Raw genomic sequence first — 72,089 nt, 5'->3', positions numbered from 1 at the left:
AGAAGTAGGTGCTAGAGTCCAATGACGAGAAGGTCAAGAAACAAGATTTGTTTTAGGGAAAACAAATGTATGGCTAGAGAAGGCAGAACAGCTACTTCTGTGAGGACAGATGGTGCATATTGACTGGGAAGGAACATGAGTGTTCTGGATGTTGGGTATTGTATCTTTTGATGGTCGTGGGATTACATGGTTTTCATACACACAACATGCATACATAGATACATATATACCTACATCGATACGTAAAAATTGAGTTGCATATTATGATTTGTACACCATGCAGTACATCGTGTACATATACCTGAATAAGAAGATTTTAAAAAAATTACTGTATAATTTTTATACAGTAATTATACATACAGTAATTAAAAGTTATAAATATATATATTTATATATAAATAGATATATGTAAAAATTATTTTTAAAAGTAATTAAAAATTTTTAATTACTGTATATATAATTACTGTATAATTCCATCAGTTCTATTAATAATTGTAGAAACTTCCCACTGGAGAATTTCCTTTTATTTTTCTCTAATTGAAAAAAGAGAACATATTTCTTCGTCTCCTACTTTAACTCAGATTTTCTTCGTGGTTGGTTGGGTGACCTCTCTGTGATTCACTGAATCAGTGGCAAGAGTGGCGGCTTCAGCGAGAGGTGAAGAAAGAGGAGGCGGCTTCAGAGGTAATTGAGGAGAGGGCAGGAAATGAGTCAGCTTCCCCTGGGCGTGAAGTGTAAGCTGCCTCACTCAGCGAAGGGTGGCCCTCTTCCTCTCGGAATTTCGACATACCTTCCCTGTTTTCATTCTCCTACACCAATGCCACTGTTTCTTATGAATGAAAATCAGGCAGGTCGCTGTGATTCACCCATTTTCACATAAAATCACAAGGGACTAATTTTTTTAACTGGAAGCTAATTGGCAATTTATATGCAGAGCATATAAAGGGTTTGTAGTAATTAGACGATATGAATGCTTATGAATGTGTAACTGGAAAGCAAGCTGATTTTCTCACAGAATTATGTGTATGGAAATTTATGGCTCTGAAATGAGTACATGCTTTTCTAAACAAGCTGGTGTAAACCAGACAGAGAAGCCTATGAATAAAGACAGCCAATGAGTGTTTTTGGAGAATAGTTGGTATAGGGTAGAACACATACCAGGGAGAGAGATTAAGGCAGAAAAATTCATTTTGAGTAAGATCATGGTTGACTTTGAATGTCAGATGAAAGATTTTCTAAGTAGTTTAATAGGTAACTGGAAACCATTACAGACTTAAGAATAGGACATAGGACAGAGCTCAGGACAGACATATACTTCAGGAAAAAAGAACTCAGTAGCCTGAGAATTGTCTGGATGCTGGGGGAAAGTGAAAATGTGATTTTAGAATGGTTTAAAAGGAAAAAATAAGCCCTTTAAAAATAATTCTAAATAATAATTTAATCTTGATATTCTTATCTTGACTTGCTTAGTGTGTTTAATCTGAGTAAGCTGCTACTTGGATCACCATCTGAATGTCTAATATGATAACAAGTAAATGGTAAGTTTCAGGGTTTGCATTTATCTTGGTGTGTATTAGGAATATGGCAATGCGGTGGATATATAATGATTTGCTGTATATGAAATTATGAATAGTTCTACTTTAAAAAAATCCCTTCACAAAATTGAAGCCTTTTGGAGGTAACAATACTATGGAATAACGTTAATATATATTTTTCTTTTATTTAATTATGTTTTATTTTACTTTAGGTTCTGGGATACTTGTGCAGAATGTGCAGGTTTGTTACGTAGATGTATGTGTGCCATGATGATTTGCTGCACCTATTGACCATCGTCTAAGTTCCCTCCCCTCTCCCTGCACCCAACACAGGCCCTGGTATGTGTTGTTCCTCTCCATGTGTCCATGTGTTCTCATTGTTCAACTCCCACTTATGAGTGAGAATGTGTGGTGTTTGGTTTTCTGTTCCTGTGTTAATTTGCTAAGAATGATGGCTTCCAGCTTCATCCATGTCCCTGCAAAGGACATGATCTCATTCCTTTTTATGGTTGCATAGTATTCCATGGTGTGTATGTACCACATTTTCTTTATCCAGTCTATCATTGATGGGCATTTTGACTGGTTTCATGTTTTTGTTATTGTAAATAGAGCTGCAATAAACATACATGTACATGTGTCTTAATAGTAGAATGATTTGTATTCCTTTGCATATATACCCAGTAATGGGATTGCTGTGTCAAATGGTATTTCTGGTTCTAGATACTTGAGGAATCTCCATACTGTCTTCCACAATGGTTGAACTAATTTACGTTCCTACCAACAGTGTAAAACCATTCCTATTTCTCTACAGCCTCACCAGCATCTGTTGTTTCTGGACTTTTCAATAATTGTCATTCTGACTGGCATCAGACGGTATCACATTGTGGTTTTGATTTGCATTTCTCTAATGATCAGTGATGTTGAACTTTTTTTCATATGTTTGTTGGCCACATAAGTGTCTTCTTTTGAGAAGTGTCTGTTCATATCCTTTGCCCACTTTTTGATGAGATTGTTTGTTTTTTCTTGTAAATTTGTTTAGGTTTCTTGTAAATTTTGGATATCAAACCTTTGTCAAATGGGTAAATTTTAAACATTTTCTCCCATTCTGTAGGTTGCCTGTTCACTCTGATCATACTTTCTTTTGCTGTGCAGAAGCTCTTTAGTTTAATTAGATACCATTTGCCAATTTTGGCTTTTGTTGCAATTGCTTTTGGTGTTTTCATCATGAAGTCTTTGCCCATGCCTATGTCCTGAGTGGTATTTTCTAGATTTTCATCTAGGGTTTTTATGGTTTTGGGTTTTACATTTAAGTTTTTAATCCATCTTGAGTTAATTTTTTATAAGGTATAAGGAAGGGATCTAGTTTCAGTTTTCTGCATATGGCTATCCAGTTTTCCTAGCACCATTTATTGAATAAGAGATCTTTTCCCCATTGATCATTTTTGTCAGGTTGAAGATCAGATGGTTGTAGATGTGTGGTATTACTTCTGAGGCCTCTGTTCTGTTCCATTGGTCTATGTCTGTTTTGGTGCCAGTACCACGCTATTTTGGTTACTGTATTCTTGTAGCATAGTTTGAAGGCAGGTAGCATGATGCCTCCAGCTTGGTCTTTTTGGTTAGCATTGTCTTGGCTATACATGACCTTCTTTGATTCTAAATGAAATTTAAAGTAGTTTTTTTTCTAATTCTGTGAAGAATGTCAATGGTAGTTTGATGGGAATAGCATTGAATCTGTAAATTACTTTGAGCAGTATGGCCATTTTCATGATATTGATTCTTCTTATCCATGAGGATGGAATGTTTTTCCATTTGTTTGTGTCCGCTCTTATTTTCTTGAGCAGTGGTTCGTATTTATCCTTGAAGAGAGAGATCCTTCACATCCCATATTAACTGTATTCCTAGGTATTTTATTCTCTTGGTAGCGATTGTGAATAGGAGTTTGTTCATGATTTGACTCTGATTGTTTATTGTTGGTGTGAGGAATGCTTTTGATTTTTGCACATTGACTTTGTATCCTGAGACTGCTAAATTTGCTTATCAGCTTAAGGAGTTTTTGGGCTCAGATGGTGGAATTTTCTGAATATAGAATCATGTCATCTGCAAACAGAGACAATTTCACTTCCTCTCTTCCTATTTGAATACCCTTTCTTTATTTCTCTTGCCTGATTGCCCTGGCCAGAACTTCCAATACTATGTCGAATAGGAGTGGTAAGAGAGGGCATCTGTATCTTGTACTGGTTTTCAAAGGGAATGCTTCCAGCTTTTGCCAATTAAATATGATATTGGCTGTGGGTTTGTCATAAATAGCTCTTATTATTTTGAGATATGTTCCATCAATACCTAGTTAATTGAAAGTTTTTAACATGAAGAGATGTTGAATTTTATCAAAGGCCTTTTCTGCATCTATTGAGAAAATCATGTGGTTTTTGTCTTTGCTTCTGTTTATGTGATTTTACATTTATTCATTTGCATATGTTAAAGCAGTCTTGTATCCTAGGGATGAAGCTGACTTGATCGTGGTGGATAAGTTTTTTAATGTGCTGCTGGATTCAGTTTGCCGGCATTTTATTGAGGATTTTCACATCAATGTTCATCAGGGATATTGGCCTGAAGTTTGTGTCTCTGCTAGGTTTTGGTATCAGGATGATGCTGGCTTCATAAAATGAGTTAGGGAGGAGTCCCTCCTTTTCAATTGTTTAGAATAGTTTCAGAAGGAATGGTAGCAGCTGTTTGTATCATTGGTAGAATTCAGCTGTGACTCCATCTGGTCCTGTGCTTTTTATGGTTGGTAGGCTATTAATTACTGTCTCAATTTCAGAACTTGTTATTGGTCTATTCAGGGATTTGACTTCTTCCTCGTTTAGTATTGGGAGGTTGTATGTGTCCAGGAATTTATCCATTTCTTCTAGATTTTCTAGTTTATTTGTGTAGAGGTGTTTATAGATTTCTGCAACTATGTGCATGTGACACAATTATAAATATATAGGCAGCATCTAATGTACTTTTATTAGGTGCCCCTGTGAATAAATCCACTCTTTTTGGGTGGAGACTTCTGCTTAGGGTAGAGGCATGAGGAAGAGAACCTTGATGATGAAAGAGCAAGAGGTGTTTGCTCAATTACCACTGGGTTCATTTTAGAATTTAGGATTTTATTTTCCTAATGTGGTTTGCAAATTTAGGGACAGATGTGAACTTTGCTAGAAGAGATTTTGAAGACTATCTTGGGGAAGGATTGAGCCAGGGGAAATAATCTGAACTTGGCATCTGACAAGGAATTTGAAAGAAAATAGAAATGTTTAGTGGGGTTTATTATTATTATTATTATTTTCTGTATGGCATATGATAGAAACTTGTGTTTCTGTCATCCTGAAATTGTCAGCCAAGTTTGCATTTTGGGAGCTAAAGCTTGAAAGAGTAATTGTTGTCTGTGTGTTTTTGTTTGGTTTGGTGGAAGGATAAAGAGGGCCCTACTTTAAGGTGGGGGAGAACACACTCACCTACGTATGACTACTTTTTCCAGCCTGCAAAAGCCATGGCCTTGAACCTGTTATATTCTCAGTTTACAACTCTTTTCCGTAAATAATTATTTCTGTTTTTACAGGACCTTCCCACCTCTGAGAATATGCTACAATTTCCCTAAGCAGGTTAGTACAAGTTAGGCAAAGTATTGGGTCAGAAAACAAGTGACAACAAAACGTGGCATTATGATGAACTTAAATTGACCCTGATTGGATCTGGTGTATGTGGCCTCTTGGAGTGAATTCTGTCTTCAGTTGGTACATGGACTGAAAGTGTGTAGGGCCCTTGTACTGCCCATATCTTTTTAAATTGGGAATCTCTGTCCTGATAACAGGGAACAAGTTTTGCTCCTTTTTGGCAATTCCTCCTGCAGATTTCAATTAAACTTGACTATAGCACTCACTTGCTGAGTTAAAGCAAGAAGAAAATTCCTTTGCTATTGTACTCTCTGCTGGGGCCTCTGGTGGATGCCGAATGCCCTGTTGACCTCTGACAAAATCTGCAGCTGGTGAATTTGTGACCTATTCTCTTGGTTGGGTCAGGCCCAGTGGTCCTCCTCTGCTGCCTTAACCCTACCTGGGGTTGCTGGTATTGTAGGTCCCTTGCATGTCTGCCACGTCATCCATGCAGTCTTAATCCAGCCTGCCTGCTTTATGACCTCATTCACCATGGCTGTCCCTCAGCAAGATTTCCACCCTTCTGGTCAACTCTCTTCTGTGCCTACTCTGGAGTTACTGGATTTGTCTCTCACGCTTGAGAGCTTGGAGAGGAGAACAAGTGCTAATCTGACTGTCTGTCTGCCTAATCACAGTACACTACTGTGCCTTTGGTCTCTGTTATATCCTGGCGAGCATCTTTTTGGATGTTACGTTTCCTTGTGAAGTTTGATCTCTTTTTGACTGTTCCTTGGAAAGCCAGGCAATTATTCCTTCTGCTCTAGGAAATGCCCACCCCTGTCATGAAATTTATCTGGGTTTTCTATCTCTTTGCCTTCTGGGCTCAAGTTCAGGGAAGTCTGACTGTACATTTCTGTCTTCATGTATCCTTGTTCCTCTCCCCCGAGCTTTCCTCCTTCCCTGCTACATGCGACTCCACATTTCATCTCCCTCACTCCAGCTTTATTCTTGGCTTTATTCTATGGTGTATGGGGACAGAAGTGGAAATAAAAGGATGAACTAACAAAAGAACATAAATTAGGAAATATTTAACAAACGTAGTGTACTTATTTCATGTCCAAAGCACATGAGAGAACTGAAAGTTAAGAAAGGGCAAGTTCATTATTCTCACAGACCTTACGAAAGTCTAGTTGGAAGATGTGCCCAGCGAACACTAAGAAAGACAAATGAGGGTAGACCATACAATAGAAATGGGCAATGTTCGGAGAGCTTTGGGGAGGGAGATGCCCAACGGAGGGTGAGAGTGGAGACGTTTTGAGGGAAGAAAGGAGAAGTCATAGACAGCAGATGGAGGGAAACGGGTTGGACAAGGCAGAAAGAAAGGCGCGGTGACATGGTAGAAAGACACAGTGTAACCATCTGTGGTGTGCAGTCATGTGTGGCAGAGACACATCTGGAAGCTGATCAGGTCTCAGGCTCTCTGGCCTCTGTATTGCCCTCTTATCAGAGAGAAAATGTAGGCAAATCTTTACCAACCCAATCATAATTTCTCCGCTGATCTCTTATCTCTAAGTAAATTCTGTTTGCTTGTCCAATTAAAAATTCCCACTCCAAACTTGCATAGTTGGATAGTTAGAACCTTTCTCTTCTGACTCATGAGGGAGAGAGAAATTATAACTTAGTTTACTTTTATAGAGCTATTTGTGGGACTGTCTGGTTTGCCTGTGAATAATGGTTCTTTTCTTTCTTCATTTCTCACCAGCCAGTGTGGTTTGTGATTTAATAGCCAGGCAGAACACTAAAATTAATACTTGGTAATATTTTAAGCCCGAATGAGGACAAGAGAGGGGGAAATTTTAAGTTACTCGTTTTTTGTGTGGGAGCTTACTGTCTCCTTTGGAAAGCGTTTAGGCCAGGCAGAACCTCACCATTAGGTTTTTGTTTTTGTTTTTTTAAATGAGCGTGAAAAAGGAAATGTCCCTGTTCCTGCTTTATTTTTCTTTTAAACACAAATCAATTCCTAGATGAGAAGATAAGGTTTAAAACCCGGTTCCTGGCACAATGAAGTGATGGCTTGCAGAGATCAATTTACTTAAAAAAAAAAAAAAAAAAGCCATAATTCTGCTTCTTTTGTGAGTAAAGATTTTTTGTGTGTATGTCAATGGGAGAGAGAGATGTTTCTTTTTGTGTGTGTAGGTATTGGGGAGTTCAGGTAAAGAAAGGCTGTAAAAAATAAGACTTACTTAAGAAACCTAAGCAGGTGCACTTTACCAGAATAAGATTCATGGCCACCTTCTTTTCCCTTTTTCTTTAATGCCTTTGAAGGAAGCTATTTTTTTTTTCCCTAAAAGAAAACAATTCTTCCTCTTGCAATGGTAGAACCAAGAAGAAATGGGCACTTGACCACTCTTTACTTTGGGGAGGAGCATTTATTTTTTCTCGTGTCTGCTAGGAAATATTCAGATAACACAGAATATGCATTTTGGAAAGATGTGGGCTTGCACATATTTCCCGTTATTGCCTCTGACGATATATTATATATAATCATGTTAATGGATTTATCATAAAATTGAATAAATGAATGTAGGGAATATTTATTTTTTGTTAGTCGTTTAGATTTACTTTTCATTTCTACTCTTAAAATCCTTGATAGAATTTGGATCTGCGTCCCCACTCAAGTATCACGTTGATTTGTAATCCCCAATGTTAGAGGGCCTGGTGGGAGGTAATTGGATGATGGGGATAGATTTTCTTCTTGGTACTGTTGTTGTGATAGTGAGTGAGTTCTTGTGAGATCTGGTTGTTTAAAAGTGTGTTGCGGCCAGGCGCGGTGGCTCACGACTGTAATCCCAGCACTTTGGGAGGCCAAGGAGGGTGGATCACCTGAGGTCAGGAGTTCGAGACCAGCCTGGCCAACACAGTGAAACCCCATCTCTACTGAAAATACAAAAATTAGCTGGGCTTGGTGGCGGGCACCTGTAATCTCAGCTACTCGTGAAGCTGAGGCAGGGGAATTGCAGGAACCTGGAAGGCAGAGGTTGCAGTGAGCCAAGATCATGCCATTGCACTCCGACCCAGGCCGACAACAGGGAGACTCCATCTCAAAAAAAAAAAAAAAATCGTGTTGCACCCCGCCTCACAACCTCTGGGTTCTGCTCCTTTCATGTAAGAGGCCTACACCTGCTTTCCTTCCCATCATGATTGTATGTTTCCTGTGGCCTCCCCAGCCATGCTTCTTGTACAGCCTGCAGAACCATGAGCCAATTAAACCTCTTTTTCTTATAAATTAGCCAGTCTCAGGTATTTCTTTACAGCGGTGTGAGAGCAGGCTAATACAATCCTCCATCACTTAACATACATTACTTGATTTCATCCCAGCAGCAATACACTTGGTATGACAGGTCTCATGCTGCTAATGAAAGTGAGGTTCAGAGTAGCTAAATGAAGGACAAAACTTGCGTAGAATTCCAGGGTTTTTTAACTCTGAGCCACATGCACTTCCTAGTTTCTTTATACCCTATTCTCCTCAAGACAACTATGTGTAGATAGTGGAGTCCTTAGTGACTATTTGTTTATAATAAAAATAATTTGGAACCTTTTAAGGTAGGAAAAAATAAGTAAATCTACCCAAGATGCCTCCAGGAGTCTCCTGTTTAATATTCAAATAGTCCAGGCTCTCATCAAACATGACTATGGGAATCTGATCATTTTATCAGATTCTTTTATTCTTGGTATTTCTGCTCTGACTGTTGGTTTCCTTGGCCACCTCCCATACGCATACTCATTCTCTTACTATCCGATCACCAACTTTTCAGTCTTTCCTTCCTCCCTTGCAGATTTCCTCAAATGTGGACATGAGCCCCTAAGTTCTTTCTAGAAAAACTTTTCAGAAGGTTCACAAATTACAGAGGGAAATTATAATGCAGAAAGGAAAGAAAACCATGAAACTCCACACGTAATATCTGTAGATACAAATTCAAGATATTTGTAACATCTGCCGGCCTCCCACCTCCACAGAGGCCAACTATTTCTAGGCTCTATCCCTGGATTGCAGGTTCCCCACTCCCAAGGGAATATGCCCACCCCCGAGTTACCATCCTTGACTTCATCTTAATGACTGCTGAGTTGCAGAGCTCCCACCAAATACTATTTTCTACATGAAGACTCAGAGCTGGTTGCCCCTCATCCCCGAACCTCTTTCTCCAGCAGAAGGCTTGGCATTCACTTGTGCTTAATCAAATGACTCATTCATTTTTGTGCCAAATTCATTGTTTCCACAAAGAGAAAGTCTCCCACCTGCATAGAGCAAAAGAAAACTACTGATACATTTATGTATTCCTCTTGCTTTCTTTAAAAGTATAGGAATATTAAGGACCAGGTGCTAAGAACCTTAATACTCAAACACAGTTGAAAGCCTATTTTTGTTCGTTACTCCTTTAGGCAAGTTTAATACCTTAGCTGTAATAGCTTATGAAATGTTCAGATTATTTTCTTTTGCTTTCGAGTAGAAGAGATGATGTTCTACTACATTTAAGTAAAAAGCAAATTATGATGTGGGATGGGATGGGTCCGTGGGGAGATTTGAAAAATTTGCTCTCAGTGGGTACTTTGCAGAGGTCTTGGAGCTCTACCACCTGTGGAACACTGAAACTTTTCTGTTGAAATGTTTTGTAAGTGATTGCTATTAGATATGTCTTCAGGATTTGTTAAGAACTAGTTCACTTAGCTGGTTAGAACACTATGCTGTTTGTTTTGTTTGCTTGTTTGTTTGTTTGTTTTTGCCAGGCATGGTGGTGCACATCTGTGATCTCAGCTTCTCAGGCACAAGAATCACTTGAACCCAGGAGGTGGAGGTAGCAGTGAGCCAAGATTGCACCACTGTACTTCAGCCTGGGTGACAGAGAGAGACACTGTCTCAAAAAAAAAAAAAAAAAAAAAAAAAAAAAAAAAATTCTGTTATTATTTTTCCATCTATCTAACCAGGTGAAAAACATTTTTAAAATTTCCTTCCTTCCTTCCTTCCTTCCTTCCTTCCTTCCTTCCTTCCTTCCTTCCTTCCTTCCTCCCTCCCTCCCTCCCTCCCTCCGTCCCTCTCTCTCCTTCCTTCCATCCTTCCTTCTTTCTTTTCTTTCTTTCCTTCTTCTTCTTTCCTTCCTTCCTTCCTTCCTTCCTTCCTTCCTTCCTTCCTTCCTTCCTTCCTCCCTCCCTCCCTCCATCCCTCTCTCTCATTCCTTCCATCCTTCCTTCTTTCTTTTCTTTCTTTCCTTCTTCTTCTTTCCTTCCTTCCTTCCTTCCTTCCTTCCTTCCTTCCTTCCTTCCTTCCTTCCTTCCTCTTTCTTTCTTTCTTTCTTTCTTTCTTTCTTTCTTTCTTTCTTTCTTTCTTTCTTTCTTTCTTTCTTTCTTTCTTTCTTCTCTCTCTTTCTCTCATCTTTCTCTTGTTTTTGTGGAGACAAGTCTTGTTTTGTTGCCCAGGTTGGTCTCAAACTCCTGGCCTCAAGTAATCCTCCTGCCTTGGCCTCCCAAAATGCTGGGGATTACAGGTGAAAGCCACCTCCTGGACCTCTATTTTTATTTTTTTCTTCAACTTTTAAGTTCTGGGGTACATGTGCAGGATGTACAGGTTTGTTACATAGGTAAACGTTTACCGTGATGGTTTGCTGCACAGATCATCCCATCACCCAGGTGTTAAGTCCAGCATTCACTAGCTATTCTTCCTGATGCTCTCCCTCCCCCCAACAGTGTGTGTTGTTCCCCACCATGTGTCCATGTGTTCTCACTGTAGATCACTACACTCTTAGAACAACTGTTCAAATGACATTTGAATGAGTAAGCTTAATTCTATGAATAGGCCACAGATTCTCCTTTTAAAACTTAAATTAAAAAAAAAGTATAATAGTAGGTATAGTTAGACTTCCTGAATTCAAACAAATTGTTTACTGTGTGACTTTGAATAAGTTACCTAGTCTTTCAGTGCTGACTGTAATGTTGATAATATCTGCCTCAGAGAATTGTTGACAAAGATTCAGTGGAATTGTAAGTGTAAGGCCTTAGCCCAGTGCTTGATACACAATGCATGTTCAATCAATGTTAACTATGATTATTAGTGTTAGTAATACTAGTAGTTATTTTACCTAATAGGGGTCAATAAGAATGCAACTGTTGGGTAATCAATGATGTCACATACAGCAGAGTGAAGGTTTGAGTCTCTGGAGTCAGTTGTTGGTTTTGCTACTTGCAAGTTGTTTGCCTTTTGTAAACTACCTAACTTCTGTATGCCTCAGTTTCTTAATTTTGCAAAATGGGGATGATAATGACACCTGCCTCACAGTGTGTTTTGATGAACCAATGAGGTAATCCATGTAAAGAACTTGATGTAATGCAAGGTATAGAGTAAGGCCTCTGTTCATTTTGTCTTTCTGTTGTTATTATCACGGTTTGACTTTTACTACTGTGAATAGTGACAATATCCTGAAAAGATTGCCTCTTCTAGGATATAGGGAAGCACCTGAAAGTGTGCGGGGCTGAGAAACACTGGCAGGTCAAGAAGTCAAGGAAACAGTATCTAATTAAAATTCTCAGAAAAATATTTTACTGTAACCAAAAATGACAAGTTTAGGCCAGAGAAAAATTCTTGTGGAAGGTACCAGGGGAACTCTTCTAAATGTTCACACAAATAGTCAAGGATGTGGCTTATTGCATCACCTGAAGGAAGGGTTTCCCTCCCCTCCAAGACTCCAGTTGGTTCTGGGTCACAGCCGTGTCACCCCCACCCCTTCCCTGCCCAGTGCCACTTCCCGAGGCTGGTGAGATTTTCCTCTGACAACTCCTAGGGATGCTATGACACTGTTGTTTTATATATTCACTGGGAGGAATGTGATGTGAAAAATAACTCCAGCTCAGGAAATTGGAGATTTGGCTTTCGGCCCTGATGTATCAGTTGACCTTGGGCAAGTCCTTAATGTTTTGCTGTTTCAGTTCCATTAAGTGTAAAGTAGAATGAATAATGTCTACCCTTCCAAATGTGTAGGATCACTTTGAAGAACGAACATGCGCAGAAGCCACTGGAAAATTTCAAATACCTTTCCACATGTAAAATTTTACTATTTGCCTGGATAACATGGTTTAGTGTGATAAAAATAGCAGAGGCTTGGAGATGGGAAGAAGACCTGAGATCTAATTTCATCTCCGATATCTGCTGACTTCATGATGTTAGGTAAATCCCTTACTTTTTCTAAGTCTCAGTTTCCTCATTGGTGAAATAAATGTGATAATGATTATCTCATAAGGTGTTTATAAGTATTAAATGAAATGAAACTTCTAAAAAATGCTGATTTTGATTTTTCTCTAATGAAAATATTTATATTTTTTGTACTTTCTTCTCCTTATCATTTGGTTTATTAAAATATGTGTAGGTATGACATGGAGTATTCCTTGTTCTTTTTCCAGAACTATATACGTGTGTGTACACACAAACATATATATACATATATATAAACACAACATATATATAAACATATGTTTATAAAACTGCTTTATGGATCTTCAGATTTATAATTTATGTATACATACTTATTAATATAGAAATAGATTATTATTTAAGTGTGTATGTGTGTGATGGGTATATTTGTATATGTGTACAAAATATCATGCAGACATGACATATGATATATCTCACAATACAATATTTGTGAAATTCTTTGGGTTTATCCCATGTAGGATTTAATCAGCCTCTTGATTCTGTAGTTCTATGTCTTTTGCCAAATGTCAGTTTTTGTTTTTGTTTTTGCTTTAAATAAATACTTTAAAATCTGTTTAGTAACACTAGTTTCAGGAAGACAGATCTTCTTAGAAGCACATTTTTAGCTATTAATTTGTGATGATAATTATGATGATTGGAAGTATTAAAAAATTATATTTTATATAATTCTGATTTTACTATTAATCATGATATCTCTCCCCAACCCCTTCCAACTGGTCTATATTTGTGTGATTTTGTTTTATAAATCTTCCCAAACCTTGGTATACCCAAATACCCAGATCTTTACCATCTAAGAATGGTAAAATTATAAGTACTAATAATGCAAGGAAGGAATACCAAAATGAAAATTCTTTTTTTCCTTCCTTCCACCCACCTACCTTCCATTCATCTTTCCAGCCTTCTTTCCTTTCTCTCATTCATCCTTCTATCTTTCCACCCATCCTACAAACATTTACTTAGGACCTACTATATATCAAAGAAATAGAACTGAACAAGATAGACACGGTCCCTGTCCTCAGGGCATTTACAGCATCTGCATGGAAGCAGAGGCATCCAGCAAACCTCAAGACTAGAAAGATATTCAAGAGTTCTTGTGACACAGAATACACACATACTCGGGGCTTCTTCTTGTTGTGCCAGAAACTGGGCAGGTATGAAAACAGCCAACTTCAAGAGTACCAGGCGTACTTCAGAGTACATAGTGGACAAATTTAGTGTGACAATTATAGACAACTCATGTTAATCCCAGGAGATCTGGATTCAATTCTGAATTTCTAGAAAGAGATGAACCCTACATACAAAAGGCACCCATGAAGTGCTCATTAAAAAAAAAAAACAAAAAACAAACTATTGCTTTTATGAAAGACTCAACAGAATACTCAACATTGTTGCGTTGCTTGATTTTAGTTGGCTAATTTGTATGGCTATTGACATTAGTTTTTAAAGAATACATAGTATAGAATAATAGTACTAGTGAAGATGGTAGCCAAGCTTGGAGATCTTCTAGGCATTCACAAAGAGAACAATTCTTCAGTACTACCTGTGAGCATTCACACAGCTCTGGGCTGTTACAATCTATATATTCTCCACATGGTATGACTTCTTAGAAAATGAATGACAGTGATGGAAGCCAATATGTTTTCAACAAATGCCAAATTTGGGGGTTTTTTAAAGCCATTATTTGTCTCTCCTCTCCTTCTGAGATTTCAACGACACAAATTTAGATCTTTTTTAATAGTCTCACTCTTCCCCATGGTGCACCCCCCTTTTTTTCTATTTTCTTTCCATGATTCAGAATGAGTAATTTATATTGTTATATTTTCTAGTTCACTAATTGTTTTCTCTGTCTCCTCTATCCTGTTGTTGGGCTCATTCACCAAGGTTTTTATCTTGAAGATCTTATCTTGAATAACCAAGGGTTACTGTATTTTTCAGTTCCAAAATTTCATTTGGGTCTCCTTTATATCTTTATTTCCTTGTTGCAGCTTTCTATCTTCTTAAAATGTTTCAAGTGTGTTGGTAATTGCTCATTGAAGCATTTTTATCAGGGCTGCTTTAAAATCTTTGTGAGATCATTGTAACATCTCTACCATCTCATTGTTGGCATTTACTGATTGTGTTTTTACTTTCAGCTTGAAAGCTTATTTCTTGGTTTGATGAGTGATTTTTTATTGAAAACTGCACATTTTCAAATTATTTTATGAGACTCTGAGACTTTTTCAAACTTTCTGTTTTAATTGGCGTTTTTGATAGTTTAATTGTTTTGGTTTTGTTTTGTTTTATTTAAGCAGAGAAAACCTCTGCTCCTTACTGCCTGGTGGAGGCGGAAGTCCAGATTCCCCATGTGGCCTCCATTGAACATTGTATATAAAGTAAACATAAGAAGACTGACAGGTGTTGGGGCTCCTCCTTAATGCTGGACCGTTCTGGGTCCCCATGTGGTCTCCATTGACGCCACGGGTCAGTGGCATCATTACCACTGGGCAGTAGTGAAAGTCTTAACTCTCCACCAGGTGACCTCTGAAGCCACCCCTGCAGGGCAGGGGAGGAGTGCCTCATTACTGCTGGGTGAGGGGAGTCCAAGTCCAGGCACCCTACACAGCCTCCATTGACACCATGAGAAGGGGTGTGCCAGGCTCTTTACAGGCTGATGAATGAAAGTCCTGGATCCCTAGTTAGTCTTCTTTGACCACATCTGGTGAAGGGAGTGTGGTGTCTGGTGACACCTCTCTCCAGAGTGCAAGTCTTGGCTCTCCACGGAGCCTCTGTTGGTACTCATAGGAAGAGGGTGACAGTTGTTCCCTGGTATTTAATTGGAGTAAGCTGTTATTAGCAAAAGTTTTCTGTCTTGGCCGGGTGTGGTGGCTTACACCTGTAATCCCAGCTCTTTGGGAGGCCAACTGGAGAGAATCACATGAGCCTAGGAGTTTGAGACCAACCTGGGCAACATAGTGAGACCTCATCTCTACAAAAAAAAAAAAAAAATTAAAAATTAGCAGGGCATCGTGGTGAGCACCTATTGTACCAGCTACTGAGGAGGCTGAGGTGGGAGGGTCACTTGAGCCTGAAAGGTCGAGGCTGCAGTAAGCGATGATCATACCACTGCACTCCAGTCTAGGTGACAGAGCAAGACTCTGTCTCCAAAAAAAAAATTTTTTTTCTGTCTTACTAGATATCCCCTTTCCTCATCCTTAGTTGAGAGAGCAGACTTTCATTGGGGGTTATGAGTCTGTTCTTGTCTGCATTTCTGGGTTGCTGGCTTTTACAGCTACAAGTCTGGTATATGTAAGACAAAAAGAAAACTGAGGGAACTCATCACCATGTTGTGTCTCATATCCCAATTTCCCTAGCCTGTCTTCCTGATTATCTCTGCCTGTCAGTCTCCTTATGTTTGCTTTATAGATAATGTGTAAGGTTCCTAGGTGTTGGTACTGGGAGGAGTAGGAAACAGTGCACTGATTCCATCTTCCCAGAAATGAATAGCCCATGCATTCATTTTTCAAATAAAAGCCCCTTGAAAGTGTTCAAAAATACAGTTTACTCATCCATCTTATCTTTTCTACTTAGTTTTCCCTCGACCCAAAGTATTTCTAATATGATTGAGAGAAGGTTCCCAAGTCCAAAATGTGTTCTTAGGATGTTAATAAATACTGCAAATAAAAAGACAGGTAAGTTTGGAAAATGTTGTACTAAACAGTTTACTGCAGATTTTTGGAGTGCTTTTTATATGTTAGTATATGGAACTGTGTTCTAACAGTTCCAGGTAATAGATTTTAGACCAGGGGAATATGACAATGGATTTAGAGGGGCAGGCAGGCAGTAGTTTACAGAGTACAGAGGTAGCTAGATTAATTATAATTTTTAAATATTTGGCATCAAGATTGAAATAATGTTTTTGCCCCAACCAATGCATGAAAAAGTAAAAAACTAAATAAAAATTCTGTTGTTACACCACAATTTACCATTTCTGTTTACATTCCATGGTCTTGTCCTTTGGAATACACATATTTATAACACACATTCTGGGCTCTAACCCTAAGACTTCTAAATGAACTTTATACATATTTAATGAAATAGAGAAGTTGAGGGAGTAATATGATGATTAAATGGAAATTAAAGGTGCATTTGAAGGTCACTCATGTTGTGTTTTCAATTAAAAAACAAGAAGAAACAGTGACTGCTCTGCTAACCCTCTAGAGAGACACGACTTTAAGGCTTCTGATAAATGAATCAGCCTTGGCTTTGGCTGCAGTAAAGAGTTAATTAATAAATAAGACTGGCCAGAAGTAACCCAATGTATTGTGTATTTAAAGCGCAGTTTCTTGTAGCAATGTGTTTGAATAGCTGGGCAAGGAAAATAATGTTTTCTTTCCTCTGGTACAAGCTGGAGGGGGGTAGAAGGCACACAAAGTGGAAGAGGAAAAGAGGACCCTCTAAGGAAGGATGTGGTAAGATGGCGTAACCAAAGCAAATTCCATGTGAAGGAAATGACAAATTCTACATTGTCCACAAGAGCATCCATTTGTCTGGGCCAAAGATTACACGTTTGTGTTGGAGTACTATGCATGCCCCTTTCTGAGTTCAAAAACATTTTGAAAGCTAAAGAGAACTGTCAGTTCCTTCCACTAAATTACAGCTTTTGTTTGGCTTATGAACCCACTTGTAAGTATGTTTTCCATACCATCTGGCTCTCATTCTTACATTTGCCTAAAATCACAGGCAGCGGGCTTGGAAGTGAGCCTACAGTAATTTAGTGAACTTGTGGCCATTGTGTAGGAGCATTCAAATTTTCTAAAACCATCCTCTTCAAGTGGATCTTAGCAGCTAGTAAGAAATATTCTATGACATCTTAATGCAAACGTTTTCTGTTTTTAAATGTTTGATTATGAAAAATTTCAAACATATAGAAAATTTAGAGCATAGTACAATGGACTTCCATATACCTTGCAAGCAGCTTCAACAATGATCAGCTTTAGTACAATCTTGTTGCTTTCATTTCTGGACCTACCTGAACTCCCACCCAGGTTATTTTGAAGCACATCCTAAACATTGTGGCATTTCATTTGTAAATAGTTCATTATGTATTTCTAAAAGGTAAGGGCTTTTTAAATAAATACAATACCATTATCATACCTGAAAATAATAATTTCCTGAATTAACCAATCAATGTTAAATTTCCTCAACTATCTTGTATTTTATTTTTACTGTTTGTTTGAATCAAGATCCAAAGACAGTTGATCCTTCAACAACACAGCTTGAACTGTGTGGGTCCACTGATACGTGGATTTCCTTCCTCCTCTACCACTCTGGAGACAGCAAGGCTAACCCTTCCTTTTCCTCCTCCTCAACCTACTCAACATGAAGATGATGATCCACTTTTTTTATGATGATCCACTTCAACTTAATGAACAGGAAATATATTTTATCTTCCTTATGATTTTCTTAATAACATTTTATTTTCTCTAGCTTACTTTATTATAAGAGTACAGTATATAATACATATGACATATAAAATATGTGTTAATCAATTGACAAGGTTTCCAGTCAATAATAGGCTATTAGTAGTTACATTTTGGGGCAATTAAAAGTTATGCGTGGGTATCTGGCTGCACTGGGAGTTGCCACAATTAATCCCCATGTTGTTCAAGAGTTAACTGGGCTAAGAGAATTCTTCTGTAAATCTCTTTTAATCTATAGGTTCTCTCTCTCTCCTCTCTGGTTTTGCAGTTTGTTAAAGAAATGGGTCATTTGTCAGATTTTCTGATTGCATCTTAGTAATATTGTCAAAACATCAAATTTAGATAAGACATTTTGGGCATGACTATTTCATAGGTGGTTTTGTATAGATTCATCAAGAGGTACATGTCTGGCTGTCACCCTTTTGTGAGTTTAACAGGCATTGATGACAGTTGTCTAGATCTATTAATTCATTAGGGTTGCAGAATGGTCATATTATATTTAGTTCATTGACTTTCATCTCCCTTTGGCAATAGAATGGCTTACATTCTGTTCTTCCTTGTCCTAACAAGAATCAGGGCCCTATTGATATTTACCTAGTCCCTAAGGAATTCTCAAATTTTCACAAATCTTCAAATACAACTTTGAATTCAAGTTCATAGATTTTTGCCAAGAAGTTTCTTGACACTTCTACATGGGTTTAGAATTAATGTTATGGAATATAAGAACCAAAGTAATGTATTTCTTTTTAATAATGTGATGCATTAATATTTTAATTCAACTATTATTGTGAGCAGAAAAACAATGTAAAGGATATTGGTTGGAGAGAGAGTTGGAATTTCTTAAAAATATTGATTTGGCAATCTCTCAATATAAAAAATGCAGAAATCTATATGAGCTAGAAATTCCACTTCTAAGAAATTTACTCCATAGACATATTTTTATAAATGTCCAAGAATGCATAAACAAACCATTTGTTATAATACTATTTATAATTTTTAAAATAGGGAAAAGTAACTCCTCAATTTACTGTAACAGAACAACAACTAAATAAATGATTTTATATTTGTATGATGACCTACTATACAATTTTCACAAAGTATTAAGTAAATGTTTATGTACTCATAGAGGGAGGTCACAGTCTATGAACTCAGCTTTTGTGGACAGGTAGGAAATGAAATTCTATTACTATGAATTGTATATAATTCTACAATTTTTATAAAAAGTAACTATATTACTTTTTAGACAAAAAGTAAAATAAAATAAAAATCTATAACTTTAGGTAAGATGGGAAAAATTTTATTTGACTTCTATATTTCTGTAACGACATTTAATTCACATGCAGGATCTTATCACTAGCAATTGTTAAATCATGAGGGATAGTCTCACTCTTAACGCTGAAGGCAATTAACCACTGTCAATGGGCGGCAATTAGGAACTTTAGCTTCTTGGATCAATGATCCATGTCAATGGAAAGGAGCTGAAAACACTAGATATGATACTATGTAAGGGATATAGGGACCAATTAGTTCTGGCTAGGGAATGATTTGAATCTACCTGGCAGTGGCAGAGTTGGAAAGATGTGAACTGGACTTTGATACATTGGGATAGGTGGGAGAGGGGAGACTGGCAGTCCAGACAAAGATGACAGGGATGTAAAGGTATGCTTGGGCAAAGATGTAAAGACTATTTTGGTTGGGGTGAAGGGTTTATGTAGGGCAGAAAGGCAGGTAAGGATAGAAAGTTACATCTGGACCTTGAAGGCTGGTCTGGGGATATGGATTTGCAGGCAATGAGAAGTCACTAAAAATGTGCAGGACTGATCAGTAAAGGAGAGACATACTGAACTGCATAGGGTCAGGGAAGGCTAATTTGTAATATTTTAAAAGACTATGGGCTTGAAATCAAGAAGAGAAATCATCCCTTCTTATACTTTTAACTGTAGATTTTAATAGCTGCCTGCCTCAGGAAAACAGTGAGAAGGCTTTGCCTTTTACTTATTACACTAATTGGTTATTTTAATGAACTCAACTTTGTCACCCAGCACCTCTAGCTGTAATTTTTTCCACTGGAGCAAGGAGAGATATCAGCTGACCATTTTATTCATCAGAGTCATGGTGTTAGCTTTCCTCCTTCCTAATGAAATTCTTCAGTCAGCTGTGAAAATAGCAGGAAGCTAGTTATATTTAGCAAAGGAAAGAGCAACAAGTCGAAGCGGTGTGCAGAGAAGGGGAAAAATAGAAGCACTGAGTCTTATGATTAGTTCAACCAACAGTATTGCTTATAATTTTCCAGATTTTGTAACTGGCAAAAACAGTGTGTTTTTTTGTTTTGTTTTGTTTTTTGTTTTTTTAAATCAAAGTAAAGCCTACAGATTCCTTCACTATTATGTCTAAATAAAATATTTTATTCATACAAGAAGCAGGGTATTTTTAGATTTCAAAGGAATGACAAAATAATGTACCTTTAGCCGGGCGCGGTGGCTCAAGCCTGTAATCCCAGCACTTTGGGAGGCCGAGACGGGCGGATCACGAGGTCAGGAGATCGAGACCATCCTGGCTAACACGGTGAAACCCCATCTCTACTAAAAATACAAAAAACTAGCCGGGCGAGGTGGCGGGCGCCTGTAGTCCCAGCTACTCCGGAGGCTGAGGCAGGAGAATGGCATAAACCCGGGAGGCGGAGCTTGCAGTGAGCTGAGATCCGGCCACTGCAGTCCAGCCCGGGCTACAGAGCAAGACTCCGTCTCAAAAAAAAAAAAAAAAAAAAAAAAAAAAAAACAAAATAATGTACCTTTTGAAATAGACCAGAGGTAAGCATATCATACTGTTATTCAGTGCTTTCTTTCTGATTAAAAACATTGCAGAGCTAAAAACTGGCATTATAACTATTCTCAGTCAACTTCCCACAAGACTTCAACTTTGTCATAATCCCGTATTAAATTATCTCCACTTCTGTGAATTCCAGAAACTTCACCCAAGTTAATAGTTTTCAACCGTGGTCCACAACACTTAATGAGGCATGTAATATAAAATATCCACTTAAAAGGGCTGCCCTCTACATAAGTAGACAATGTCTAGTCCTAATGCATATCAGCTCTTCAGATTTTTGAAATCACTGCCGCTGTTCCTCTGGTCTTCTCTCTTACAAGGAAAGCAGCCTCACTGCCTTCATTCTTCCTCACACTCTTAGCTTTCCAGCCCATCGAGATGCAGGTACAATCTAACCAGAGTATATCTTTAATGGCCAATGATAATTTGTAGCCTTGTAATGTCATTTCTCACCTTTGGTTTATATTGAGTATATGGTCAACTCAACTTCCTAGACTTGAAATTAAAGGGCACTATTGTAGTGTATCTTCCTGTTTAATTAGGAGAACATTGTTCTGATGTCCTTCTAGGAATCTGTTTTGTGAATATGAGACCTGTTGACCCGTCAATTCTTCTTTCACATTAGGCATGCACAGAATAACATTTGCTTAAACCTTCAAAGAAGTTATCTTTCTTTTGTATTTGTGATTTTACTCTGAGTCTCCAAAGTAAATAAATTTAAAAAGAAAAGAATGGAAGGGCTCAGTCAGGCGTGGTGGCTCATGCCTGTAATCCCAGCACTTTGAGAGGCCGAGGTGGGCGGATCATGAGGTCAGGAGATCGAGACCAGCCTGACCAATATGGTGAAACCCTATCTCTACTAAAAATACAAAAATGAGCTGGGCATGGTGGTGTGCGCCTGTAGTCCCAGCTACTTGGGAGGCTGAGGCAGGAGAATCACTTGAACTCGAGAGGCGGAGGTTGCAGTGAGCCAAGATTGTGCCACTGCACTCCAGCCTTGGCGACAGAGCAAGACTCCGTCTCAAAAAAAAAAAAATAAAAAAAAAGAGAAGAAGAAGAACGGAAAGGCTCTACATTTACCCCAAGGCCAATTAATTTCTTAGTTCACTAGCCAACACTATTGGCTTTCCAACCCATACCTAGTTTGTCTAAGTATTAATACTTTTAAGAATCTTTCAGAATAATTTCAGAAACACACATATACTATATTTAACTACAAGCCATCCTCCCTAACACTGGAGCTCTTATTTTTTTAAATCATTTCCTCCTTGGTGGGCTGCTGTAGTTGTCAACTTCAGAAGTTCCCTGAAAACTTGATCAAAGGAGGATAAATCGAAAAATCACATAATTCTTAATCACTACCCCCATTCTCCCTATTACTCTTGCCAAACCTCTGGATGTCACCAGGCGACAATTATTAATAGAAAATTATCTTCCTGGATAATATAAAACATAAATCTTTCTTTAAGACATTTCTTTTCTTTACATACCCTAGCACAAAGTGACAGCAAAATTTGGCAGAAAAAATTGGAATAAATCTTGAACCTTCTTATAATAGACTTAAATTATATTTGCGTACCATTGGTAATGCTAGTGTTCATTTTAATATGTAAACCTCTTACTTCCTTTGTGACGTTTTTTCAGTGTTTACATAATTATAACTGGGTGTTTTGAACTATTCATCAGGAAGGATTTGTGTCATATTTTCACATGTGTCTAAGCCCAAATCCTAAATTCGCAACTACTATATTTAAAAAGGGAGGGAATTTTGTGGATCCTAAGGGAATGCCAGAGTGGCATCCACAGACTATGCAGTACATAATTCTTCTCCAATGTATAAACAACAGAAGTCATCAGAATTTTCAAGTGTTTCATTGCCCTTTAATGTCCCAGGTCCAGTCAAGAGCTGCATTCATGAAAAACTCAACATACTCAGTAACCCCTAACTCACTCTTTCCAGCAGGGCCTTATCCTGGCTTAGACCAGCTTGTGCTAGTGCTTTTTCATACAGGTGACTGTGAAGAGCAAGTGGTATCACGTCTCAGATCTCATTCTAGAAAGCTCTCCCTGGTCATCTTCACTCTCAGCAATATCTGCTTTCCTTGAACAGTTAGCCCTGCATTGGCCAGTTAGCCATATACTACTCTGCGTTACCTCTCATGCAGTCTCAAGATATCACTTAACTCACTGTGACGAAAAAGTGTGCCTGCATTTTTTTTGGTTCCCCAAGATGTTAACTTCCTGAGCAACTTCACTCAGTTAGTCTCCCACAGTTTTTAGGTATTCAATGGATAGTCATTGATTTTACTCTTTCTGGTATTATTTAGACCCGGTTTATTTTGCCATCAGCTCTATTATTATCATTTGTTTAAAGTGCTTTCATAAAATGCATTTTTCTTATAATACATGATTATATTCTTCCTTTCGGGAGTAATCTTGTTATACCTCTAAGTAGAACAATATAAGGTTTGTGATCTAAAGAAACTTTTTTGCTGTTTTCCTACATCAGTTTGGAATACTGATTCCTGATTTATAAGGGCAGAGCAAGTCAAGAGTGCTTGTTTTCATAAGACATTTTCACTCTAAGTGGCACTTTCAAAAACACCATGATCCTATGATTTTGGGTTCTCATATTTATTTTAAGTTACTCTTTGGGGAAAATCCATATTGTAGTCATAAAATCAAGTCCTTTTCTAAGATAAATTTTGACTAGTGTTATTAATTCAGTCACAAATAATTTCCCCTTTTTCTACGCCTCAACCTATTTTACATTGTCCTTTCCTTTTACATGTTATAAAAAAATAATTGTCAGGCCGGGCACAGTGGCTCATGCTTGTAATCCCAGCACTTTGGGAGGCCGAGTTGGGTGAATCACTTGAGGTCAGGAGTTTGAGACCAGCCTGGCCAACATGGTGAAACCTTGTCTCTACTAAAAATATAAAAATTAGCCAGGCATGGGGGCGCACACCTGCAATCCCACCTATTCGGAAGGATGAAGCAGAAGAATAGCTTAAACCTGGGAGGTGGAGGTTGCAGTGAGCCGAGATTGTGTCACTGCACTCCAGCCTGGGCAAGAAGAGTGAGGCTCCATCCCCAAAAAAAAAAAAAAAAAAAAAAATTGCAAAAGAAGTTATTAGTTAAGACTTTCCTGCTTCTCCATGAAGTTTCAATAATTTGAGTCTCTGGAGTAAAATTTGAGTCTCTGGAGTAGACAGATTATTAGGGGAAAAGGCATACAGGTTTATTATGTGCATTTGCATAGGAGTCTCATAAAATATGATTCAAAGAAGAATGCGATGACTGAAGTTTTTATACCATACAGAAAGGAATAGGGGCTGAAGCTCCTGGAAGGTGAGGGTGACAAGCTATGAGAGAGTGAGGGGAAGAAATGCACTGAAACCAAAGGCTGTCTTATTATGTAGATGAAGTCTCTCAAGTAGCAGCCCTCTGAAAAATAGATTGTAGCCTGTGGTATAAGTCTCTCTGAGCAACGTTTTAAACTTTTAGTCTCTTTTCCTGTGAGTTAACCTCCCCTGGCTGATGATTGTGTTCCTTGTAAAGGAACTTCCCATAGTCAGGTAAGGAAAGATTAGAGAAAGCCTTCCCTATGTTTGCTACTCCCAGGTCCTGTTAGTTTGAAGTTCAAAACAGTGTATTTTGGGATATTGTTTTCTGAGCTCCCCAAAATGAAATAAGAACATTAAATTATAGAACATAGTTTAGAATCTAATGAGTAAAATACAAGTCATATTTTATGTTTACATAACTTCTTTCTCTAACGTTCTTGGAGGAATTCAAAGGATGCATAAGAGCTAATGATTATGTAAACTATGTGCCATGTGCCACAAAAAGGGCTTTGAATGCATTATTTATTTAATCCCCTGCAATAATTTTTCTAGGTGGCTAGAATATTCAAGTGCTTTCTAGGTAGCTAGACTATTCAGTGCTTTCTTTCTGATTAAAAACATTGCAAAGCTAGATTGGGTGTGGTGGCTCATGCCTGTAATCCCAGCACTTTGGGAGGCCAAGGCGGGTGGATCATGAGGTCAGGAGATCGAGACCATCCTGGCCAACATGGTGAAACCCTGTCTCTACTAAAAATACAAAAATTAGCTGGGCATGGTGGCATGTGCCTGTAGTCCCAGCTACTCAGGAGGCTGAGGCAGGAGAATCACTTGAACCCTGGAGGCGGAGGTCGCAGTGAGCCGAGATTGCACCACTGCACTCCAGCCTAAACAACAGAGCGAGACTCCATCTCAAAAAAAAATTGCAAAGCTAAAAACCGGCATAGTAACTGTTCTCAGTCAACTTCCTACAAGACTTCAACTCTCTCATAATCCCATATTAAATTATCCCCATTTCTGTGAGTTTCAGCAACTTCACTCAAGTTAACAGTTTTCTGTTGTGGTCCACAACACTTAATGAGGCATGTAATATAAAATTTCTACTTAACAAGGGCTGCCCTCTAGATACATAGACAAGGTCCATTCCTAATACATATCAGCTCTTCGGATTTTTGAAGTCACTGCCACTGTTCCTATGGCCTCTCTTACAAGGAAAGCAGCCTCATTGCCCTCATTCTTCCTCATGCTGTTAGCTTTCCAGCCCATTGAGGTGCAAGCACAGTCTGATCAGAGTCCATCTTTAATGGCCTATGATAATTTCTAGCCTTGTAATGTCATTTCTTACCTTTGGTTCATATTGAGTTTATGGTCAATTCAACTAGAATATTATCTAGCCACCTAGAAATATTATGTAGGGAATTAAAGGAGAGCACACCAATGCCTAGAGAGGCTAAATCACTTGGCCAACATCACAAACTTTTAGGGCACAGTGGCTGAATTTGGACCCACATCCGACTCTGTCTCAAAGCTCATAGGTGTTCTCAGCCTCTGTCTTTTGTTCTGCAAACTGTAGGTCACAGCTCAGTACTAGATGATGAGAATTATTTAGTGTGTCACAACTATAATTTTCAGAAATGAAACAAAATAAAATTAGCAAAGTATCCACATAATATTGCCCTGTGAGTGTGTGTGTGTGTGTGTGTGTGTGTGTGTGTGTAAGTGGACTTAGCCATGATGTGAAATGTAATATTTACTGTGGGTTGGAAGCAAAACAGTTTGAAAACTACAGTTGTACTATGCTGCCTCAAATAGAAACCTTGATAATCAAGCCCACAGAGAAGATAGAAATAGGGGTTGATTTTTCTAATTAATGGATGAAGACTGAGGATTTCTAATTAATGGATGAAGAAGTAAGGTAGGACTACATATTAAAATGAGGAAAATATGGAACTGGGAGTTCAGTTTGGCTTTACTGAGTGGCAACAATATACAAGGTATTGTACTAGATGCTATACAGTGAATACAAATATATTAAAGATACTCTTTGTCCTCGGAGCTTCCTGTGTCCAAGAACAGGTAATGTTAGTGGGGAGAGATGTTGGGTATGAGTGGTAGGCTAGGCATTATGAAGAGGCAGAGTAGGGGTGCTTGAATTATCTCTTCTTATGATTTTTGGGATAGAGAATGCCTTTATTCCAGGTCATCTCCCTGCCTGCTTTATGTGAACTACCAGTAAGACTTACTTCTCGTGGGGGAGATATTTTCCTTCTTTTTTTTTTTTTAAAGATGTTCTTTAAAAATGGAAATGATTCCCAGAGGAGTAATACATCAGTTGTATGGGATTAGTCCTTCACATGTAAGAATTATGCCAGATTCGCTGGTTTTATTTCACAGATGGGGGTGAGATGCTGAATGCTTAGGAGTTTACTGGGTGCATGACTAAGAATGAGTTTTAAATAAAGTGGTGAGGGGTACTAATTATCCAGGGATAACAAGAGGAGAAGACAGAAGGTAAGAGGGAGAGCTACATTATGCCATGTTGCTTAAGACTAACACTGGCTACAGTGGTACACCCAAATGCCTATATATATACATGGAAATGGAATAGAATTAGAATTCTCATAAAATATACTTGCAGTTTGCTGGCGTCACTCATCTGTCAGTTCCGGCTCCTCTCTGCTTATCCTGCCTGTGTTGGAGACCATGCATTCTCAGCTGGGATGATACTGCTCCCGACAAGGAGGACTGGTTCTTGAGGGGTGAAAAATTATACTCTTTTTATGTATAAAACACAGATATACATATAGCACATAAGCAAATATATGGTGTATCCGTGGGAGGGAGTTACAAAGTCTTCTTAGGAAAAGCAATAATGAAAAGAAGGTTGAGAAACATCAATGTAGACCAGGTTAACTGGGAAGAAAATCCTGAGAAGAAGATATGGTTGGGTAGAAGTCATAAATAAAAGGCCAGATTTACTATGTATGGAAAAAAAATTAGGAGAGACAGAAAGGGAGTAGTAAATCAGTAGGCTTCAGGGAAAACATTTAAGGTTGGTGACAAGAGAGATCTCAGGGAGTCACGGGGAGAGAAATTGAGTGCAAGAGGAAGGGGAAAGGAAATTTCAAAACATATATTATTGTGGATTGTTTATAGAATTCCCATTGACACTGGTAAAAGGAAGCAAGAACGGATTAGGATTACACATGACTAGTTTTGACTCCTAAACTTCAGTGGTGACATCAAAAAAGTCAATTCTTTGGGAAGAATAATCAGTGTTTTCTCAGTCTTATGTAAAATGCAATGAAAAATGCTGCTATTATAGGCTCTTTAGTCGCCCTCCAATAACATATGGACTCCCTAAGCCCATATTATTTAGAAGCTACTACAGATGATTGTGTTCCTTGGACAGCAGCACCTAGACACTGGGCACCAAGGGCACCTTGGAAAGCAGCACTAAGAACCCTGGAATTTATTTGGGTTATGGAGTTTATTTAATTACCCTAGAAGACATCTAAGTTGACTGGTCTGTAGGGAGTGTTTCAGTTCTTAAGAGTTGCCTCAAAATACATTAATATTGTCCTTTGTGCCTCTTTGAACACCCATCTACATGAATGCCACCGGTCTAGAGAAGTCCAAAGACTTGTGTCAGAACACCTACAAAGGAACCAGGCATCCTGTGTGTTTCCCTGGCCTTCCAAAAGAGCTATGTCTTCTAATGATGGAGAGTAGAGAAATGATTTTTCAGAGATCATGCTGCAAATTGATGTCATTCTTGGGAAATAGGTGAGGTCTACCTTGTTCCATTCACCAGCTTGAAATAGCAGGAATATAAATCAGAGAAAATGGCGGAGGTGCGTCTCAGCCATTTTAGAGGTTTATTTTGCCAAGGTTGAGGACAAGAAAAAGGAATACAAAATCACAGGAACATCTGTGCTTTTTCCAAGGAGGTTTGGGACTTCAATATTTAGGCAGCAGGGAAAAGAGAAAAGAAAAAGGCGCAGGGGTTAGGGTGTGGGTGGGAATAGATAAAAGGAGCAAGCTGTTGCATTCTTTTGAGGCTTTGATCATCATTTACTGAATCTACATTTTACATCTGAAAGGAGGGGATAGAGAAATAGTCAATTATGCATTGCTCAGTGACTCTGCACTTTTGCATGAGGTAAAGTAAACACAGAGGAAGAAGTCGAATATTATTTGTCTCAGGCCAGGGGAGCGATGACTTGCAGTCCTGTCCTTTGATCCGTACCTGTGAAGATAACCTGTTAGTTTACACATTGTCAGGGTGAAATTCAACAGAACTGTTTTAGGGTAAAGATCTTGAAGCCCACAGGAAATTCCCTCATGAGCAAGTTGTGAGGGAGGCCCCCTGGGGAGGTAGGTGGCCTTCTATCTTTGTTGCTATTTAGGAATAAAATGGGAGGCAGTTCTGTGTGGTTCAGTTCCCAAGGCTGACTTTTTCTTTTGGCATAGTGAGTTTGGGGTCCTCAGATTTTTATTTTTCTTTCACAGGATTCTCCCTGAAATGAACAACAATATAGTCCATTTCCTACTGTCAAGGATGTACTCAAAAATCACTCATTTTAATGTGCATGAAGTCTTGTGGCTGCCGGAGAAAGTTTATTACACTGTGCCAACTACAGTGAGGTTGTTTGTTAAATGGATTACAATACAAATAACTAAGTTATACTTTTCAAAAATAATGCAGACCACATAGGTCAGAAAGGCATAGAACTTTTGCATTAAATTAGGAGCACAAGTTTTCCCATTAATTTAATAAGTAATGCCTTACCAATGATAAATGCCCAAATCACCTGAATCAATTATGTAAGTCAAAGGAAGAAAACATGGTTAGAACTTTCAAATGCAATTGAGTGCTTCCCTGCTACCCTTAAGTTGGCATCTGAGTGCTGGAAAGGTTTGAGGGAGAGAGAAGAGAAAAAGGAGCAACATCATGGTCAAGGGCAGACAGGCACTTCCCAGAGGTACTTTGGAAATAGTCCAAATTTTGTTGTTAAAAATAAACAAGGCTTTCTGTAAATTTCTTTTTCCCCATTGTAAGTTGTCTGATGTGATCATGACCTTGTTGGCAAATTCTGTTTTCATTGTGACTGGAAAACCTTTTACCTCAAGCTCACTTTGGGGAAAATTTTGTCCTTATGGTTCTAATTTCTTCCTTTACCAGTTTGCTGTCTTTTTTCTCCCCTGTCTGAGGAACTTCTTGGAAAGTTCAACTCATTTGTCTAAGGGTTTCTTCCTCAGGGTCATTCTGAAACTTCATCGTATTATATCAATTTCATTTGATATACTTAGGTTTAATCAATAGAGAATGATATTTATTGGGAGGGAAACAGCAGTGACTAAAGCAAAATATGGTTGGTACAACCTGAATTCAGATGGTATCAACATGACTGGAGTAGTGACGTAAGAATTTTATGGAAGTAAAAAGGATACTTGGTATCTTAAAACTTGATTTCATAATATCCCCAGTTTCTCTGAATACTGTTGAGTAGTTAATATCAATTAAAAAAATAAAGTTTATTTTATTTTGAAGCTCTTTCGAGAACTTCCAGAAGTACCTCAAAGTGATTTAAGAAAATCTGTGATATGCTGTAACTAGAAATTAATGATTAGAAATAAAGTAACTTTGCTCAAAACCTCTCATTATTGGCATATATAGGAGGTAGTTAGGAAAGTATGTCAATGTTAAAAGTTACATTTAACATTGACTGCAAGTTTTTAGGGGGGTGGGAGGAATAGGTAAAATTTACAGATCGTCTCTACACATTGTTTTCTCATATTATGATACACAGTTGAGCTTTGTTCAGCATATAATTGAGACAGCCAGCTGGGAAGGGGTCCCCAGAGAATCTCCAACCAGACTTCCCGCTGGGAGGAGTGTGAACTGGGGCGGAACCACGGAAGTCTGTGTCATTTGCAGTGGGGAGGAGCCTGGCCCCTCCTCTTCCTGGGTGGAATTTGGGATTCAATCTGTGAGGCGGGAAGCCTATACTAGGAGGACTCTCACTCTGTTTTTTTTTCTCCTTTTTGCCCAATAAATCCCATTATTCTCACCCTTCAAATTCAAGTGTGCGAAGAAGTGTGGCTACTTCTGTGGCCTTGTGACAAGGACCCTGTCTTTAGCTGAATTAAGGAAAAGTCCCGCAACATGATTATCATAGTCCCAGACGTACTGAGATACAAAAGAACTAAGTGGTTTCCTGCCAGGGAGAAAATTACCACGGAAAAGGTAATACAACACTCCAATGGAACTGCTTCAGGGAATTAAGAAACTTGGTTTCAGAGCTGGTAGACTCCTTTAAATCACCGATGTATTTTAGCAGACACCTACAACACACTGAGAATATCAATGAACCTCAAGCTGTTTAATAGCCAGTATTTTTGTGACTGTCCCTTGAATTAGACATGGTAGCCACAGGAAGCAAAGGAAGTGAGGTGGGGCAGAGAGTGGGTGGGGACGAGGCTCGTTTTGTCCCACTGTGTTTCCATGAAGTTTTGTATAAAGTGGCGTTTATGGTGTTTGCTGAAACCCATCTGCAGGGGAAATGTTTGCTTGAACTTGAGGTAAAATAAGCTACCAGCTCCTGGACTTCCTGGCCTGCTCAGTGAGCCAGCCAGCAAGGGGTTATCCCCAGGCACTTCTCTCCCTCTGACCCCACTGCAGAGGTACTGCTTGTGCTGCCCTAATGCATACACTCTTCCTGGCCTCCTGAATTTTCTCTTTTACCTAAACGGAAGCAAATACTGAAAACATAAGATGTATTATTGCAAAAAGGAGGAGTAAAGACAGAGTCTGTAACTTTCCCATACATCAGTGGAAGCTGGTGTTTTCTGAATAGAAGTCATCTCTGTATGGCTGGCTGTCACATAGAACCCCTCACACAGAAGGGACCCACACTGGGTTTCTTTCTCTCCTCTTACCATCTTGAGATTCTTACTGATTATCTTTAAACTTACGGTTTATAACTGAAGTCTGATGGGACGCTGGAGCATGGGCTTGAGCCGATGAAATATGGGAAGTAAGCAAGGGGCTTTGTAGTTTAGTACTTAATAGCACTTCCCCCTGCTTTTTGAACAAGAGATGCTGCATTTTCATTGGTACTGGGCTTCATGAATTATGCATTTTCATTGGTACATGGGCTTCATGAATTATGTCCGGTCTCTCTGTGGATCTCCACTGTTTTTATTCCACTAACAACTAATAACAGCATACTTGTATTAGGGTTCTCCAGAGACACAGAACCACTAGAACATATACAGATAAACAAGAAGATACTTGTTATGGGAATTGGCTCAGGTGATGATAGAGGTCAGGAAGCCCCACTATATACCGAAGCCAGCTGGAGAACCAGGAAAGCTGGTGGTGAAATTCAGTCCGAGACTCAAGTCTTGAGAACCTGGGGGGCTACTGGTATCAGTTCTGGAGTCCAAAGGTTCAAAAACCAGGACCACCCATGTCCCAAGGCAGGGGAAGATGGATGGCCCAGATCAAGCAGACAGAGAAAATTAACGCTTCTCCACCTTCTTGTTCTATTGAGGCCCTCAGTGGATCGGTTGTTGCCCACCTGCGTTGATGAGGGTGATATTCTGTACTGATTGATTCAACGCTGATCTCTTTCAGAAATACCCTTAAAGACATACTCAAAATAATGCTTACAAGCTATCTGGGCATCCCTTAGCCCTGTTAAGTTGACACATAAAATTAACTATCACAACACCTTTTTATTATTTTTGCCTATGAAGTGGTCATGTTAATCTGTTAAGATTGTATTATAATGTTTTTCTGTAAATATTTTTGGGACTACTCTGTAGGTGTCAGTTTATGAGACTTAGGAAATAGTGTTAACTATTAGTACTAATGGCACTGGAAATTCTAAAATCAAGACCACCTAAGAGAACAAAGATGTAACAGTCAAATACAGTTGCTGTGGATTCTGAAGGTATTTCTAAAATATTTCAGAAATGTAGCATATAACTTCCCAAGATGACGATTTCAAAGAGATTTCATTTGGATACATAAGTATTGGTAATTTAAAAATCAGGCCACGTGCAGTGACTCACGCCTGTAATCCCAGCACTTTGGGAGGCAGAGGTGGACAGATCACTTGAGGTCAGGAGTTTGAAAACAGCTTGGCCAACATGGTGAAACCCCATCTCTATTAAAAATATAAAAATTAGCCAGGAGTGGTGGTGGGCACCTGTAATCCCAGCTACTTGGGAAGCTGACAGAGGAGAATCACTTGAACCTGGGAGGCAGAGGTTGTAGTGAGCTCAGATTGGCTGCTGAACTCCAGCCTGGGCAACACAGCGAGCCTCCATCTCAAAAAAAAAAAAAAAAAAGAAAAAAAAGAAAAAAAAAAAGCCTCAGTAGTATATAGTCATTACTGAAAAAGAAATATATGTAGAATTGAAGTAAAGCTGAAGTCTTGCTATCTGATCTGATTTTACATCTTAAAAAGAATGGAAGTTCCTACAGACCTGCTTTGGGTTAATGATGCACTTTAAAAGTGTGAAATCTCTAGCAACTAACATTATCAATTCAGGTTAACCTTAGCTCCAGAAAAAAAGATCTGTATCCAGCTAATTAAAAATACAAACACACACACACAGACACACATACCACATTGTATATATATGTATAAAATTACCTCTAATTATGAGGGCACAATTTGCTTAGGTGGCAGGATGAGCTACTGGAAGTCAATTGTCATTGAGCAATTTTTTCTGTCATGAACTTACTAGGACAGAATAAAAGCCCATTTGTGCTACGCTACCTACACCACCAGTCTCCCCCAGAAAAGGGGAAGACAGGAGTTTCTAAGGGTCAATGTTTGTTAAACCTTATTGTGCTTAAGGAATATTTGAAAAGCCTTTTAAAATATGTAGACTTCTAGTGTGAACCTGGAAGAGCAGAGATCCTGGTTCTTTCAATCTGCAGTGAGACCCAGTATTAATACATTTAATTACTAGAAATAGTGTTTTCATTTCCTTGAGTTTCCTCTGACTTCTCTGGCTGCTCCTCTTTGACTATTTTTTTTTTTTTTTTTTTTTTTTTTTTGCTGGTTCCTCCTCAGTTCTCTGACCTCCAAGCTTTAATGTGATCAAGGGTTTGAACTTTTTGGTCTTCACTCAGTCCTTTGATAATTTCAGCTATTCCTATGACTCTTAACCTATCCATATGATGCTGACTCTGAAATTCAGGTCTCTAGCCTGATTGTTGCCTAAATCACAAAGATTAAGTGTCCATCTTCTTCCATAGCATTGCCTTTTGGATGTCTAATACGTATTATCGTAGTTTCAGTTGTTCAAGAAACAGACTCTAAGAAAGGATTCGAGTACTAGCTCCTGTTGTTGTTGTTGTTTGTTTTATTTTGATAGAGAGAGATATGAAGGTAAGGAAATGGGGAAGTGAGACAAAGAAATCCAACAAAGAACTTATTATCAAGCCTGCTACCACTGTGGGCAATTTGAGTATATTCCTACTTTCCAGAATTCTGTGGGCTAGTATAAAACACAGCCTCCTAGTTCTCCTAGCCAAAAGGTGAGGGAACTTGGGGTATTTATACACCAAATCCTGCCAGTTACTGGCTGATGGCTGCTCCTGGAGGGCATTAATTCCCCAGCACTTCCAGGGATGTTGGTGGTAAAGTAGCCTCCACTGGCAAAAGAGCCTTCTGGCAAGGATGTGAAGTTCTGGCATTGGGAGTTGATTGGGTGTGCATTGCAGTGGACTAGAGGACTAGAGGACTCTCTTGCATCAAGAACTTCAAGTTTAATTTAGTCTTCTAATATTCTTTAATTGCAATCCTGCTCCTGTCACAGGATTCCCAACCTCAAAAGCTGTTCAGGCTGAAAACTTGGGAGTCATTGTTGAGTGTTTCCTAGCTCTCACACCCCAGAGCCAATCCACCAGCAAATTCTATTCACTTTACCTTCAAAACACATCCTGAATCCAAATACTTCCCTCCAAACCTACTGTTACTCCCAGCTACCCTCTCCTCTTTCCTAGATTGTCACCATAGCTTCCTAACCTGCCTTGTGGCTTCTGCCTCTGCCCCAGTCTTCACCCAGCAGCTGGGGGATCCTGTTAAAATGGAGGTCAGATGATGGCACTGCCTTGTTCGAAACAATCTGATGGCTTCCCATTCCACTCATCGTAAAAGCCAAACTATTTTCTATGACCTATTAAATCTTATATTTTGACACTCTCCCTGACCCCACCTCCATTGTGTCTCTAACCCCGTCTCTTACTACCCTGACTACCCTCTTTGTAGCAGCCACTCAAGTCATACTTAGTGTTCCTCAACATGCTAGGCACATGCCTGCCTCAGGGCCTTTGCATGTGCTGTTCCCTCTGCTTGGAACATTTTTTCATCTGATATCATCTTGGCTGTTTTCCCTACTCTCTTTGAGGTTGTATTCATAAGTCACGTGTTCATTTTGAGTTTTTCTTGCCACTCTACACAAAATATTAGCCCTGTCCACAAGCTCTTAGACTTTTTCTCCAACTTAGTATTTTCCTTAGCTTCTGTGGCTATATTGTATAGTATTTTTTTTAAAAATTTATTTATTATTATTATACTTTAAGTTGTATGGTACATGTGCATAACGTGCAGGTTTGTTACATATGTATACTTGTGCCATGTTGGTGTGCTGCACCCATCAACTCGTCATTTACATCAGGTATAACTCCCAATGCAATCCCTCCCCCCTACCCCCTCCCCATGATAAGCCCCGGTGTGTGATGTTCCCCTTCCCGAGTCCAAGTGATCTCATTGTTCAGTTCCCACCTATGAGTGAGAACATGCGGTGTTTGGTTTTCTGTTCTTGTGATAGTTTGCTAAGAATGATGGTTTCCAGCTGCATCCATGTCCCTACAAAGGACACAAACTCATCCTTTTTTATGGCTGCATAGTATTCCATGGTGTATATGTGCCACATTTTCTTAATCCAATCTGTCACTGATGGACATTTGGGTTGATTCCAAGTCTTTGCTATTGTGAATAGTGCTGCAATAAACATACGTGTGCATGTGTCTTTATAGCAGCATAATTTATAATCCTTTGGGTATATACCCAGTAATGGGATGAGTATTTTTTTTAATATAACTTGTTTATTGCTGGTATTCACCATAAATGTAAACTCTTAAAGGTAGGAATTTTAGTTTATTTTGTTCATTGCACTGTCCTCAATGCCTAGTACTGTGTTGACTCTCAACAAACATTTGTTGAGTAAATGAATGAAACTCATACTGTTATACTTTTTTTGAACTCATTCAAATCTAAATCATAAAGCAAATTATATTTATATGCAGGATCAGACTAAAGTTTAATGGAAGGCTCATTTATCCATTGCAAGAAAATTATTCAGTAGGAGTGTAGACAAAGATAGACATAAATTGGTATAATTTGCATGGCTGGCACACTCTTTTAAGGGCGAGAAAAAAATGGCTGCAATGTTTCCCCTCCTCTCACCACAGCCTTAGTTGGTTAGGTCGTTGTTGCTTAAGCAGTTGTATATCTCAGGGCTTATCTTTGTGATTTGTTGTTGCCAGTGGTTCATTAGCAACCATGAGCCAAGCAAGGCATTGGAAAGTGCTTATATATGAGACTGTCATGAGACTGAGCCTGAGCTAGCCTGCTGGAGGATGAAGGCCATGAGCAGGAGAGCTGAGGCAACAGCTTGCTGAACACCAAGCATGTGAATGAGGGAGGGAGGCTATATGTGACCAGCCAGCTGAGCACAGATACATGAGAGAGCCCAGGTGAGATCAGCTAACAGTCCAGTCTGGAAGAACCTCCTAACCAAGCCAAAGACCTACAAGCTAAATAAAGTGTTTTTTGTTTCAAGCCCCTAAGTTTTAGGGTGGTTTAATGATATTTATGAATATATTTCCCAGATAGTTCATACTTGGTTTTCATGTTTTCCAATTTTCCTTTTAGTTTCTCCCATTTATTGTATTTATTGTAAGTCCTTAGAGGAGCCTCTACACAAGTGTCCACTACCCTAATTTCTACCCAAATATTTAAGAATAAAGTCCTACACCAGTAGGATTTGATGTATTATTTCGCCCCATCTAAATCACATGATTCGACCTTTCCTAAAAGTAATAACTTATCATAAATAAAGAAGTCTGGCTTAGTGTATTCCAAATATGTAACCTATAAAATGTGTTTTAATTCTTTAGCATGCTTGTTTTAACAGAGATTCTTGGTACTACATTGTTGTCAATGACCTAAGTCAATTAAACTATTCACAATTATCAGGTTGTTCTGATAAGCACTGGCACGTCCAATAGTTAGGAGTGGCCAGGAACTGTGGAATTATTTTCCCATGTCTTTGCTCCCGTGGTGGTATCTAACAGTGAAAACAAGTCTCAGACACAATGCTACCACATGTTCAAGCATTTATTAGCAAACAGACAAAAACAGCCAAGAGCCTGTTCCTTCAGGCACAATAAAGTCTCCACTCTGACCTCTTAGGCTTTCCAACTAGCACCCTGTATGAAAGGTTCACTCTTAGGCAAATGTAATAGCATTCTGATGACAGGTTCGGCTGACCTTCTGATTGGGTCAGGAAATAGAATCCTTCATTATTTGAGAGATCAGATGACCTTACTCTAGAGGAATTCGGCTAATGGATGCATCAGATTCTCTCACTCTATTCATTCAGAAAGGGGAAACCTGCATGATCTTTCTAGCTTGCTGTGGGTTTCTGTAGGTTTATCCTGTCTGCAGTTCACCCACCTGTTTAAATCTGTAGGTTTTTGTCTTTTGCCAATTTGGAAAGCTTTCAGCCGTTATTTCTCCGAGTGCTTTTTCAGCCCTGCCCTTTTTTTCCTCTCCTTCTAGAACTCCAATGACGCAAGTGTTAGATCCATAGGTCCCTGAGACTCTGCTCTTGTGTTTTTGTTTTATTGTTTGTTTTTACAGGCTATTTTTTCTCTGTGTTCAGGTTGAAAAATTGTTCTATCTTCTAGTTCACTGATTTTTTCCTCTGTTCCCTCCATTCTTTTAATAAGCCCATCCACTGAGTTTTTCAAAATTTCCATTATTGTCTTTTTCATGTCTAACATTCCATCTGGTTCTTCTTTAGATCCTCTCTTTCTTTGCTGAAACTTTCTACTTTTTCATTTGTTTGAAGTGCATTTATAAATTTTGCATTGAAGCATTTCTGTGATGGCAGCTTCACAATAATTTGTTAGGATATTCTAACATCTCTGCTGACTCAGTGTTGGCATCTATTGATTGCCTTTGTTCATTCAGTTTGAGATCTTCCTGTTTCTTTGAATGATGAGTGATTTTCATTTGGATCCTGGGTACTTTCACATTATAAGACTCTGGGTATTATTTAACTTCTATTTTTGCTTCCTATGACACCACTTCAGAAGGGTGGAGATAGAAGCCCAGCTTTCCCACTTGGCCTCCCTTGACATCCCTGTATGTGTGCGTGCATGTGTGTTGGGGGCTCCTCATTACTACAGGAAAGGGTGGAAGTTCTGGCTCCCCACATGGTCTCCACTGGCACCGTAGGTAGGTGGCATTGTTACCGCTGAGCAGTGGTAAAAATCTTGACTCTCCACTAGACCTCCTGTGCCCCCACCTCAGCAGGAAGGTGCCGGGTGGGAGTGGAGTCCAGGCTGTCCTCATGGTCTCCATCGATACCACAGGAACTGCTTGTAATAGGCTGGCTGGAATGAGAGTACCAGCTCTCTCCTCAGTCTTCTGTGATACCACTCCGGAGGTGGTGGTGGTGGTGGTGGTGGTGACGGGGCTGAGGCACCTCATGGCGGCGTCTCCAGGTTGGAAGTCTGGGATCCCCACTCAGCCTTGGCTTGTGTGGGTGGGGTTGGGGCCACAGTTTTCTCTGTGGTGTTTGGCTGGAGTAGAGTGGTTATTGTCTAAAAGTGTTCAGCGTTGCTGGGCTGCCCCTTTCCTGTTCCTTTGGCTAGAGTGTGTAGGCTTTTTTTGTCTGTACTTGGTGTTTCTGGGTTGCCAGCATCTTGAGCTCCAAGTCTGGGATATATGAGACCAAAAAAAGCCCGGGAAATGTAATGCCTTGTCATTCCTTGAGTCTTAAGCTCCCTGGCCCATCTTTTGAATTCTCTCCACCTTTCAGAGTTTTCTTGGGTCTGTTTTACATGTGTCCAGGGATTGTAGTTGTAATTTGGTTGTAATCTATTTCACCTTTCCAAGAGTGAAAGTCACTTTTAGTTTTTTTTAAAGTCTACATTATCACAGTTTTCTGTATTGTCAGTATTCTGATTTCATTTTTTCTTTTTCTTTTTCTTGAGACAGAGCCTTGCTCTGTCATCCAGCCTGGAGAGCAGTGACATGATCTCGGCTCACTGCAACCTCTGCCTCCTGGTTTCAAGTGATTCTCTTGCCTCAGCCTCCTGAGTAGCTGGGACCACAGGAGCATGCCACCACACCCAGCTAATTTTTGTATTTTTTTGTAGACAATGGGTTTTACCATGTTGCCCAGGATGGTCTCAAACTTCTGGACTCAAATGATCTGCCCAACTCGGCCTCTCAAAGTGCTGGGATTATAGTGTGTGTCACTGTGCCTGGCCTGATTGCATTTTTGATCTTATTGCTGGTCTTGTAGATTTAGAAAATGCTGTAGAGCTCAGCATATTGATATTAACAAAGCATTTGACAAAATTCTTTTGTGAGCATATCTAGGCTAGTTAATAATAGAGCCATAGTCATTATTAACTGAACAGCTGCACCCAAAAAGTATTGATTAATAGATCAGCATCAGGCTACAAGGGGGCCAACATCAATATGCTGCAGGCACTGTCCTAGCCTGTCCTCTGCCCTGTTCAGAATTTCTTCAAACTGCTGAATGAACACCCAGGAAGTATTCGCATCTCAAAAGCTGGGAGTGATAGTTAATATTTAGGATCACAAAATCGAGATTGAAGAAACTTCAATAAAATAGCATTATGAAATAGAGCATGATGCATGCTGGATCAGAAAATAAATGCTATAATATGGTATAAAGAGAAGAGCTGGTCTAATTTTGTTTTTTATGGAGTAAGCACATGAGCAAACAAAAACCGGAAGGAAGTTAATACTTGTATAATTAGAAATTAAATAAGGAGAAAGGGAAACTGATATGACCTCAGCCTGTATTTTGGACCAAGTGCTGGCATAGGCATTTTGTAGATCTTAAGGAGTCTAACAAAATCCTAGACTATGTTAACAGGATTGAGTGGCCAGAATAAAGGGTGGACTATTACATGGTCTGCTGAGATGGTCAAACAATATGTGGAATATTGTGCCCAACCAACTGGAGGTAAGTGTGGTGAAAGAGCACACGAAAGGTCATTGAAAAATGTTTAGTTTGATCAGCAGAAGCCTGGAAAACAGGAAACATGGCCGGGCGCCGTGGCTCAAGCCTGTAATCCCAGCACTTTGGGAGGCCGAGGCGGGTGGATCACAAGGTCAGGAGATCGAGACCATCCTGGCTAACACAGTGAAACCCCGTCTCTACTAAAAAATACAAAAAACTAGCCGGGCGAGGTGGCGGGCGCCTGTGGTCCCAGCTACTCGGGAGGCTGAGGCAGGAGAATGGCGTGAACCAGGGAGGCGGAGCTTGCAGTGAGCTGAGATCCGGCCACTGCACGACAGAGCGAGACTCCGTCTCAAAAAAAAAAAAAAAAGAAAAAGAAAACAGGAAACATGCCATGTGGAAAATGAGTGAATCATTCTGTCTAGCACCAAAAGTGTAAGGTAAGGTAATGAACTCCGTTAGTGTAAGTATGTAAACAGTGGCAGAACGACCAGCTATTAGGGATGAAACACAATGAACCTGCTTTAGGTGAGCTCTGGACCAGATGATCTCTAAGGTTTCTTCCAAGAATCTCTGCACCCGTATAGAGCCGGTTAGAAAAAGAATGGCAACGTGTTAATATCAGGGGGTTTAGCCTCACAAAACTAAGCACAGCTGGCCTTGGCTTTAATGAGATTCGGACATTAGTAAGAAAGAAAAGAGACTTTTTAGTTACGACAAATTCCACTTTATTATCTAAGGAAACAGGAAATTCAGAGTTTTGTAGGAGAGATGTGTGCAAACAAAAACTAGATTAAGTTTCCAGAGGGGGCCGTTATTATTCAAACAAAAGAGCCCTTCTTTTTAATTATGGAGTTTAAAATTAATAGGATACAGGCATTATAAAAGAGAGGCACCTGATTGCATTTTTTTTTTTTTAAAAAAAACTTCCTTTAGGGAGACATTTCCAAATTTAATTGTGAATGAAAGTTAAAAACTCTCTTTGCTTTGTTTCAAATGCTTTTCAAAAAGTGAGCGAGGTTGCCACCTAGTGTCTATTTTCTGGTTTTCCATTTTAAAAGCTCCTTAAGGGTTCTTATGGCAGTATTGCTCAAACCTGGCTGTGTATTAGTGTCATCTGGAAGTTTCCTAAAATGCAGAATACTAGGACCCACCAAAGAATCTGAATCTTTGGAGAAGGAGCTTCAGGGGTTGTGCTTTATGATAAAGATCTTCAGATGACTCCACGGGACCTAGTCTGTCACCAGTGTTTGGAATTAACTGCCCTGGGGCATATTGTTTGCAGGTGGAAGTGTCAAAGAGGCAAATTTATGTAAAGTGCAATATTCACCTACTTACTCTAAGAACCTGGTTTCAGGTATATGAAACTTAGTGTTGCATCTTTGTATCTCATATTTAAAATAGACTTGGTAATGCTAAAAATTTACCCTACCATTGTACACAAAGATATATGACCAGTGCTGTTTATTGTAACGCTGTTTGAATAGTGATTAGCTAAAAATCATTTAAATGCCTATCAATAGGGATGTGGCTAAAAAAAGGACAGTAAATCCGAGCAGTAAATTTTATGCAGCCATTTAAAAAGAATGGTTAAGCATCATATACAATTTTTATTTGTCTATCATACCTCAGTAAAGTTGAAAAACACGAGTTTATAATAGAAAAAAACTGGGAAAATGCTAAGTATCCTTCAATAGTAGACTGAACAAATTGTGGTAAATGTATATAATAAAATTTTAAAATGATTTAAAAATATGTGGTAATGTGATAAAAGAACAAATTAAGATAGCAGAAAAGGACACTAAGAATATAATGTTTTCTTAGAATATATGTCAGTATACAGTTAGAAAAAGAACTGGCAGGAAAAAATGTGATGAAAGTGTAATTTTTTTATTGATTTTTTTTGGTAATTTTATATAATGGGTTTTTCATTTCTTTCATAATCAGAAAACTATAAACATTATTTTGAGAGAGAAATATATGTGAATTGATTGAAAGCTTACTGTCACATGCTTTTAGTAAGTGTTAGATGAACAGACCAGAGTAAGCTGAAATGTGGAAGCCGAAAGATGGGGTTGGAGACTTGTTTCTGTTGGCTACCAGTAGGCTCAGATGTTGGGGGGCTTTCACGCTTGTACGTCCCTTCTTTATTCATCTGGTCCTGATGAATAACATGATGGTGCAACTGAGGGGCCCTTCCCTGGAAGGGCCTTTCATCAACCCGGATCTCTGTGGAAGACAGAGCACCAACACTGAACCAGGACAGAGGCAGATTTTGTAGAAGAACACTACAGATTTATGGATCATTGCTGTAAAATTCTACTAACTAAAGATTCTATTAATAGGGAATGCTCCTCCAGAACTCACACTTTGCGCAACATGAGGCAGTAAGCTCAGTCTCAAATCAGCATATTGTGACTTTTGTGCTCTTGTACTTTCAACTTTTGCTCCTTCTGTTCCTATTTTGTTTCCTTGTCACACTTCCTGTTCTGTCTTTTACAGAGACACGTAAACTTTGAACAGTTGTGATCATATCCTGTCAGGATGACCGGTTTGTACATGACCGATGGCACACTACGGCTCTACAATCACCAGATTCTTTTCCACAGAGTAGCGAGTTGGGGAAGTCACGTATACGCACCTATGAATAGTTTCTGTTTTGCAAGAGCCTGTGTAAAGGTCCGTTTATAGATGCTATCTTGTACATTCACTTAATTAGTTAATTAATTAATATTTATTTATTTGAGACAAAGTCTCGCTCTGTCGCTCAGGCTGGAGTGCAGTGGCACGATCTGGGCTCACTGCAGCCTCCACCTCCCAGGTTCAAGCAATTCTTGTGCCTCAGCCTCCTAAGTAGCTGGCATTATAGGCCTGCACCACTAGGCCCGACTAATTTTTGTGTTTTTCATAGGGATGGGGTTTTACCATGTTGCCCAGGCTGGTCTCGAACTTCTGACCTCAGGTGATCTGCCCCACCTCGGCTTCCTAAAGTGCTGGGATTACAGGCTTGTGCCACCACTCCCAGCCTTGTACACTCACTTTAAATGATATTTTTATTATTTGTTGATATAAGATAATCCACAAGGACAAGCTATTTTTCATCATAAACTGAAATATTCCTGCAATGGCAGGTCAATACAGGGGAAGGTCTGGACTAGCCATAGATTTGTGGGAGGCCCAGGTGCCTGATTTGAAGGTCACTGGGAAAGACATCCATATTAGTGATTTCAAACTTTGGCTTGCCTTAAAATCATGTGAGGGACCTGTTAAAAATGGAAATCCCTGGATCCCATTCACGGCCTTATATCACAAATATTACTCCATTCACTTATTTATGCAATGTGTCTAAGATCTGCCCCAGCCGGTCTGCTCAGAATTACCTCTTTGCTAAAAAGACAACTTTCTTTCTTCACATGATATTATGTTGGAGCAAAAGTAATTACTGGTTTTGCCATTAAAAGTAATGGCAATTACTTTCGCACTAACCTAATACTTCTATCTTCCTAATGCTGTTTTAAGTAAAAATTATTTAAGATTGTTTGACTTCTATTATTAATCTGTTAACCTAACAATTGTAAAAATCTACTTAAAATTCAAATCCAGCAAGTCACTTCTAAACCATATGCCCACAAATTGATAAAGTATTATTCGTTTAATGAAACAGCTCCACTTGTTCTTATTCTCGAAAGTGTAAACCATCGCTTCAGGTAGATTTTCTTGCAGCTTTTGTGTGAGTCCACTCATTGTTTTTGACGTTACTCTCATTTGGATTTCTGGACTTAGGACTGTATTGGAGTTTTGTTCCCTTTTCTTTCCAGACTTCCTCATTAAGTTTTTTCTAACCATTTATCTACCCCCTTCTCTTTCAGCCCCCCAATCCCCTCTTCCTGACATTCATCCAGACTCATCTGTTTCTTCTCCTTTTCCTTTGGGACATCTAATACCATGTTTTAACACCTATGACTGTAAGTATCATTCTCTTGACTAGCAGAGTTTACCTTCTCATATCGAAGTTGTTTTTGAAAGGTGGACTTCTGTAAAAGCATCATAATGTCTTTGAAAATTATGCTGTCTTGAGCTCCTACTTAGTTACAGGCAGGCCTTAAAGACAGAGTGAGGAGACAACATGATGTTTATTCTAGACCACAGCGAAAGCCTGTTGAGTGACTTCCTCCTGGCTGGTCTTCTTCCTTCCACCTCCCCTGACCCCTACCTCGCTCACCACTCCTTCCCCATCCACTGGTTGGGGAGACCTATCTTAAGCTCTAAACTACACATGGGATCACTTAAGGACGCCACTGTGAAGCTCTTATTTACCAGTGAGACTTATTGTCTGCAGCCTCACTATGTGTAATACGTTAAGTAAAATAGATTTTACTATCTCCTGGCTCTTCCCTTCAGCTAGACTTTCATCTTCTTCTCAGAACTCCTGTCTCACTTTACTTATATTTCTATTATTTAACACATTCTGCCTTGTATCTTTCATATGACTTTCTCCCTACTTACTTAGAGTTTTGATAAAGACCAAGAGCATCTCTTCTTTTGATCTCCAAAGAATTTTGTAAAAGATGGTTGTTAAATAAATATTTTTCAACTGAGCTAAATGTTATTTCAGACAAGGTCAGATATGTTGCCCTGACTGGTAGACTTGCCAAGAGCAGATTAATTAGTATTATAAAATCAAAGTAAATATTTACAAGCAGAGAAGGCCAGGAAGGTGAGGTTGGATGGAGTACCAGGGCTGCACATAAATGACGGAACTGGACCCTGCTCGCAGGACTGGTACAGCGACCTTTTCTTTTTGATCACAAGGTGGCAGGCTAGGTCAATTTCCATCGTCCCTTATAAGGCAGCTACGTGAGGCTGAAATTTTTTGCCCAATTTCAGAAACAGATATCTTTTTTTTTTTTTTTTTTTAACTGAGGTTAGTGCAGCTTGATGGCTAAAACATGGCTTTGGATAAGACATGGGCCTCACTCTTGACTACTGACTGTCCTTGTGGCTCTCTGGCCTTTTGTGTTTGGACTAATTCCTCCACGTCTGCATCAAATAGCAATGCATCATGGATTCCAACACACTTCTAGTTTCTGTTAACTGGGTGAAAAAAAATATGAACATTGTCAGTGTTTTGAAGAAATATCCATGAAAACTGAAGCTTGGAGAGAGGAAACAAAATCGGACCAGAGAATTGAAATATGCAGTTTCTCCACTAGATAGCAGGCTATGACAGATGACTTTTGGAAGGGTCCATCTGTATTTACCCAAAGAAAGCATTAATTTTTCTCCATCAGTTCATATTTTTCTTTTACCATGCCAAGTGTTTTTATGTGATCAGACCATTTACATGTAAAACTCTGATATAAACCTGAAATATAAGTAAGCAGGTTGATTTCAATTTATTAATCTGCAATTTAAATTCTGATAGAGTTTTTTTTTTTTACTTCATTAATTGCCTCCAGTTTTTTTTTTCCCCCCAAATTGTCTTTTACTTTTTAAAAAGCAAATAACTAGGAATAGTTTACTCCGGAATTCTGATGGTAGCATTGGGTGATATGTTAAGTCTTTCCCTTGATTCTGATCTGTTGTTTCCAGAAGATAGGGAACAAATGAGGGGCCGGGGGGGGAGATATTCCTTGTTTTTAGGTTCTACTTTGCATTCTTTCAAGTTTCTCTCTCTGTGTGTGTGTGTGTGCACTCACGAAAACACACATATACTCACACATATTCATATTACGTGGATGAATATACACACAATCTATGTACACGTGTGTATACATACATGTCTATATATACATACAGTCATATATGTATGTGTATATTATGTACATTTATCTTTGCAATAAATGTCATGTTAGTGATTGTTTAAGAGTAAACACTCTGAAACCAGACTCCTTGGGTATAAATCCTAGCAAATACTTACAGATCTGTGTCTTTTTCTTCATTTATAGAATGGGGGTAATAATGGTAACCATATTATAGAGTATTTGTATGGATGAAAGGACTTCACAGAGCATGGCTCATGGTATCTATGCAAATCGTGTTAGCCATTATTATTTGTGTATGTTGAGAGTCTGATTTATTCAATAGCTTATATGGCCACTTTCATTTAGTAAATGAAGCACTCTCTATCTACCCAATGTGGGAGTTTAGATTTTTTGAAGGCGCCATAATATATTGACATTGACTTGACTTTTGCTACATACATTATCCAACTTAATAATTTAGGTGCTGTACAGAATGTCTCAGTCATGATTTCTGTTGTTTGGGAACTTACATGTTAAAGAGAAAATGTGTGCACTTTTCTTTCTCTATTCTCTGCCTCTTTCTTTTCTTCTCTTGACTTTCCTCATTTGGAGGAATGTAAAAAATGGAGAGGTATATCAATTACAAATTCAATTCAGCTACCAATAACAGCAGCAACAAAAATTCCAAACAGTCGCTTAAAAAGAGCATTCTTTTTCTCACACGACAAAGATTCTGGAGGCAGGAAGCTGATGATGGAGCAGGTCCAGTAGCTCCTCTAGGATTATTTTGTCCTTTCCTTCATGGCCACAACATGACTGCTCCTCCAGGCATCAGGTTCATGTCAAGCCAAGAAAAGGGCAAGAAAGGAGAAAGGGTGGTATACCAGCTATATAAATTCTTCTTATTTATATAAGCACAAGAGCTTTCCAGAGCTCTTCCCCATTCCCTAACCAAGGAGACTTACGTCTAGTTTCCAGAACAGTGTCACAAAGCCATTAATAGCTGGAAAAACCTCTACACTGAAAGACAAGAGAAAGAAATAGCCTGGAAATGATTTGGGATCAGCCAGTGAATGATATTTCTCAAACTAAGTTTTTGTTTTGGCTTTGCATTTGTGTTTCTCCTCAAATTCTCCCTCTTGCCCTCCCTCTACCCTATAGTCCTCTTTGTCTGGAAGGAGGTAGAACTGAGAAAAATGAAAACGTGGAGATTTGTTTCAGGAGCTAATATTTGCTGCAGAATATGTGCAACATGTGCAACAGAGGAAAGAGTGGAAGAAGATATGAAGTAGGATCTCTGTATCAGCACAAATGGAGGTCAGAGGGGAAAGGAAAGGCTGGCTCAAGCAGAGAGGGTGGAGGAACACAGTTGACATTTCCCCAGCAGATCAATTTCATAGGCACTCCCTGTGCTGGAGGCAGAGCTGAGCTTGTTGCCTCTGAAATGAAGCACCACAGACAACAGAGTTTCTTATGGATCACTTAATACAAATTATCATCGAGAGATATTGTTTATTTTCATGTCTACAGAGCAAACAACATAGAAAGCATTTGTGACATTCACAAGCTATTTTTAAATGACACCTACTCAAATGTTACCTATTTCATAAATCTGTAATGATTTTTTTTTCTTAAAAACATTATAGCTTTAATAGAATTTTATACTGTGACTGTTAAGATAGCAAAAATTCCCCCAAGGAGACCAGGATTCTTGGCTCACTCATTTCTTCACTCTGTCCTCTCTTCACCTGGTCAGCTGTCAGGTGGCTCTCCTGTACATCAACTCACAGGTGATGAGGTCTTCAGACTGTCACCCTGCTAGGAACTCCTGGTGGACTAGTCACCATCGCTCTCACTTGAACTGCCACTGTCAGATGACTCACTACTGTCGTCCCTTCTACGGGAACTAAACTTCCTGTTGGAATACGGTTGTCTACCCCAGGAGCCTTTCCCATGTGGCATACCCTTATTCCGTGTAGGATTATTTTGTCTATGGGGTACATAATGATATTTTCTGCTGTGTGTTATATTCTCATTACTGGGGCCATTAAGGGAATCCATTTCGGTTTTGATTTCATTATCAAGACCACGAGAAGGAATGGGCAGGCCCTGACTTTTGCCCTTACTAGGAAATCTTTGTTTTTCATGTAAGGTTGCTTGGTTCCTATTAGAGTCATCTACATGCTTTCTGGCACTGCCTTTGCTGTTTTTAGGAATTTCATTATAATTGGTACTTTCAGTTGCATCACTACTGCCTTCTTTTCTTTTCTCTTTTGAGGGTGCAGGAGGGTAATGAAACTCAACCTTCCCTTGGTGAGCATTTTGGCCGCCAACATCCACTCTGTTTCCTTCTCTTCCAGGGAGTTCCTTAAAATTGGTACTACCCATGATATTGTTGTTGCCCTCTACAAGACTGACATCAACAGCATCTGCCTCTTTCACAGTTTCATCCCCAGTTCTAATGGTATTTCCGCCATTTTCTTCTCTTTCTGGGATCTCATTATAACCTGGCTCTTTTGTGTCAAGATTAGTACTCTCAACTTCACTTGGGCCTGCAAACTCTGTTTGAATATCTTTGCCTTCTAGATCAGGACCAGTAGCTTCTCCTTTACCAGGAATGTCCTTAAAAGGTTGGCCGTCCCCACTGAAAGGAGACATATCATTGTCCCCTCTCTCTTGAAGGTCTGTGTAACCGCTGCCTTCAAAATCACTGGGGATTTTTTTGACTTTTGAGAGATGTTTTGGGTAGTCAATGTTGTGTTGAGTACGATGGGTGCTTTTGCTTTTTACCGGAACTTTTTGGACTTGGGAATCTCTTTGAGGCTTCTTTTTATCCTTCGAGTGTGCTTTAGCATAGTTCATACTTGCTGGAATTTTGTTTAGAACATTCTGAGGTTTGTTCTGTTTGTTTTCTTCCCCCAGGAGTTTAATCGCAGTCACTGGCCCCATTATATGTTGCATGTTATTTCTGATGAGAGCTGCGCCATATTCTTCTTGGTCATGTAGTTTGCTGATAGCATCATCTCCATCCTCAAACCGTTTATTCCCAGTTGACTTAGGATAAATTGACATCCTCAGGCCATTGTGAATATTCTCTTTGTTACTGATACTATATTCTTTATTCAGTCTCTGTCTATTTGTGAAATAATTTTGAGATTTACTACTTCCGTTATTCTCACTGGCTTCAGAAAGGGACAAATCTTTCTTTCTTTCCTGGACAATATTTTCTTTAGATGATAGCTCTTGATTTCTTCTCTTGCCCAAATGGTGAAAACCAATATTGTCTTTGTTTTTCTCTTCCTGTTAAAATACAATTTTCAATACGAAGTGATTATTTCATGTAAAATTTTAAAAATATAATAATTCTTAGGCAATATAAAAACCATCCACCAGATATTTAATAAAAAGGATCTATTAACTCAATAGAGGTTTACTGGTAGAGGTCATTCTAGAATGGTCAAATCAGGTTTCATGGAGAAAGAAAAATGAACTAGGCTTGAAAAATGGGTAATATTCAAATATGCAGAAGAGAAATTGTGAGAATATTTTAAGAATAAGTGGCATATTCAATTGTTTGGAAGCAGGACACAATTGAGACATAATATGATTAAGCCTACAGAGTGGGAATAGTGAGTCGTTGCAAGTAAAATGGATTTCGTATATTAAAATTAGTTCTCTCTCTCTCTCTTTTCTTTCCTTCAATCTGATCATCAGAAGTATTCATCTGCCTAAAAGAAAGAGTATTTTCTTTTTCTTTCCTTTCTTTCTTGCTTCTTTTTAAACAGAAAATCTGCAAATAGAAGAATCTTCTGACATTTAAAAGAAAAGTCCCTGGGAGAATAATGGGATGAAAAAGAGAAAGCGGAGAAGGAGAATAAAGTATTTATATCTATATTTCAATTCATTCTTTTTTTTTGGTGGGGGAAGGGGCAGGATCTGTGAAGATACTGCTCCATATCCTGGGTTTTATCACCCTTAGGTGCAGTCAACTTTCAGTAAGCTTGGCAGAACAATGCGGTCAGGAAGAAAGAGCTGAGATTGACTGTACCCTATGCCGCTCGCTATTTCTCTGCAGCATAGGCTAAATATAGAAGTGTCTGAGCATCTGGTCTGGAGATTTCCAGAGAGTGTTGCCATAGAGGAAGTGAAGTGGGTCTAAAAGGAGCAGCGTAGATGGAGTACATACTAGGGACAAATGTGAGTCATACTCAAACAGAGAGAAGTCTAAATTCCCCATGGGAGCTAAGAGAGACTGAGTCACCACTGGGCCCCAGTCAAGGCTATACTGATTGAATCCTAAGCTATGGTAGCCAACAACTTCATTTTAGAATGAAGCAGGGCAAGACGCATTCAAGTGGTTAGGCAACATTATCCCATGCATATCTGAAGATTCCAAGTCTTCCTCTTCACTATGGTGTAAGCCAAGTTTGTCCATTTGGTGCGCGGTATGTAGTGGATGGTGTAAGCCACACACCTGGATGCCATCTTAGAGGGAGAAGGAGGGGGAGTGAGGATCTGAGCATTTTTAACTAAAGAGATTGATTTATTTAAATAAACTATTTTAATTATTAGATAACCTTAAGTTTAAACAGACTGAATTTAATTTCTGCACATTCCCTTGTTCCTCCATGAGGAGCTCTTGAGCAACAGAACGATTATAGACAGACTAAATGTCATTTTTTCTTTTCACCTCCAAATTGTAGGATGAACTGGAATATGCAACATCCCTACATAGGCCTTTGAATTGATGAGTAATATGAAATCAACATAAGAGATATTTATTGAGAGAGTGGAACATGGAAAAAATTAGGCTGGGTGCTACATGTTCTAAGCAATATCTGGTGATATTCATTGGCAAAGGCAGTGATCCTGAGGGGTATGGAGGGTGGGGGCAGGTCTGTGAGGCCGAGACATCGTAACCAATTAGATCTGCACAGACAAACAGAGTGCCGGAGTCTTGTAGAAGATGGAATGCCAGGGTGAAGAATTTGGTTTTATTTTGTAGAGTGTGAAGAGCTAGTGAAAGTTCATAGGAGATTAACAAAATACAAATTAAGGATTTAGGAGGAACAGTGGTATGAAAGAACATGTAGGAAGCTTTTGCAGTATCCAGTAATGAGATGTAATCACTTGGATTAGGATTATACCAAAGAAAAACATTACAAAGAAAAAAAACCCTTCTTCTGGTGCCCAAGCAGAAAAAGCCTTAATAACTAAAACGGACTGGAATGTTAACATGTAAAAATGAAGACAGGGTGAAAAAGACAAGGACTTTAATGTTAGACATATTGATGTTAAGGGAATATAGAACCTGAGCTCAAAAAGCAATATACAGTTAGAGATAGAGAATTGGGTATCACAGGTTCTTGGGGGTCCCAGTACAAGTCCTTCCCAGTTTTCATAGCCTATGGTCAACTCTTCTTTCCTTGAACATCTTACAGGCTAATTGTTTATTACTTTTCAGATTCTATTGTTTCACTTATATATAGTTGTAATTTTTTCAATAAATTTTTAACTTGAAACTAGTATCCATTTTTCCTGATGCAACACCTAATAAGTTTATTTCCTCTTTCCTATGAAACCCTGCCAACATTTGAAAAAGTTTAGTTTTCCTTCGAACTCACTGGCGGCTTTCTCTTCTCCAGGTTGACACTACAGTCCTCTTGTGTTAGGTGACTCCATTCAGACCCATCACCTGATGATGAATTCCCTTTTGTTTGTGCGGTCCCAAATCAGACCTTGACTCTGATGGGACCTGATCAGCCCCAAGCATGGGGAATTCATCCGCTTCCTTGCCTTGACCACAGCCCTATTTTTACTAATAAGAGCTTAATTTTGTGCTGTCTTTTTGACCACCACTTCAATTTGTTGGCTCTTGTCAAGCATGTGGACATCTTAGATGTGTTCATTAAAGATGTCAGAATACACGAGAGCTCCCTGATGGAGAGAAAAAGAGCATGCAGCCAGAAGCTCACAGTATTTGGTCAAGTGTGTAGGGAAGGTAGCAAAGAAGATAGAAAAACCAAATGCAGGCTGGGGTGGTGGCTCACGCCTGTAATCTCAGCACTTTGGGAGGCTGAGGTTGGTGGATCATGAGGTCAGAAGATCGAGACCATCCTGGCCAACACGGTGATACCCCGTCTCTACTAAAAAAAATACAAAAAATTAGCCAAGCATGGTAGCGGGTGCCAGTAGTCCCAGCTACGCAGGAGGCTGAGGCAGGAGAATGGTGTGAACCCGGGAGGCAGAGCTTGCAGTGAGCCAAGATCACGCAGGATCATAGGGAATGTGTTGAGTGAAATAGCAGGCAGGAATTGCCAAATAGTCTTTCTTAATCCCTCAGTCCAGTGCTCATGAAAGTAGCTGTGCTATGGAAAGAGCACATGCATTAGAATCAGTTGCCTCACTGCCATTTATGGGCTGTGTGATCTTGGGAGCATTATTTCACTTCTCTGAGCCTTAGCTTTTTTTAGCTGTAAAATAAAAATGATATCTACCTTTCAATATTTTGGGAAGAATTAAATGATTTTTATTAAATAATGCATGTAAAGCATACAGAACTGGGCATAGCCCTTTAATGAATGATAGTTTCTTTCCTAGATAATATTAATGATAGTCATGTGATTACTGGATGCACAGAGGTTCTCCCAGTCTCTAGACTTCTCTAATATTGGTTTTAGAGGCAGATGAGGATGGACAAACTCTGGATGCCCTGCTCCTGTATTGGCCAATTGTCACCCTCAGGCTGTGTGTTCTGCAAGCTTGTAGCCATTGATGGGATGTTATCTGAAATAGATTTTGATTGGACTCTCTCTCTCTTTTTGTACAGAGTACAGTTCTTTTGTACAGAGGTACTGTTCTGCTTGGAGGACTGTCTGCTTTTATACATGTATCTTATTAACTGTTGGAAGTAGTGGGGAAATTGTTGAATCAGCTCACGTTTGAATCTCAAAATAAAAATGGCTTTTAGAAGTGCCTTATACTTTTAAGAAGCTGGCTAATATGTGGTCTGCAAAAGTGCCAATGTGTAATATTTGTAAAAATATAATTTGAAATTACTTATTTGTAAAAGTTATGGCATTATTGTTCATTAATTTTTTTAATATTGGTGGGTATATTCTGAAATAAGATTTTGCCATGGGAAAAAAATAGAAATAAACTTTGTAATATATCACTAAACAAAAAGTATTTTAAATATTTGACTTGAGTAATTGAGTCTCAGAAAGTTTTACTTGGACATTTATGTTTTCCTTTGCAATCAAGTTCATTGTTATTTACTCATTACTAATATAACCTTTTGAGTTAAACACTAAATCTAAAATCAGTAGGTTATAGTAATTTCTTCCTAATTTTTTCTCTCTCTTGTCTGAAGTGGGAAGTTATGTTTTATTTTTGGTGCTTTTCTGCTTTTAAAAAAAGTAACATATACACTAATGAATTGTGTGCATTTTATTAGAAGACTGAGTAGTCTTCTATATTAGAAGACTAAATGAAAACATGAAACAACTTTTAACCTGTAGTCTATGATGGCTATTTTTGCATTGAAGAAAATATCAAAAATAGAAAGAAACTTTTCTTACATTTGCTTGTGTTAAATGATTTCTGACTGTTCGGTAGTCCGTGTACCAGTTGGCTGACTGCTTCTCTATGCTCTGCTTTTCGGTCTCCATGCTTTGATTCCTATGAGTTTTTCATGGAGAATGGCCTCACCCACTCACTTCTGTTTGCTCAAATCCTACTCATCCTCCATGGCCCAGTGCAATTGTTTCTATTATGAACACTAGAGGCTAGGAACTAATTTTTTTCTACTCCAAGCCCCTAAAGCATGATCTTTTTTTCTCTTCTGGATACTACTCACATAGCACCTCCCACATTCTGTCTTGTTTCACAATAATTTCTGTAAGCGCCTTTTGTTTCTTTTCTAACTCTAAGATCCTGGAGAGAAAGAATTTGTTTCTCAATCGTTTTATCTCACATAGTATCTTACACACTAGTTAAGAACTCCACATGTATTTGTCAAATGGATATGTTTTAACTTATTTACAATTAGATGTAGTCTTAGAGATGTCATCTAAAGGATATTGATGGCAGAAGAAAATAACATTCTGAAGGGAAACAAACTGTTGCTTCCATGGGGAATAAAACCAGATTTGGAAAAAGTCAATAGCCCTTTTTCTGATGGTATTTCAAGCTATTTCCAGCCCTTTGGCCAATGAATCTACAAGAAGGGACTGAGTGAAAAGAATTATTGTCATTGCAGTGACAAGGGCCTCATTCTTTTACTTCTGAGCAACCCAACACAGATGGAGTTATCCATAGAATGAATTTAAGAGACAGTAAAATGTGTCACTCATTAGGCCAAAATGGTTTCTTCTCTTAGCCGTTCCCTGCTGAGATCCCCACCGTCAGAGCCTATGGTAGAATATGTCAAGAAAACTTCCTTATAAAACACCAAATGTTACTTAAGAAGCAATAACACAGCAGCCCATGGGCACCTGGGGTCCATGAATATCACACCTGCAGCCGCAGGTCCTGAAGCAGAGCGAGATGTGGGCCGAGGCATGGGTTGGGGATCAGGAAGATTCTGGGACCCAGAGTTTTGTAGTAGAGAGGCTTGAGGAGCCCGGGGAGTGAGGGAAGGGATAAAAAGTGCCAGCCATAAGACAGAAACCCCAGAGCAAGCAAAAGTAAACTTCGCCTCCCTTACATTTTCCTCTAGGGCTAGTCCAGAGTTTAGTCTTGCTAAGAATGGTCATTCAGAGATTCAGCTTACCTTTACATCAGTTTGATTTTTCTTCCCAGGTGACATGTAAACACACTTAAAAACATAATGTCCATGTTTCTCATGGTGACCCTTGTATGTTATCTACAAAAACACAACATTATATTAAGGCACATTTTATCTCTTACAAAGAAATTTTTGAGCTTTCTTTTTAATCCTATGAGAAACTTTAAAACTTGGGTGAAGCTGAATTCTGCCTCTGACAAATGGTAGTACTTCTTATAACCACAGGAGGGTGCGTGTCAGCCAGCTCCCGAAGACAGCAACTTGTTCCTTCTCTCTTTTCTACACAACTCTAAATCTGTTTTCCCTAAGGGCCTGTCAACTGCTTTCTGTCCTAGGGTGGATGGATTTTATTACCAAATTTCTATGGAAATGGAGCATGTGGAAATATTTTCAGGTGGGAGGGGGCGAGAGGACCGGGAGAAAGGCAGGATTTACAATATTCATGTCTGATGTCTAATTGGCAAAACTCACAGCATGAACATTCAGGCTCTTAAGCTGGCAATGTTGGCCTTTGTAATTTTCAGCTGAGATAAAGTACAGAAGATTGTTAGTTCTTAGAACATAATTTTCTGTGATAGGCAGAAGTAAGCTGCAATTTGGTGGCATGCAAAGCGGGGAGGATTCATTTAACTGTTTGCATGTGGAAAACTGACTCCATGGACATAGAATTCCTCATTAAAACCTGATAGCTACCTTCCCCTTTACTCCCTTATTTATCATTCTGAGAGCCAAGTGTTTGTCAGGTGCATGTGTGGGAAAATATTGTTTGCTAGTAGCAATGTTCCCAAATTCTTACTCACTTAGCCCTGAGAAGGTTGTCTGGCAAAGCATTATTTCATTTGAAGGAAGAAATCACATTGGAGAGAAATAAATCCCTATTCACAATATTTTCCTCTTTCTGTCACACATGGTGTGTGAATTATAATACCTGATTGACTAGAAAGTGCCAATATTATGTTGTATAATTTTGCACTTCCATTCAAAGTACCCAAGACTATTTTGACAGTTACATTTTTCTCTCACTGACTTTTTCTTTACAGAGCTGAAATAGAGTTATTTGAGAAGATGAATTCTGTTTACCCTCTGCTCTTCCACACAACTTTGCTTAGTTTTCTCAGTCTGTGGTTGAAATGTCTGAAAGGAAACAAGAAACAAAACTTCACCCACTAGAACATTCTATTTCATTAACTTCATTAAACAAATGTTTCATTTATTTTTCTCTCACTGGGTTATATTATTCAATGTGGAAAATCATTCTAACCAAAAGAAGATTGACACATTCATCTCGTTAATATTTGTTTCAGTATTACAAAAGACAGTGCCAACTTTCTGCCCCCAGAGGGAGACAATGCCTTCTCCACTACAGAACTGGATTCAAGCTCAGACAACCGCTAAGTGGGTGTGCTGGGGGAGAAGGGAGGGATGGCACCCCAGATGAAGGAGCTTGGCTGCCATCGGAATCCACTGAAAAAGAAGTTTTCTCTGGCAACCTGGGAGTTGTTAAATATAAGTGAACTAAAATCAGAGTTTGATGATTTAAATTACATGTGTGCATTAATTATATAAGTTGAGTAATTGTGATATTAAATTAAGGTATGAGGCTGTTGATGGCCCAGGGAGAGTGAAACCATAGCTGTTCACATGAGGGGTAGGATCACACCTAAGAATAAAACCTTATTGCTGCCAGATGTTTCATTCTGAGAAGGAAAAATGGAGGTGGCCAGCAGATTAGGACAAATTCTTTTTCTTGGTTTGACATAAAGTGTCAAAATTTCTTGAGGGTAGCATAGGGTGAAGGGTAGCTATTGAAGCGCAGAAAGGGCAGAAAGGAAGAAAGAATAGACCCCGGCAGTTTGTCCCAGGCCTTTGGGCTAAAGTTTGTATACCACAGGAAAGCATGCAGAACAGGGACCATAAATCTGGGAGGAAGTCTTTTATGAAAGGAATAGATATAACAATTCTTTAATTCTCAGTATTTTTCATTTACCTCTTTCTTTTAGAAAGTCCTAGCCTATCTCAGATGTGGCACCGGGAACCAATGGGCGGACTGGGTGGTATTTGAATGGGTGTGCTACGGTGGAAGCAGGCATCACGGTGGATCAATCATACAAAAGAGAGAACCCCTTAAGGGAAAGATTGAATAAAGAGATAAACAGAAAGAGGGCCATCTAGGCCAGCCGTCATGTTTACCTGGAAAGTGTTCTTCCTGAAGAAGCTGTAAGTTTCTATATTTTGTTTAATACAGACAGGTTGTTCCTTGCACTAAGATATTGGGAATGTCTAGGCTTGCTCTAAGCTCTTTTAAATCTCCAGCTCAATCTGAACTGATGCCTTCATTTCCCAAACTCATTTGTCCTCTGTGTTCAGACTGGGTTTGGGTGAAGGAGGCCTGGCATGAGACTGGGGGGTAGAAGGAGAGAGAAGTCAGGGTATGTCCTTCTTTGCTCTTTCTTTTTGGGGCTGCATCTCTAGAATTGGGTACATCTCCTTTGTGGCCCTAGTTCCCCTACCCAGGGGCCTAGGAGCAGCACCTTTTTTTTCCCCCTCCAGCCCTAAGGGTGGTGGTAACTTTGATCCTTGGGTGGTCTCACCACCCCTGGTTGGCCTTTCTGTTCTTCCTTATACTTTATAGCTAGTTTCCCTTAAGAAGTCCCTCTACTGAGCTCTCTGTAGTAGATTTTGTTTTCCGGACTGGACTCTGGCGGATAAAATCATCTTCAAAATATAAAACTCAGAAGTTTAGAAAGCACCTCCATGACTGGACTCCAAGGCATAGCAGGCTAATATTCTATTCCATTCTAGAAAATAACAATAGTTTATCAATAACACCTTCTATTTATAGGATACTTTATAGTTTGTAAATTGCTTTTGTACACATAATCTCATTTGAGTCCCAAAGTAACCTTTATAAGATAAGCAGTGGAAGAAACAGAATTGTCTACACTCATACAACTGGTAGTTGCAGTAGAAGTAGAGAAGATATTTTGATTTAAATCTTCTGCCTCAAAGTCCCAGGGTTAAAATAATACATTTTTAAATGACTAAATATGAAAAAGCATTTAGTAATAAGAGGAAATGTTCCTAAACTTTATATTAATTATCTTCAAGGCATATTTTATACTTTTATCCTTTATTGCATTTCTTATGTTGTTTCTTATATAATCATGTGAATATAAATTTGGACCATTATATCACTCTTCAAAAATATAAAAACAGTGCAAACAGTTCTGGAAATTGGACTATAGGAAGAAGAAAGCATAAAAATGAGATGGGCAGATACTAAGCAAAAGAAAGAAATCATAGTATGGGGTATCAGGGATCTTCTTACAGAACACACACACACATATGGGTTAGAAACATACTTGACAATATAGAGTATCTCAGTACAGTTTTGATTTATTGTGACTTACAACAAAGTCTTTCTAGTCTAACTGCATGTTGATGAATATTAACTGAATTGCATAGCCTAATAAACATTCATTTTCTTCCTTTTAAAAATCTTTTAGAATTTGGCTTGTAATTCCAAGACGTATGTGAGTGACTGAGTATATACTAGTTTCTTAAGCCACCAATCTATCATTTAAAAATTTAGATAATTACTAAAATGGCATCTTTATACCTGGAAGAAAACATCATATTTAATGGTTCACAGTTACAAATGTTGTCTCTGCATCCTTGCTGAGCTGCTTTCATTTGAAATATGCATCCCTCCCTTCTCCCCACTATACCCTCAGGCAGATGTCTTGGGCTTGAATGTGGCCCTGTAACGGAGGTGGCACTGTCTGCCTCTGGGGAGGCAAGCTGGCATCCTCTTCTGATCAGTGGTCACTGAATCGATGTTGACATAGCACATTTACTGGAAAATGATGAGGAAGCCCCACTCCAGCTCTTTCTTGGAATACGTTGCTCAAAATAAAGTCTTCAGCTGGCTGACTTGAGCTGGGACAGCAAGACTCATTCTTCCACCGTGAGAGGTGGGAGAGACCCCTGAGCCTCTAGGCCTTGATTGAGTGAGGTCTGCGCATGGGGCCTCGCAAATGCGTGTTGTGAGCAGTACAGGCCCCACAGGACTGTACTGCATACCCTTGTTGCACAGAGTGTGTGGAGAAGGGAACACATTTCCCCAACTTTCACTGCCTTCCATGTGGCCCTCGGCTGCCTGGTCATCCTCATCAGCCTGGTTACCCTACTAGTCACCCACTCACTCAGGACCTATATATAAGTATGACTGGCAATGGGATGACAATTTGTTTCCATGGTTCTCCAACCAAAAAGGTTGTTCTGATAAGTTAGAATGCTGCTCAGACATTATCTAATTAGCACTGTGTCTGCATTGCAGAAAATAACTAACATTCAGCATTTTCACAAGATAATTTGGTCACATCCTGAATATTCAACTGGGTGAGTCAGAGGGAAGAAAAGACACACAGGGAAGTAGGAGCTTGATTTGGGCTAAGCTTGGGGGTACTACATCCCATCTGTAGCCTCACTGATGAAGAGAAAAATCACGACTAGGATCCCACAGTATTGGGGTGTTGCAAGAAATACAGAAGAGTTCTTGTCTCTTTGCATTTTTATCTATCTGCTAAATCTAGTTGGTTAGCTTTAAAACATTCATGTCAAATTCTTTAAGTTTTCAGGAAAATATTAAAAGGTTATTTTGCCATGTTATAGTTTGAGTCTTTGAGTATCACTCATTAGTATCAGCTGATTTGAAATGCTGTGGCTGCCTCCTGGTTTTCTCAGAAAATCTGGTTTTGGTGTTCCTTAAAAGGCAACGTTGTGAGATCTCATAGTTCAGCACACGTTTATTGAGAACCTCCTTGGTTAAGTGTGTTAAGTGCTGGATGCTTTCTGTTTGCTTGGTACTTTTTAAAATAAGTGAATTAGGTAGATGCTACTAATTTAAATAGACATTGCTTGAAAGAAAAACAAATGAAGAGAGCAAGAGATTATCTGAAACATAATTGAATTTGTAAATGCTTACTGGTGCTGCCCAGGTCACACTCAAAAAGAGTAGTCCCACACAGAAAACTCGCATCTTTGAGAATCTCTGTGAAAAGACAACAATATCTTACCACAAAGCATTGCCAGTTATAAACTGCGGCCGTAAGAAGAGATAAAACACATAGGAATATATAAACACCCTTCCCCTTGGCAGTTCATTTCTTTTTGTGTATGTGTGTGTATAGACCATGTATAATTTACTTATTTCTGAGTGTGGACATTTTAATCTAGGAGCTTTCATATGTCTAGTTATTCCAATGTGAAAATGAAAATTATTCAATATCATTAAAACAGTAAAGTCAGTTGATAGAAATATATTTTATAGACACATTTATTTGCTGTATCATTAGCTCTTCTTCCTCTTGTCTTTAGAAAGAGATTGTTTAATTATTTGCATAATTCAAAATGACATTAAGTTGATGCAGCAGCCCGTAACACACTCTAAGTCTGTCAGGGCAACAGATTGCACTGTGGGGAAAGCTTATCTCCCTCCGGGCTGGTACCCTAATCTGTGTCTCATGTTCATTAGCAATGTGTCTGAATTAGTAGCCATTCATGGGCTGGAGAGTGAACTAATTTTTGCAACACTGACATTAATAGCTAACATTTATTGAATACTAAAATGAGCCAAGCACTGGGTCTAAGAATTTTGCATGCATTCAATTATTTGAGCCTCACAACAACCCTACAAGTTAGGTGGCGTTACTATGCCTGTTGTATAGATTAGGAAATAGACACAAAAAGATCAAATAACTTGCCTTAGAACTCACAAATACTAAGGGGCAGAACTGGGATTAGTATCCAGGCAATGTGGCTACAGACCCAGTTTTCTTAATCAAGACTGTCTGCCACCTTAAATAACTTTCTATTCTTTTATCTCATTACAGAAAAATCCATGTGCAGTTGACTTAAAGGCTTATATTGGGCTCAACAAAATGATATTCAAAATACTAACATTTAGTTACAAACAAAGGTATTTGCTTATGTTTTGGTAAATATACCAACAGGAACTAGTGAGCTCACTTAAGTAGCCATTAGACTGGAAAAAAGTCAACATGTCTTTGAACTATTGATCTTATTATTATATTATGAAAACAGTAAATTTATATCACTCTGAGATTTCATGAAGAAAAAATATTTTTATGGGAAAAAATAATCTAAATATTCTTGCAATCTTTAAACATCTCAAGGAAAAGCTGGTATTTGGAGAAATAAATGTAACTATTAAATACATTCTAAAATCCTAGGCTATGTTTTTCTAAATTAATGGATCTAAATTCTAACTATAGTTGACCCTTCCAAGCATTTTATAGATCAGGACAACGTAAGTAATTTATGAAATGATTTAATGCTGATCAGTAGAAATATCAACACAGAAGAGGTTTCAAAGTATGAATAAGATCAGATTTTCCTGATAGTAGTTTGTTAAGTGAAGGAATAGAGGAAAATTAAAGTCTGAGTTACTGTGATCTTGATAATGTTAGTAACAAAAAAAGAGAAAGTTGTTATCAGATCATTAATTTTAGTTGATGATTTCTAGAGCATGATAACACATTTCCTAGTTTATAAAACAAAGCACCAAATAATACATAGTTGTGCTCAGTAGAGAAGATTTTCAAAAGTAATAAAAACCTACTTGGGTGGCAAGCATCTTAAAAACGTAAACAACTATGATATAAAGCTATTTGCTATCAAGAACATGAAAGCCAAATTACCTGGTATCTTTTACCTTCAGAATACCTGGCTTCTTGTTGCAGGATTAGCAGTCTCTGAGCATTTTGCTGAAATTTAAAGTTTGTTAGAGTTCCCAATGGCCAATCAGCACTGGCTCACTCAGCACTAGCAAACAATTTGTTACAAGTGCCCACAGATAACCATAGGGGGGCGAAGTAATTTTAATCTAAAAATGTGTTTGTGGTAGAAAGCTACTATCAAATGTTCCAGAAAGTGGGATAAACAGAAAATATAAATACCTCAGTTTGGACATCATGTTGTCAGATAATCAAAATTGATTTCAGAACTGCTAATTAGGACCGACTGAATACCTAACAAGTTTAGAAATGGAAAACATTTTTGCTATCATTTTATGTAGAAAGTTTATGATGTCAATTTTATCTAAATGAAATTCAGCAACATTTAACAAAAATGTTTTAGGTGCCTACTATGTGACAGGCATTGGCGAAACTACAGTGAACAAAACAAGACAGAAAAAAAAAATCCCTGTCTTCCTGGAGCTTAGAATCCAATAAGGGAGACAGATAATAAACAAGATAAATGATTTAAATAGATTAGATACTGACATAGATGAAGTCTAAGGAGAAAAGATATTGTGGAGAGGAACAAGCATTGGAGGTGGGGACACTGGGCTGACATTTTAGATGGGAAGTCCTGGGACGGCCTCAATAAGAAGGTAACTTTTGAGTAAAGACCTTGCTGTGGTTTGAATGTACGTGTCCCTCCAAAATTCATATATTAGAACTTAAACCCCAAGGTGATGGTATTGAGAGATGGGCTCTTTAGAAGGTAATTAAGTCATGAGGACAGACCCCTTATGAATGGGATTAGCGATCTTATAAAAGGGCAAGAAGAAACTAGCTAGTCCCTTTTTGCCCTTCTGCTTGTCTGCAATGTGAGGACACAGCATTTGTCCCCTCTGGAAATGCAGTAGCAACGTGCCATCTTGGAAGAAGAGATAGACAGCCCTCGCTAGACAATGAACATACTGGCCTCTTGATCATGGATTTCCCAGCCTCCAGAACTGTGTGAAATAAATTTCTGTTTTTTGTCAATGACCCAGTCTGTGGTATTCTGTAGTAGCAGCATGAACAGACTCAGATAAACCTGCAGCTATATGACTGTCTATGGGAAGACCGTTCCAGGAAGAAGAAATAGGAAAAATAGTGCCCCAGAAATAAAAGCCCTGTGGCTTGTTCCAGGAACAGAGAAGAGGCCACTTTGGTTAGAGGGACTGAGCAAGGGGAATAGCAGCAAATGAGGTCAGAAAGGTATTAGATGGCAGATGGTATAGGACCTGTAGGTCATTGCAATGCTTTTGACATTGCTATGAGTAAGAAGAAAAGTCCTTGGAGGTTTTAAACACCGGCATGATTGAGGAGTGACTGAAGTAGGAAAAAGGCAGAGAGAATGGTTAGGAAGCTCTTGCAATAATCCCAGCCAGAGATGATGGAGGCTTGAACCTGAATATGGCAGAAGGGATAATGAGACCTGGTCATATTCTGAAGAAGTTTGGGAAAAAAAGGTAATAGGATTTGCTGAGGTACCAGATGTGGCCTGTGAGAAAATAATCAAGAATCAGAATGACACCAAGGTTTTTGTCCTGAGCAACTGGAAGAATAAAGTTGATTTTTTTCTTCATGTTAGAAAAAATGCAGAAGAAAATGGTTTTGAGGAAAATATTGTGAGTTTGGATTTAGACATGAATTTTATAAGATGGACAATTTAGGACACTCAATTTCTTAATGAAACAAGTAACACACCTATATTAGAATGAATCTTTCCAGTGCGATTGCCTGCTCTCTTGTTTTGCCCAAACTGGTTACCAAAATCATTGTTGTAATAGTTTGAGAGGTTCCACTTAATCTAAAAATATTATAATACCTGTAAAGGTCATTGACATTACAACTATATATTAAAGCATCAATAAAAATGTAAGTTATTCAACCTATACTTTGTGATAAGAACTACCTTCTCCTACAGTGAAATATGCTTTTAACAGTTGTATATTAAATACACAAATCATATATAATAAGGTTTAAGTGTAAACTCTCAATTTCTCTCAACTCTCCAAATAGACAAAAACCAAAACATAAAACACAAACAAAACAGTCTTTCATCAGTTCTACCTGAGAAAATTGTTCCTCTTCTAGGTCAGGCTAACTCTCTCTCTCTCTCTCTCTCTCTTTTTTTTTTTTTTAATCATATCTGAACTCTGCAGTTCCTCTTTTGAGTGTCCAGAGCTGCTTTTCCTCCTGTCCCTCACCTCATGTCTTCTTTTTATAAAAATTTTTATTTAGGTTTGGCGGTACACGTGAAGGTTTGTTACATAGATAAGCACATGTCACTGGGGTTTGTTGTACATATTACTACATCACCCCGGTATTAAGCTCGGTACCCAATAGTTATCTTTTCTGCTCCTCTCCTTCCCACCCTCCACCCTCAAATAGACCCCACTATGTGTTGTTTCCTTCTTTGTGTTCATAAGTTCTTATCATTTAGCTCCCATTTATAAGTGAGAACATGTGGTATTCGGTTTTCTGTTCCTGTGTTAGTTTGCTGAGGATAATGGCCTCCAGCTCCAGCCATGTTCCCACAAAGGACATGCTCTCTTTGTTTTTTATGACTGTATAATATTCCATGGTGTATACGTACCACATTTTCTTTATCCAGTCTGTCACTGATAAGCATTTAAGTTGATTCCATGTCTTTCCCATTGTGAACAGTGCTGCAATGAACATCCATGTGCATACGTCTTTATGGTAGAATGTGTTACATTCCTCTGGGTATATACCCAGTAACGGGATTGCTGGATCAAACGGTAGTTCTGTTTTTACGGAACTGCTTTTAAGAACATTTTCCAGGACTAGATTTGAGCTATTGGGTGGGGCCACTATTGATTTACAACCGTTCAAGCATAGATCTTAGAATATTTGAATATTGTCTTTGACAGTGGAAACATTGAACTCTAGTAGCTTTGGAAGCAAATACACTTGAGTTCAAATCCTGACTCTACTGCTTGTTTACTGTGGCAACTTGATTAAACAACCAATTTGAACTTTTCTGTGCCTCAGTTTCTCCAACTGAAAATAAGGAGCACAGAGAATCCATGACCAGAACTTCAGCAAAGTCCAAAAAAAAAAAAAAAAAGAGGATTTAGGTGATATAGAAAGGAGCTAACCAGGAAATGGAAGTCAAGGAAAGTAGGCAACAAAGAGTGTTCAGCCAGTTATGAGATAGAATGGAAATACAGAGCTTTGTAAATGGAAGACAAGTGAAATCCACAAAAACGCTCATTTTCAACTTTGGATATGCTATTAAAGCAATAAATAATTCAGAAATTTCTATAATAATGTGTATATAATGCAGTTTTTTAAGCTGTTACACTGTTTCATAACATTAACTTTATATTTTGAATGATCCAGTTAAAGAGCAAGCACTTGTTATGTGCCTTAGGAAATGTTCAGTTTTTTATTGCTATAATTTTATAAATAATTTCAGATATTCCTCAAATGTGTCTTTCTTAGTTTCAAGTGAATTTCAGTGTGCATTAAAAAGATTTCCCTTTCGTTTGAGTGATGGAAAATTAATTCTAATCTAGAAAAACCTGTGTTCTAGGATAAGAAAATGTATACAGTTTTAAGAGAAAAAAATTGGCTTAGCCACTAGTCCTACCAAGAGGTGAACTGGCAGTAGCTAAATATACTGCTCTCAAAGCTAAAATGAATTCAAAGCTAAATTAAAAAAATTCAACTTGAGTTTTAAATTTAGAACCTACAATTGACAAAAGCAAAAAAAAAAAAAAAAAAAAAAAAAAAGAGCCTATTCTGGCTAGAAGGTTGCAGAGAAGAAATTCTGGGGGAAAAAAATTAGTAGAATGATCCTTTGCCTAAGTTCTGTGGAGTTGAGATTTTATTTCTACCCTCTTAAAACTTGCCCTCTGTGTTGAGATTGAACTTCAAAAACTCAATATAAGTTTTCTAAAGGTTATTGTATAATAAAGAGTTTTGCCGTGACATTTCTAAGGAACCAATAACTAAAGTTAAAACCAGGAGTCTGTAAAAAAAAATATGTATCTTCACACCATCTCTATTTAACTGGAAAACAAAACAAAATAAAACAAACAAACAAACAAAAACAGGAAACAACTGAGAAGGGAAAGAAATGGACACTTGAACTTTATTCTGGTTCCTGGTTCCTGGTTCAAAAACGGACACCTCCACCAGTGATGTACCTAGCCTGACTTTGCTGGCTCAGACTGACACACAGAGTTGCTCCTCAAAGAGAATCTGGATGGAAGTACTCCATGGAACATGTTTCATCCTGTTGTATGTTTTTCATTTCTTACCCCTCACTTGAGTGTGAACAATCTCATAAAATGTTAGCTAACTAGAAACCTATACTATCAGTTCCAGCTATTGGACTCTTACCCAGGAATAAGGCTTTTCGTTTTGTTTTGTTTCATTTTCTCATCTATTTCTAGGACCCATCTTCTCTGTACTTGTGCTCTGGGATTAATTGCTTTGATATCATTTTTTTCAAACTTAGTTTTGTAGGAAGTCCTTTTTTCCCTGCTATCATAGTCCTCAATTTATTCTTGACTCTATTAAGGTAACACATTTCTCTGTCATCATTTTAGACGGACTTACACAATATACTTTTCCATATGTTTTAACTAAAATAACTCTCTGTTTTACATATGCAATATACTTTTCCATATGTTCTAACTTGCCAAAATAACTCTTTATCTTCTAATTTATATACATTTCAAATAAACAGTATTTCCCCATCCTGCATCAGTGGGCAAGTCTTTGAAGTGTTGTGAATAGAACAGAGGGGTCCATGTTGAGAAATATCTTCTTTACCATACAGATGCTTAGAGTGGTCAAGGGTTTAGGCATTTCATAGAAGTATTTACTTCCCACTGATCTCCAAAATAGAGTCCAAAATGAGTGTGCTGGGAGTCTTGCCCTGTTTTTAGCAGAAGGAATGTTTTCATTTTAAACACATTCATTCATGAGTATCAACAATCATCCTAAGCTCAAAAAGGTCACCTTTTCTAAAGCATCACTTACAACCAACTTTTTCCTTTACCCTCAAATTAATTTTATTTTTAGTTATTATTTTTTCTTTCAGCATTTGGGAATTTCAACAGAAGCCATAAAAATTTCAGCCAGATGCAGAATCATGGAGGGTCACAGCAGAGCATGAAGCTAGCTGTGTTCATTCCTCTAGGCTTTTTGTTTACCCATTCCTCTATTACAAGCAAAGAGAAGACATGTCAATATAATTTGCTTTTATTTTTGTATTAGAAAGATGTCTTATTCCACCTTAAAATGTAACTCAGAGGATGTAGTTAAAATATAATTATAATGATGCCAGCCCTTTCCTTCAGGACATGGTGACATTGCTGGAAGTGGCTGCAAAACTTTGTTGTGTGACCTCAAGAGGAAAATATCTCTTACTCTCATAATAGGCTTTTTCAGAGGTTGCTGTTTTGTTTTTCAAGACCAAGAATCTTCTCCTCAGGATACAGAACATGAAGACTTTTACCAGCTAGCTATTCATTGTATTGAACATGTATTAATATTTTCTTACCAAATGAGGGTGTATATAGTCTTCTCAGTTTATTTTTAACTTCATGTTTATCTGCATTGTGTTATCATTTTTATTTTATCTCCTTTTTCATGAATTCCTTAATTCTCACCAATGCAGATTTTCTCTATGCTTGTCAGTTCCTGTTCCAATTATCTGCTGCTATTAACATATCACCTTAAAATTTTTAGTAGTTTGAAATACAAATTCCCTGTTTTCTCTCAAGTTTCTGTGTGTTGACTTGGTTCAGCTGCATGATTCTCACTTGGGATTTCTCAAATGGCATAGTCAGAGATGGGGTGCAAGAGTCATCCCAAAACTTGACTGAGCTGCACATCCGATATGCCACAGTGCTTCTCCACAGGACCTCTCGCTCCTGCAGAATAGGCTGGACTTCTTATACGGTAGCTCAGGATTTAAAATACTCCATCAGAAATGGGATCTAATCAAACTAAAGAGCTTCTGCACAGCAAAAGAATCTATCATCGGAGTGAGAAGATGACCTACAGAATGGGAGAAAAGTTTTGCAATCTATCCATCTGACAAAGGTCTAATATCCAGAGTCTACAAGAAACTTAAATTTACAAAAAAAAAAAAAAAAAAAAAAACCCAAAAACAAACAGCCTCATTAAAAAGTGGGGAAAGGACATGATTAGACACTTCAGAAAAGAAGACATGCATGTGGCCAGCAACATATGAGAAAAAGCGCAAAATCGCCACTGATCATTACAGAAATGCAAATCAAAACCACAATGAGATACCATCTCACATGTCACAATGGCTAATATTAACAAGTCAAAAAAGAAAAACAAAAACATATGTTGATGAAGCTGGAGATAAAAAGAATGCTTTTACACTGTTGGTGGGAGTATAAATTAGTGTAACTATTGTGGAAGACAGTGTGGCAATTCCTCAAAGATCTAGAGGCAGAAATACCACTTGACCCAGCAATCCAATTACTGGGTATATACCCAATGGAATATAGCAGATCACAAGGTCAAGAGATTGAGACCATCCTGGCCAACATGGTGAAACCCTGTCTCTAGCAAGAAAAAAAAAATTAGCTGCATGTGGTGGGACTCCCAAGTAGTCCCAGCTACTTGGGAGACTAAGGCAGGAGAATCACTTGAACCTGGGAGGTGGAGGTTGTAGTGAGTGGAGATTATAGCACTGCACTCCAGCCTTGGTGACAGAGCAAGACTCTGTTTAAAAAAGAAAAGGAAAAAATGAATACAAAGCATTCTATTATAAAGAAACATGCACACATGCACATGCATGTTTATTACAGCACTATTCACAGCAGCAAAGACATGAAATCTACCTAAATGACCATCAGTGATATACTGGATAAAGAAACTGTGGTGCATATAGACCATGGAATACTATGCAGCCATAAAAAGGAACGAGATCATGTCCTTTGCAGGGACACGGATGGAGCCGGAAGCCATTATCCCCAGCAAACCAATGCAGGAACAGAAAACCAAATACTGCATGTTCTCACTTATAAGTGAGAGTTGAATATGAATGAGAACACATGGACACAGGGAGAGGAACAACACACACTGAGGCCTGTTGGAAGTGGGGGCTAGGGGAGGGAAAGTATCAGGAATAACAGCTAATGTATGCTGGATTTGATTCCTAGGCGATGGGGTGACACGTACCGTAAACCACCATGACACACATTTACCTACGTTAACAAACCCGCACATCCTGTATATGTACCATGGAACTTAAAAGTTGAAGAAAAAAAAAAGTCAGGTAAAAATTCATTAACTGGATTTGTTGGTCTACGAATAAAAGTTTCCACGCAAATTGAAAGCAGAGATTGATAGGCTAGTTTTGTGGGTAAACCTGGGACTGCTGCACACTTACTCTCGACTTGTTAGTTGAAGCTGTCAGATTGAAGCGGGTGCAGAAATAGCCCTCACACCTTGATGAAGAAGTGGCAACCTCACATTGCAGAATAGCTTGAGGAATGAGAGATAATGTTTCAGTCATTTTTGGATAATACAGTGTGCCTAAGACATGCTCTGGGTGCAATTCAGGTATTGGGCATTCACTGACAGTTATTCTCATAATGTTTGGTGTATTGGATTTGACCATAGCCCATTTTATGTAGCAGGAGTAATGGTTGTGTTGTTGATTTTACAGAACTAACCTACAGTTACAACCAAGATCAAGCTTCCCCTCAGCTGGCTAAGTGGTGAGACATATCTGATCATTCTTGTTACAGAATTTTTAAAGACAGTATAGTGAAAAAGTTACCTTTAAATATTATTTATCAAAGATAATACTTCTTGCTGTGCCTAGGTCCAGGAACTGTCAAAAACATCTTATCAAATAGCTACAGAGGGTGGATTGCTTGAGCCAGAGATGGAGACTAGCCTGGGCAGCATGGCAAAACCTCGTCTACTAAAAAATACAAAAATTACCCTAGCGTGGTGGCGCACACCTGTAGTCCCAGCTCTTGGGGCCGCTGAGGCAGGAGGATCACCTCAGCCTGGGAGATCGAGCCTGCAGTGAGCTGTGATTGCAACATTGCACTCCAGCCTGGGTGACAGAGCAAGACCCTGTCTCAAAAAATAAAAATAAAAAATAAATATGTAGCTGCAGAAAGGAGAAAATCCACAGGTTGCTGTATCAAACATCAGAAATTTTCCTGAGTTTTTGAACAGAGTTTGAAGCAAAGGACAAAGCTTCAAATTGAAAAAAAAAAAAAAAAACCACACATACACACACACAAAGAAAACAGAAAAAGATATAGTTTATCTCTCAAGTGATTAATGACAACAACATTTTAAAAACGATCATAGTTTATACAATCATCTAAAACGAGATTAGTGAACTATGGCCTGTGGGCCTAATCTGACTCATCACCTGTTTTGGCAGATAAAGTTTTATTGGAACACAATCATGTTCATTTGTTTACAAATTGTCTATGGCTGCTTTCACTACAGTGTTAGAGTTGAGCAGTTGTGACAAAAACCGTATGGCCTACAAAGTCAAGAATACTTTCTACCTGGTCTTTTAAAAAAGAAGTTTGCTGACTTTTGCCTTTTAGTGAAAGTTTGCTGACCCCTTACTAAAATATTGAGGGTGGAATTTGTATTTTAAAAAGAGATAAGATGAATTCTGTACATATTAATGGTGGTCTGATCTTCCTGGGCCCTGGGAGCCAAGAAATACAAGGGAGAAGCCTCCTGAGAAAGACCAGGATATAAGAGTGTAATTTGCATGAGAACCTTTATTCTTTGACCAACAAATCAAGTTAATGAGTTTCTAACCCACTAAGTATTTTAAAGACCTAGGGCAGAAAATGTTTGCTCCATGGTACATGGATAAACAAAATGTCCAAGTCATTGTGTCATGGTTTACTTTCAATTGATGTTGATTCTTTTTTTTAACTGAGACTCATGTTTCTTTACTTTAGATTTTCCTTTTCAAAAGAAAAGGAGAAAAGTGTGTATGCTTTTCTGCCTTTCTTACACTTCCACTATTTGTTCTCCTCATCATTCAAAGAGATTTACTTTGCCTGGAGGAGGATTGGAGTTTTTGACAGAAAGGATCCAAATGAAAAGAAAGTCAACATTTGTTTTCTTACTGCTGAAATAGACTCTTGAAACCCACATCAGAAACAATCATGTTGAAAGCTAAAGCTTTAGTTTTGCGAAGTATTGTTTGTTTTACCTTTTTGGTTAAAGAAAGCATGTAGAAAATCAACATGGCCAACTATGAAGGATGCAGGGTATAGAATTTATGTCACAATAATAAACTAAAAAGGAGAGGGATATTTAGTGACCTTCACAGATTAAAGATGGGTCCCCTCTGCTATCCTGTCTGCTACCAGCTGCAGAGGATATTGATTGAGTCATTGTGTTGAAGGAGGTAAGAAGGACTTGAAATGAGAGGACAAGATGTAGGGTGATCCTGGGAAAAGGGCAGAGTCATCTTTGAGAAACAGTTACACTGTGGTGACACTGATACCTACAGACCATCCACTCACACAGTGGGTGAGCAGTCATTGAGCACACCACTGACTGGCGAGGGCCCACATGTGTGCCATGAATCATCTTGTAGGAGTCACCCTCTTTGATGCATTAAAACCTTTTTTTAGCCAATTCACACTCCCGTGTGGCCAGCCTCTTTCTGAACCTTCCAGGATACTCAATGCTTCCCAAACTTTGAGAACTGGAAGAGGTATTCAGGGGAGCTGCTCTGCTGCATCTTCCTGACAACCTTGCACAATTCCATACCGACCATGTCTTTATGGATTACATATGGGACCAGAATTGACTGCAGTACAACCTGAGTCTTGGCAAAGTACCCTGCGATTCCTCCTGGAGCAAGAAAGGATAAGCAAGCTGGTAAAGAGATGCCATGGGCAGTTCCCACCCACCCCCCTATCTTGTGGGAGATGACCACAGGGACATTTCTCATTCGTCTCTTTAGTTTCAGTTGATCACAGGACTTTTGACCTTGCTCCCTCAGGGTTCAACTGCAGACTTCTTTGTGAGTTTATCTATTTGGCTAAGGGTTAGAGCTGATTCCTCAGTAGCAGAACGACCTACCACCTGTGCCATCTGTCATCTGGCCTCTTTGTTCAGTGTCATTCTATGGAATTAGGGATGCAGGGAGCTGACACCATGCTGGTGGTTCTTATGCATTTTGTGTAAGTAATAAACTCTCTGACTGTATTTGACTTCATGGTCTCCCTACTGGCTGAATCTATGGAAGTGTGGTGTGTGAACCTAGCAGTTGCATTCAGGAGCTTCGTAGCCCCATTACCAACCACACTGCTGCTCAGGGACCACTTAATTGCTTGACAGGTTGTGAGTGGGAAAGTCCTGGGAGTCTGCACTTGGGTAGAAGTGGAGATTACAAAACCCACCCCAATTATCCAAGGTACTCAAAACCAGATGGGTTATCCTGGAAAGCATGATGAGTCAGGTGATTGGGCTTCCCACTAGCTTAAAAATGTGAAATAATACACCAACCAAAAGACTCTGAGACTAAGTGCTGAGTGATGAGTGGAAGTTTTACTGCTAAAAAGGAAATCCATTTCAACCAAGAGAGGATAGACTTTGGGAGGTAAGACTTGGCGGGAAAGTTGGGTGAGACATTTTTTTAAAGCCAAGACTCACAGTCTTTGTCCCACATTGGAGAAAGACAGTGCTGGGTGTTGGTTTGGCAAGCACTGTGTGGGCTAGTTGGTTAGGCATCGGGTAAGGGTTGTGTTGACCAACTGTAGTTGTTTTAGTAAGTGGTCTTGTGCTGCATATACGAGGTGTGCACGCTGGGATTATGGTGCCCAGCTGCCGTCTGTGTGAATGAGGGCTCCTCTGCAGCTTTATGGTGCTCAGAGGTCTTTTATTTCTCTTCTTGGGCCATCCTTACAGGACTATGAAATCTGGTTGCCCCCGCTTCTCTTTGTATGGAGCACCGTTGCAGGCAGCCATATCCATCATCCCTCACAGCAGCCGCAGCAAGACCAGCCCAAGAAGAATCTGAGCTCAGACATGCCTAGCACCACCCCCACCTGATGGTCCTTCCCTATCCACCCTGGTAGCGGAAGACAAAGGGCATATAATCTTGGAAGTTCTAGGGCCCTGCCCACCACCAGTCCCTCTCCACACTACTACAGCTGATGCTTTCTGGAAAGTTCCACCTGCTGGCCAGAGGCCAACCAGCACAAAAATAGAGCATTAAACCACCAAAGCTAAGGACCCCCACAGAGTCCATTGCACTCTCTGCCATCTCCACTGGAACGGGCACTGGTATCCATGGCTGAGACCCCATAGATGATTCACATCACAGGACTCAGTGCAGACACCCCACAGTACCAG

General features: G+C 38.8%; 1 protein-coding gene across 2 annotated transcripts; it reads right to left on the bottom strand.

Moving 5' to 3' along the window:
* Positions 1 to 46,675: 46,675 nt before the first annotated feature.
* On the bottom strand, positions 46,676 to 59,083 carry MEPE (matrix extracellular phosphoglycoprotein). 2 transcript variants are annotated; one of them, XM_007999200.3, is made up of 4 exons: positions 58,898 to 59,083; positions 54,991 to 55,044; positions 53,896 to 53,988; positions 46,676 to 48,422 (listed from the first exon to the last, which is right to left on the bottom strand). In XM_007999200.3, the coding sequence occupies exons 1-4, from the start codon at positions 58,949 to 58,951 to the stop codon at positions 46,959 to 46,961; spliced, it is 1,665 nt and encodes a 554-aa protein (XP_007997391.3). In that variant the 5' UTR covers positions 58,952 to 59,083; the 3' UTR covers positions 46,676 to 46,958. The 2 variants fall into 2 exon arrangements, with proteins under 2 accessions (XP_007997391.3, XP_072873922.1); XM_073017821.1 differs by lacking the exon at positions 53,896 to 53,988.
* Positions 59,084 to 72,089: the final 13,006 nt, after the last annotated feature.

This window comes from Chlorocebus sabaeus, chromosome 7 (assembly GCF_047675955.1).
Source record: "Chlorocebus sabaeus isolate Y175 chromosome 7, mChlSab1.0.hap1, whole genome shotgun sequence".
NCBI lineage: Eukaryota > Metazoa > Chordata > Mammalia > Primates > Cercopithecidae > Chlorocebus > Chlorocebus sabaeus.
This window is presented reverse-complemented; position numbering and strand designations above follow the sequence as displayed.

What these genes read in the sequence shown, in the direction of transcription:
- MEPE (XM_007999200.3), bottom strand. Translation starts at nt 58,951, where the DNA reads ATGCGAGTTTTCTGTGTGGGACTACTCTTTTTGAGTGTGACCTGGGCA. An exon ending in GTGTGACCTGGGCAGCACCA is followed by an intron (nt 55,045 to 58,897) that starts GTAAGCATTTAC and finishes GTTTCCTTTCAG; the next exon opens with ACATTTCAACCACAGACTGA. An exon ending in AAAATCAAACTGATGTAAAG is followed by an intron (nt 48,423 to 53,895) that starts GTAAGCTGAATC and finishes GTATTTTAACAG; the next exon opens with GAAGAGAAAAACAAAGACAA.